Here is a 72,089-nt window from a genome sequence, read left to right on the forward strand (position 1 = left end):
CACAGACAGAAGGGAGAAACACTTCAATACAATAGTTCGCTATTCATAGGGTTTATATTCCTATAGTTTAATACTAAGCATATCGTTTATAATATTAATCTTAGGGTTCAATATTAATCCCTCAATCATAGCCAACCATGGTCAACCATGGCTGAATGTCACATTGTGACAAGGATTGTCTCACCATGAAAATAAATCATGTTTATTTTAGTCTTTGTAATATCTATATTTGGGTTATTGAATGTTGGGTTTATAATATTAGTCCCTTGGGTTTAATATTATTCGCTTGGGTTCACAATCCCTTGGGGTTTTAGCACTACTCCCTTGGGTTTAGAATTCATTTGGGTTTATAATATCAATCCCTTGGGTTTATTATTCCCTTAGGTTTATATTATCAATCATGTTCAACCATGGTTGAATGTGGCATTGTGACAAGGATTGTCTCACCATCAAAATAAATCATGTTTAATCTAGTGTTTGTAATATTTATATTTGGGTATACCAATGTTGGCTTTATAATATTAGTCCAATGGTTGAATGTCGCATTTTGACAAAGATTGTTTCACCATGAAAATAAACCATGTTTATTTTAGTGTTTGTAATATTTATATTTGGGTTTACCATATTAGTCCAATGGTTGGATGTCCCATTCTCACAAATATTGTCTCACCATGAAAATAAATGACGTTTATTTTGGTCTTTGTAATATTTACATTTGGTTTTACGAATGTTGGGTTTATAATATTATTCCCTTCAGTTTCATATTATTTCCTTGGGTTCATAGTCCCTTGGGGTTTTAGTATTACTCCCTTGGGTTTATTATTCATTCGAGTTTTAATATCAATCCCTTGGGTTAATTATTCCCTTAAGTTTATAATATCAATCGTGGTCAACCATGGTCAACCGTGGTTGAATGTCACATTGTGATGAGGATTGTCTCACCATGAAAATAAATCATGTTTATTTTAGTCTTTGTAATATTTATATTTGGGTTTACGAATGTTAGGTTTGTAATATTAGTCCATTGGGTTTAATATTATTCCCCTGGGTCCATAATCCTTCCTGTTTTAGTATTAATACCTTGGGTTTATAACATCAATCCCTTGGGTTTATTATTCGCTTAGGTTAATAATATCAATCATGGTAAACCATTGTAAATCATATACAAACATGGTCAACCATGTCTAAATGTCGCATTGCGACACGAATTGTCTCACCATCAAAATAAAGCATGTTTATTTTAGTGTTTGTAGTATTTATATTTGGGTTTACCAGTGTTGGGTTTATAATATTATTCCCATGGTTGAATGCCACATTTTGACAAAGATTGTCCCACCATGAAAATAAACCATGTTTATTTTAGTGTTTGTAATATTTATATTTGGGTTTATGAATGTTGGGTTTATATTATTCCCTTGGGTTTTTTGGGCTTAATATTATTCCCTTGGGTTCATAATCCCTTGGGGTTTTAATATCAATCTCTTGGGTTTATTATTCCCTTAGGTTTATAATATCAATCATGGTCAACCATGGTCAACCATGGTTGGATGTCACATTTTGACAAGGATTGTCTCACCATGAAAATAAATCATGTTTGTTTTAGTCTTTGTAATATTTATATTTTGGTTTACGAATGTTGGGTTTATAATATTAGTCCCTTGGGTTTAATATTATTCCCTTGGGTCCATAATCCCTTGGGTTTTAGTATTAATCCCTTGGGCTTATTATTTATTTGGGTTTATAATATCAATCCCTTGGGTTTATTATTCCCTTAGGTTTATAATATCAATCATGGTAAACCATTATTAATTGTAGCCAAACATGGTCAACCATGGTTGAATGTCGCATTGCAACAAGAATTGTCTCACCATCAAAATAAACCATGTTTATTTTAGTGTTTGTAGTATTTATATTTGGGTTTACCAATGTTGGGTTTATAATATTATTCCCATGGTTGAATGTCACATTTTGACAAAGATTGTCCCACCATGAAAATAAACCATGTTTATTTTAGTGTTTGTAATATTTATATTTGGGTTTATGAATGTTGGGTTTATATTATTCCCTTGGGTTTATTGGGCTTAATATTATTCCCTTGGGTTCATAATCCCTTGGGGTTTTAGTATTAATCCCTTGGGTTTATTATTCATTTCAGTTTATAATATCAATCCTTTGGGTTTTTTATTCCCTTAGGTTTATAATATCAATCGTAGCAAAACATGGTCAACCATGTTTGAATGTCGCATTGTAACAAGGATTGTCTCACCATCAAAATAAACTATGTTTATTTTAGTGTTTGTAGTATTTATATTTGGGTTTACCAATGTTGGATTTATAATATTAGTCCCATGGGTTTAATATTATTCCCTTCGATTCATAATCCCTTGGGGTTTTAGTATTAATCCCTTCGTTTTATTATTGCTTTGCATTTAGAATATCAATCATGGTCAACCATTGTCAATCATAGCAAACCATGGTCAACCATGTTTGAATGTCACATTGTGACAATGATTGTCTCACCATCAAAATAAACCATGTTTATTTTAGTGTTTGTAGTGTTTATATTTGGGTTTAACAATGTTGGGTTTATAATATTAGTCCCATGGGTTTAATATTATTTCCTTGGGTTCATAATCCCCTGGGGTTTTAGTATTGATCCCTTAGTTTTATTATTCCTTTAGGTTTATAATATCAATCGCTTGGGTTTATTATTCCCTTAGATTTATAATATTTATCATAGTCAACCATGATCGACCATCATTGAATGTCACATTGTGACAAGGATTGACTCACTGTGAAAATAAACCATATTTATTTTAGTCTTTCTAATATTTATATTAGGGTTTACCAATGTTGGGTTTATAATATTAGTTCATTGGGTTTAATATTATTTCCTTCCGTTCATAATCCCTTGGGGTTTTAGTATTTATCCTTTGGGTTTATTATTAACTTGGGTTTATAATATCAATCATGGTCATCTTTATTAATCTCTTGTATTTTTAATATCAATCCCTTGCGCTTCTTGATCCCTTATGTTTTAATAATTATTCGTTGGATTCACTAATTCCTTGGGTTAATAATATTAAACCATTGGGTTTATTAGTTCCTTGGGTTTATAATATTAGTGTTATCACCCTAAGAAACTCTCCTAGGTTGTATATCAGAGATGCTCGGGAACATTACAAACTTAACAAAAATGTTGGAAAATGGTGGATGAATGGAAGGAATGATGGATATTGAAGCCATATAACCACTTCTACTATGCTTAACCCCAGACATGGGTGAACAATGCCAGACTACAAGGCTTTAGACCACCAATTACTCATAGTTTAAGGAATAGGTGAACATGGAGAATACTGACCACACCAGAAGATGCACAAGACCATGTGATGGCTGGTTGCAACTAGTAGAAAGGTCTGTAAATCTATTTCCTAATGCACAGACAGGATGACAGCTCTCTAGCACCAAGAAAATAGAAACCTGCATACAGCTTCAATAATACATACTAGATTCTAACGCAGAGGTGGGATGACAGCCCCTCTAATGCTAAACATCAAGAGCACATGAAAAATGCGTAACAGGCATAGCCTGAAACAAAGAAGAAGTGGAAAGTGAGCAATTAACAGAAAAATAAGCTTGCATTAGCTGAAAATGAAGACCAGATGCTGCAGGTATCACAGTAGTTACAGTCTCCAGAAGTCGAACTTTACATCAAAACAATATCCATCAACCATCATTACATCTTGATTCTACGTATATATAGAGTTTGTTTACAAAAATATCCTACTGTTCTATGTGTGGAGCGGTCATCATCGACCACCTACCACATTAACTATTTGATATGGGCCTCTGCTACGATCTGGTCCTTTAATGAACAAAATTTGACATTCTCTGGTACTTAGGTGTACTCCTCGAGTAGGTGGAGTGTTGTATGAATAAATTTCCATAACCGCTGAAGGCGTTTAACTGCTCGAGGCTGTACTTTCCTTCCTTGGTCGTGCTGTCTCTTGAATGAGGTAATTGAAGATTAACTGCGCAGAGTGCTGGTGGGTGATCGCCTTCATCCTTCCGATGCACAGGACAGGCCAAAAACACGATGATTGCATGGGACTGAATGGAGGGTAGGGAATAAATATTAGCTGTTGGATGGAACAGATGGACGACTGAGATCTCTTGACGGGCGGCGTTGGGAGGAAACATGGATAGGCGAACATGGGCCGCCGGATCACAGTTGAGCAGATCCGATGGCTATCGTGCAGCAGAGGTGTGCGAACGTTAACGAGCGGGGGATGAATTACGGGCAGTAAGCGATATCCCTGTACTGCTGTTAGGGGATGGTGGTATTCGTATAGAGGGGTCGCAATCAAGTTAAACGAGCAACACGTGGTGGAGGAAAACTGCTTTCCTCGCGGGTTAATGCGTGGGCATGTTCCAGTGGCGGGAGGTGCGACTGTCGTCCGATCGCGGTAAGGATGATTGGATAGCGGGGATTAATCGCACAAGTTTTCGGGACTGATGTGATAGGGACAACAACAATAACATCACATGGTTATATGAATATAGTCATATGGGTTTAACAAAAATGACGGGTTAAGGGAGAATAAGGAGAATGAAGGGGAAGCGAGGAATGGAGAGGTTTAGGAAGGAAAACAGAGATAAAAGAGTGAAAGGACGTAAGCAGGGAAATAGGGAAAGGTGAGTATAACCACTGTAAACCATCTCTGAGCTAGCAACCAAGGACCAAGCTTATTCCTCCTCCTCGAAAATCGGAGACATGTAGCAAAGCTAACACTGGCTCCTTCTAGTGATGAGATCCTCCCTGTGAGGTCTCAAGAACCTGCAGATCAATGCCTTCTTGATAAAAAAAAATTAACAAAATTCCTAGTGTTCAATTGGGCATGGAGTCTTACTGAACCTATACTAAAACTGATGAAACAAAATATTTACAACTTCTAAGGCCAAAGACCTTAAATCACATAAATTTTCAGAAAAAGCCCATTAACTGGGCCGTCAAAAATTGCTTCTCCTCCAATACTTTTCAGTATGAAGGTGTTGTTCCCTTGAATCTGAGAAATGATGAAAGGGCCTGTCTAGAAAGCATCAAATTTCCCATGATTGCCTTTCTTTTCCTTCAATTCATCCCACTTTAGAACCAGATCTCCAACCTAAAAATTACCTGATTTTGTCTTTCTGTCAAAAGCATCCTTGATCTTTTTCTGATGTGCTGTAGCATTTTCAACTAGCTATTCCCTAATTTGGTGTACCTGTGCTAAATCAGTGATCCTTTTTTCCATGTCTTCTTCCTCATTATGCTCTTCCTGAAGGAACTTTTCCACAGGGAGAGTTAACTGAATTGGGAATACAGCTTCAATACCATATACCAGCTTGAAAGGAGAATTCCCTGTGGATTTCTTAATGGTCACTCTGTCAGCCCACAGAGCATACTTGAGCTTAGAATCCCAATTCTTTTTATTGTCCTCCAGCAGCTTTTTGATTATCCTTATCAAGCTTTTGTTAGAGGATTCTGCTAGACCATTACCTTGTGGATAACATGAGGTGGAATGAACTAGTTTAATGCCCATTGAATTGCACATATCCACCAATTCTTTTGCTCTGAAGGCTGTTGCATCGTCTATGACTAATTTATGTGGACAACCAAATATGGTAAAGATACTTTCAATTAAAAACTTCATGACCACATTATGATCAGCCTTCATGGTAGGGATTTCTTCTATCCACTTAGTAAAATAATCAGTGGCTACTAATATCCATTTGTGCTGGCCACTGGAATGTGGATTGATCTCTCCAATGAAATCCAAGCCCGACTGCTGAAAAGGTCCTTTGGCATGTATTGGTTTCAAGGGCAAGGACTTCAATTGTTGTTTTCCTTCAAATCTTTGGCACCTGTCATAAGATTTAACAAAAGAAAATAAAGTGGGCCAATAGTACCCAGCTCTGAGGATCTTATGGGTAGTGGTTTTCTAATAATGGTGTCCTCCACACATGCTAGAGTGAAATTGCTGCATGACTTCTATTGACTGTTCTTTGCCCAGACACCTTAAAAGCATTCTAGATAGATCCCTCGAGTAGAGCAGATTTTCATGAATACAATATTTTGCTGCCCTAAGTTTTAAAGTTCTGGCTTGGCTTGTGCTTAAGCCTGAAGGGATTTCTAGCTTTAGCAAGAAATTAATTATTGCAGAATACCAATCACAAGAAGCTATATTTTCTTCCATTGACTGCTTTCTCTCTGGTTCAGTTGCTTCCTCTTCTTCATTTGTCTGACCAATTTCTGCAATTATGCATCGGAAATCAATATCTAATGATCTGCAATTTTCTTCAGCCAATAACTTGGCAAGACCCTGACCTCTGACCAGCTTGGTGGGCATTAATTCTATATTAAATTCAATCAACTTTGCGATCCATTTAGCCCTTTTTCCATCAGCATCAGGTTTTGTCAAGACATCTTCTATTGTAGCAGAGGGTACATATGCAATTATCTTGGAATGCCCAATATACACTCTGAAAGCTTTCAAGGATTTGATAAGAGCATATGCTTGCTTTTCAATAATGTCATACCTTAATTCAACATCCCTCAAGTTCTTACTGAAAAATGCCACTGGATGCTCTCAACCTTCTTCATCTGCTTGCAATAAAACTGCTGCAATAGTGTCTTCAGAGGCAAATGAAAATATATGGAACTCCTTGCTGTAATATGGACTTATTAAAGTGGGAGCCTCAATTATAGCCTTCTTAATAGACTCAAATGATTTTCTTGTTGCATCAGTCCATCTAAACTATGACCCCTTCTTCAACATGGAGGTAATATGTTTCATCAGCTCTGCAAAATTTGGTATAAACCTCCTCACAAAATTAATATTGCCCAGAGAGGACTGAATATCCTTCTTTGATCTTGGGACAGACAAGGCCTGTATTGCTTTTACTATTTTTGGGTCAATTCGGACACCTGCAGAAGAAACAACATGTCCTAACAGCTTGCCTTCTTCTAAAGAAAATTGTGATTTTTTAGGATTGACTGAAATCCCAAACCTTCTGCACTTCAAGAACACCTTTTTCAAATGTTGCAAATGGCCTTGATGGCTGCTAGAGTAAACTATTATGTCATCAAGGTAGATAAGGACAAATTTATCCTTCTCTCCCACAAATGCTATGTCCATAGCTCTCTGAAAGGTGGCTCTAGCATTCATCAACCCAAAAGGCATCTTGGCATACATAAAAGTGCCCCAAGGAGTGGTGAATACAGTCTTCTCTTGATCATTTGGATGCATGGCAATTTGATTAAACCCTGAAAATCCATCCAAGAAAGACATTACTTTGGCTCCTGAGACCTTCTGCAACAAGTGCTCCATCTTGGGTAAGGGATAATTGTCTTTCTTAGAGCACTTATTTAAGTTTCGGAAATCAACACACAGTCTGATTTCTCCACTTTTCTTCCTCACTACAACCAAAATAGCTACCCATTTTGAATATCTGAGAGGGACTATGATCCTGGCAACCAATAACTTTTTAATTTCTTTTTCAATCAGGGGAAGAAGCATAGGATTTATTGGTCTCAGCTTCTGTTTGAAAGGTATGGTGTCTTTCACTAGAGGGATTTTATGCTGAATAATCTTTTTATCATAGGTTTTCAGGTCATTATACTCCCAGGCAAAGACATCAGCAAATTGCTTCATTAATTTGCAGTATTTAGAACTTTGATCAGTAGACAGATGAGTGGACAAATTTATGTATCTACGCTGACCTGGACTTCCTATATCAGGCTTACAGACTACAGATTGATCTTCTTTTTGGGCAGCCTTGTAAGGCACATCATTCTGGTCGAATAGTCTTTCAAGAGGAATTAGAGCCTTTGGAATATGATTACTAGGAAGCAGGACAATGCTATTTCTGCCAATTCTACTTCTAAGCTGTGATTTGGGGCTTTCTTCGAAGGTTTCATTTTCTTGGTCAATTTGCATTTCAGAAAATTCATCAATGACTTGCAAGAACCTATTCAATTCCTCATCATCATCAAAAACTTTCCAATGCTGGACATTGTCAGGCAAGGATGGTCTATACTTCATTTGGACTTCATATACTAGTCTGGGAGGCATGGGAGGAAAAAATAGACTAGCAGACACGGCAAGGGAATCAGCAAGCTGATTTTTGGCTCTAGGGATATATGAAATACAGAAATAATCAAAAGAATCTTTGAGTCTCCATACCTCATCTCTGTATGCTTTCAGCCTTGGGTGCTTTTCCTGAAATGTTTTATTTACCTACTGAATGATCAGATCAGCATCTCCAAACACCTTTATGTTGTTGATTCCTTTGACTTTTGCTGCATTAAGGCCCAATAGCAAAACCTCATACTCTACTATATTGTTTGTGACTTGAAAAGCTAGCTTGAAAGACAGATGTGTGCTTCCTTGTTCTGGAGACACCAACACCACCCCTGCTCCTGCAGTCTCCCTGGAACATGCTCCATCAAAGAACATCTCCCAAACTCGACCTCCTTGCTCTTCTTCGGCCTGAACTGTTGGTTTCCTGATCTGCATTGAGGCCTTCTGAGATTCTTCTATTTGAAGAATACATGCTCCAAAATCAGTGTCCACAACATATATGGGATGATTGGTAGGATTTTTCTCATCACTAATGATGTATGCCAACTGTGCTTCTCTGTACAATCTCCTACTTTCTCCTCCAAAAACTGGGACAATAGATAGATCATTCTGTAATGTCCCACCTAGTCTCTTAATCCATCCTCTGGACAACAACATGTCAAACTTGGGATGGACATCTGCTACCACAATATCCATCATCATACTCTTCATGGGCAGCTGAATTAGGGTAATGGCCAGGTCTTTTATTAATCCTAGGCATTTCACTTTACTTGAATCAAAAGAGAATAAACCATGATATGGTCTAGTGATATCAAGGCCTAACTCTTCCTTGACAACTTTAGGCATTAAATTGTGGCTAGCCCTTGTATCTAGTAGGTAGTTGTGGAGGATTTTGTCATGAATGGTCAAGGAGACATAAAAAGATGAAGAATTATTATCAGTAGGTTCAATCATGGGGCTAAGCACAATGGCAGGCTTGTCATCTTGCAAATTGACAGAGTTAGTGGAGGTTTGTGTGATTTTCAGCTCAAGGGCCTCAAGGATAGGCTTTCTAAATACTTCGCTCTTTACAAACTCTACCAGAGGCATAGATATTTTTAATCTCTAGACTTTTGACTCAAAGTTGAAAGAAGAAGATAACTTATCAGAACCTTTTACCTCTTGAACTAGAGCTTTGAGAATGATTGGATCAGTTGCTGGTCTTCTCTGTCTAATATTCTATGACTCTGTTTGGATAGCAGCTCTTTAGGCAGGATTCTCTTTGACATTTTTTGCATTCAACCTCAGGTTATATATTCGCTACTCAGTTTGTAGGACAACTTCTCTATCCCATTCTTGAATGTCTTGTTCCTGCAGCAATGATTCTTCATAAGTAGCCAAAGTCAAAAATACAGTGTTGCCTTTATCTTCCATGCAGTGAATTTCATCCTCATCTTCAAATTGTTCCTCCTCCATGACTACATTTTGGAAAGGAGCTTTAACTTTCTGTTCTTCTTTTGATTCTTCACCCCTCTGAATAATTTGCAACTGTTCATTTGCTCTTCTGAAAGGATTTGGGTTTCTTGGAGCAAATGCGTCCTACTGCCTTGTTTTTCCTCAATTTTGCTCAACCTTTAGCATAGAAATTTCAGTAGTCAATGACTCTATCATCTTAGTCATTTTGTCTAATTTAGGCCTTGAAGATAATGCAGAGGAAGTAGAAGCCTGACCTCTCTGCCTCCTTCTATCAGCTTGACTTTTTAGCTTTTCTGCAGCCATGATACTAGAATCTACTTCTAGAGTTGGATCCTGAATGTCTGCCAGAGTAGCACGTCTCCTTTCTCTCAACAACAGGTAGAAATCAGAGTCAAAAGCATAAGTGAGTTTGGCAGAGGTGTGGGTAGGCTTTACCTCGGCTGGTATCTTACTATACATACGATTGAATATTTTATTGAACTTAGGTAATGATTCCCCATTTTCCCTCTTCAGGTTACCAAACTCAGTATGGTAATACAACAACTCTTTTTTATCTCCCCAGTGCTTCAAAAATGCATCATCTAAGGCTTCAATATCAGCAATAGATCTAGGAGCTAGTTCTCTGAACCACTTTCTGGCCTCTCCATCAAGGCTTTGGACAAAAACTCTCATCCACACATCGTTTTCACTTATATCTAAGTTATCAGCATAACTATGAAAAGCTTCAAGGTGTTCTTCAGCTGTTAGTCCCTTTGTGCTAGTGAACTTAGGCATATATTTATGATATTCTCCCACGGGCATGGGATTTAAAGGAACAGGCAAGACCAAGGGTCCATATCTAGCAGCAACAATTCATTCTTCTTCGTGGGTGCTTACTGGCCTACCATGATTGGGATATGTGGAAGGATACTAGTAGATTGAGCAGTTTGAAACAATGAAATAGATGACATAGACAAAGGGATGTTTTGGACTATATGGGAAGCTTTCTTTGGACTGAGTTTCAAAGGGGAACTAGATGGACAAGTGACTGTATTAATCTCTGAAGGAATTTCCTTATTAACAGTACTGAGCTCTAAATCTTCAAACTGTATATCTTCAGCTATAACTTTATCTTTCAGAGATGCATGAGATTTCTTAGGCTTACCTGATCCTGATGCCCCTTTCTGTGATGGTTTCTTCGATTTGACAGTCCTCTCAAGGTCAGGCACTAGTTTAGCTGGTGATTTTCGAGGATTTCTTCGAGTATGTCTTACAAACTAAGCAAGAACTTCAATGTGGAGTCGCCAAATGTTGGTCTTCCTCTAGTGGAGTAGCCAGATAGATTATTACAACAAAAAATTTACCCATAACTTGTCTATCATCAAAATCTGGAACTGTGTCATTCTCCCAGGGAAGCTGAGCTTCAATCTTCTCTCCTCGGCAACGGCGCCAATTAATGTTATCACCCCAAGAAACTCTCCTAGGTTGTATATCAGAGATGCTCGAGAACATTACAAACTCAACAAAAATGTTGGAAAATGGTGGATGAATGGAAGGAATGATGCATATTCAAGCCAGATAACCACTTCTACTATGCTTAACCCCAGACATGGGTGAACACCCCAGACTACAAGGCTTTAGACCACTAATTAATCATCATTTAAGGAATAGGTGAACATGGAGAATACTGACCACACCAGCAGATGCACAAGACCATGTGATGGCCGACTGCAACTAGTAGAAAGGTCTATAAATCTATTTCCTAATGCACAGACAGGATGACAGCTCTCTAGCACCAAGAAAACAGAAACCTGCATACACCTTCAATAATACATACTAGATTCTAACACAGAGGTGGGATGACAGCCCCTCTAATGCTAAACATCAAGAGCACATGAAAAATGCGTAACAGGCACAGCCTGGAACAAAGAAGAAGTGGAAAGTGAGCAATTAACAGAAAAATAAGCTTGCATTAGCTGAAAATGAAGACCAGATGTTGCAGGTATCACAGTAGTTACAGTCTCCAGAAGTCGAACTTTACATCAAAACAATATCCATCAACCATCATTACATCTTGATTCTACGTATATATAGAGTTTGTTTACAAAAATATCCTACTGTTCTATGCGTGGAGCGGTCATCATCGACCACCTACCATATTAACTATCTGATATGGGCCTCTACTATGATCTATTTCTTTAATGAACAAAATTTGGCGTTCTCTGGTACTTAGGTGTACTCCTCGAGCAGGTGGAGTGTTGTATGAATAAATTTGCATAACTGCTGAAGGTGTTTAACTACTCGAGGCTGTACTTTCCTTCCTTGGCCGTGCTGTCTCTTGAATGAGGTAGTTGAAGATTAACTGCACAGAGTGCTGGTGGGTGATCGCCTTCTTCCTTAGGATGCATGGGACAGGCCAAAAATACGATGACTGAATGGGACTGAATGGAGGGCAGGGAATAAATATTAGCCATTGGATGGAATAGATGGACGGATGAGATCTCTTGGCAGGACGTGTCGGGAGGAAATGTGGACGAGTGAACATGGGTGGTCGGATCGCAGTCCGGTAGATCTGACGACTATCAGGCGATAGAGGTGTGCGAACGTTAACGAGTGGGGGACGGAGTATGGGCGGTAAGCAGTATCCCCGCACTGCTATCAGGGGACAGTGGTATTCATACAGAGGGGTTGCGATCAAGTTAAATGAGCGACACGTGGCGGAGGAAAACCACTATCCCTGCGGGTTAACACACGGGCATGTTCCAGCGGCGAGAGGTGAAATTGTCGTCCGATCGCGGCAGGGATGATCGGATGATGGGGATTAATCGCACAAGTTTTCGGGACTGATGTGACAGTGACAACAACGGTAACAACGCGCGGTTATATGAATATAGTCATATGCGTTTAACTTTGCGCCTGGGACCCGAGGGAAAAATGGGTTAATACGAGATTTATAAAGGATTATAGAGGAAAACGGAAATGATGGGTTAAGGGAGAATAAGGAGAATGAAGGGGAAGCGAGGAATGGAGAGGTTTGGGAAGGAAAACAGAGATAGCAGAGTGAAAGGAAGTAAGTGGGGAAATAGGGAATGGCGAGGATAACCACTGTAAACGATCTCTGAGCCAGCAACCAAGGATCAAGCTTATTCCTCCTCCTTGAAAATCAACAACATGTAGCAGAGCTAACAATTAGTCCCACGGGTTTAATATTATTCCCTTCGCTCCATAATCCCTTGGGGTTTTAATATTTATCCGTTCGTTTTATTACTGCTTTGCATTTGGAATATCAATCATCGTCAACCATGTTTGAATGTCACATTATGACAACAATTGTCTCACCATCAAAATAAACCATGTTTATTTTAGTGTTTGTAGTGTTTATATTTGGGTTTAACAATGTTGGGTTTATAATATTAGTCCAATGAGTTTAATATTATTTCCTTGGGTTCATAATCCCTTGGGGTTTTAGTATTGATCCCTTAGTTTTATTATTCCTTTAGGTTTATAATATCAATCCCTTGGGTTTATTATTCCCTTAAGTTTATAATATTGGTCCCTTGGGTACACAATCCCTTGGGGTTTTCGTATTAATCCCTTGCGTTTATTATTCATTTGGGTTTATAATACCAATCCCTTGGGTTTATTTCCCTTAGGTTTATATTACCAATCATGGTCAGCCATGGTTGAATGTTGCATTGTGACAAGGATTGTCTCACCATCAAACTAAATCATGTTTAATTTAGTGTTTGTAGTATTTATATTTGGTTATACCAATGTTGGGTTTATAATATTAGTCCAATGGTTGAATGTTGCATTTTGACAAAGATTGTCTCACCATGAAAATAAACCATGTTTATTTTAGTGTTTGTAATATTTATATTTGGGTTTACCATATTAGTCCAATGGTTGGATGTCCCATTTTGACAAAGATTGTCTCACCATGAAAATAAATGATGTTTATTTTGGTCTTTGTAATATTTACATTTGGGTTTACCAATGTTGGGTCTATAATATAGTCCCTTAGGTTTAATATTATTCCCTTGGGTTCATAGTCCCTTGGGGTTTTAGTATTACTCCCTTGGGTTTATTATTCATTTGGGTTTTAATATCAATCCCTTGGGTTTATTATTCCCTTAGGTTTATAATATCAATCATGGTCAACCATGGTCAACTGTGGTTGAACGTCACATTGTGACAAGGGTTGTCTCACCATGAAAATAAATCATGTTTATTTTAGTCTTTGTAATATTTATATTTGGGTTTATGAATGTTGTATGGTTTAATCTTATTCCCTTTAGTTCATAATCCCTTGGGGTTTTAGTATTAATCCCTTCATTTTATTATTACTTTGCATTTAGAATATCAGTCATGGTCAACCATTGTCAATCATAGAAAACCATGGTCAACCATGTTTGAATGTCGCATTGTGACAATGATTGTCTCACCATCAAAACAAACAATGTTTATTTTAGTGTTTGTAGTGTTTATATTTGGGTTTAACAATGTTGGGTTTATAATACTAGTCCCATAGGTTTAATATTATTTCCTTGGGTTCATAATCCCTTGGGGTTTTAGTATTGATCCCTTAGTTCTATTATTCCTTTAGGTTTATAATATCAATCCGTTGGGTTTATTATTCCCTTAGGCTTATAATATTAGTCCCTTGGATTTAATATTATTCCCTTGGGTTCACAATCCCTTGGGGTTTTAGTATTAATCCCTTGGGTTTATTATTCATTTCGGTTTATAATATCAATCCCTTGGGTTTATTATTCCCTTAGGTTTATATTGTCAATCATGGTCAACCATGGTTGAATGTCGCATTGTGACAAGGATTGTCTCACCATCAAAATAAATCATGTTTAATTTAGTGTTTGTAGTATTTATATTTGGGTATACCAATGTTGGGTTTATAATATTAGTCCAATGGTTGAATGTTGCATTTTGACAAAGATTGTCTCACCACGAAAATAAACCATGTTTATCTTAGTGTTTATAATATTTATAATATTTGGGTTTACCATATTAGTCCAATGGTTGGATGTCCCATTTTGACAAATATTGTCTCACCATGAAAATAAATAATGTTTATTTTGGTCTTTGTAATATTTACATTTGGGTTTAGGAATTGTTGGGTCTATAATATTAGTCCCTTGGGTTTAATATTATTCCCTTGGGTTCATAGTCCCTTGGGGTTTTAGTATTACTCCCCTGGGTTCATTATTCATTTGGGTTTTAATATCAATCTCTTGGGTTTATTATTCCCTTAGGTTTATAATATCAATCATGCTCAACCACAGTCAACCATGGTTGTATGTCACATTGTGACAAGGATTGTCTCACCATGAATATAAATCATGTTTATTTTATTCTTTGTAATATTTATACTAGGTTTACAAATGTTGGGTTTATAATATTATTCCCTTGGGTCCATAATCCCTCAGGTTTTATTATTAATCCCTTGGGTTTATTATTCCCTTAGGTTTATAATATCAATCATGGTAAACCATTGTCAATCATAGCCAAACATGGTAAACCATGGGTTTATTATTAACTTGGGTTTATAATATCAATCATGGTCATCATTATTAATCTCTTGTCTTTGTAATATCAATTCCTTGCACTTCTTGAACCCTTAGGTTTTTAATATTGATCTGTTGGGTTCACTAATTCCTTGGGTTTATAATATTAAACCATTGGGTTTATTAGTCCCTTGGGTTTATAATATTAGTCCCACGGGTTTAATATTATTCCCTTTGGTTCATAATCCCTTGGGGTTTTAGTATTAATCCCTTGTTGTTATTAGTTCCTTAGGTTTATATTATCAATCCCTTGGGTTTATTCATCTAAGGGTTCATATTCCTATCATATAAGGGTTCATCTAGGGCTTATAATATTAATCATAGGGTTTAATATCAAACCCAAGGGACTAATATTATAAACCCAACATTGGTAAACCCTAATATAAATATTAGAAAGTCTAAAATAAACATGGTTTATTTTCATGGTGAGACAATCCTTGTCACAATGTGACATTCAACCATGGTCGACCATGGTTGTCTAATATTAGTTCCTTGGGTTTATAATATTAGTCCCTTATGTTTAATATTATTTCCTTTGGTTCATAATCGCTTGGGTTTTTAGTATTAATCCCTTGGGTAATGATAAAGAAAAAGGACTAATATTATAAACCCAATGTATACAAACCCTAAGATAAATGTTAAAAATACTAAAATAAACATGGTTGAATTAATAAAACCTAATAATAATAATAATAATAATAATAATTATTATTATTATTATTATTATTATTAATTAATATTACAAATTATGAATTATGAATATTGAACATTAGAGCTTATATTATTGTAATAATATTAATATAATAATCATAAATATATAAATATATAAGAATATCATTGTTATTATTTATATATTTATTAATTATCAAAAATGGTTGGTCTTTAAAAAATTACACATAATAATTAAGTTATCACAATTCTAATTATTATTGGATCATGATTATTATTATGAGCTATTATTATTATTATTATTATTATTATAATTCAATATAATTGTGATTATTATTATTATTATTTTATATTATTGTTATAATAATATAATAATAATCATAATATATTATTATAATAATAATAAAATAATACAATACTAATTAATATTATTATTATAATAGCTATTATATTATTATTATTATTATATTATATTATTATCTTATTAATAATTATATTTGTATATTATTATAATAATATATTATTATTATTATATTATTATCCAATATTATTATTATTATTATTATAAATATATTTTATTTTTTTTCAAGGAAAAAGCGTAATTTTGATTAATAAATTAACAAAATTACATGTTGTACTAGCTAGAAGCAGCAACATCAAGTCAGTGACCAAATGTTAAGCAATGACGATCAGAAAAGAAGAAAATAATGTACATTGTGGGGGAAGTTATGCTTTCCACACCTTCTTTTTTTCAACCTTGCACCATTTCCCTTGGGATGGCAACGCAGAGAGCAACGCTAAATGGAGACCCGCAGCCATATTGGCATTGTCCTTGTGAGAGTCTGAGGTATTTGATGTGTGGAGACGCTTAATCCCAATGATGTCCCCCTCGTCGGGGTGAAAGTCGACCTGTACCCTGTGATTCTTTGCAACTAATCGGTCTTGTAGAGATCCTCCTTATGAATCAGCTTCCATTGGTATCTGACTTTCCTCTTGTGGGAAAGGTTCCTCTGGGGCTTCATCCTTCTCTTCTTCTTGTTCAGGTGGGGGTATCGCCATCCTTTGGGTTTTTTCCTTTGGTTCTTTTTCCTTCTGGTATCCTTTTTGGCATCTAGGCACAAGTTGTGTGAATGCCCTGTTTGTCTACAATTCATACATTTGAAGGTTGCATTCTAGTAGTCCAAACTCTATGTCCAAATTCGCTTGTTGTGGATTAAACGGATGTTGTCCAGAAGGCCTTTGCTGAGGTCAACCTCGACACATATTTGTGTGTAGGTGAAAATCTTTTCCTCTATTCTTTGGGAGTCCTTTTTTATAAACTGTCTTAGGTTGTTGCCAATACCAGCTAGAACTTTGTCCTCCCAGAAATGAAGAGGGAGATTGTGCATTCGGACCCAAACTAGCATCCTAGAGACGACCATGGTGTTTGCATTGAACTCCAGGAACCACGGAGTGGTGAACAGGCTGGTTGAACCCCAGAACCATGGTCTTTCCTCTAGGATTTTGTCTCTAGCTTCTAGGGATGAAAATTTAACGATAAAGAAACCTTTGGAGCAGAGGTGGATGTCGCATTATAATGACCAATTTGTTAAGATCCAGTGGAAGAGATCTACTAGTTTGGGCCAGTAGCAGTTAAAATGACAAATAATAGCTAGAGATTCAAAGGAGACACATTGTTCATCATGTTTTGGCATATCAATGTTTAATTCTTGGTTGTGGTTCAGCTGCTCCACTATATACTGGTTGGGAGCATTTCTTCTCTGTTTGGACGGTTCAGGGGCTGTCTTTTTCCCCTGTAGGATGTTCTTGAAAGATAGAGTCTCATGTGCTTGCTTCGTTTTTGAACCTGAGCCTGCCTGTGTACCTCCTCCCAGCCCTGTTCTGCCCTTGGTTGTAGCCCCCTTGCACAATCTCAGGTTAAGAATAACAGTGGAGTCTGGCCGTATTTGATACTCTTTCAGGGCATGGTGATCCTGTAGAATTTTTCCTTCAAACATGAAGATCTGTGAGTGGCCAAGGTATCTATATTTCCCCGTGATGCTTTGCTTCAGATAAAGAACTTTGTCTATGTTACAGACAGAGAGCAAACTAGAGGCCCTTGCAGGAGTTTTTAAAAAAATTTGAAAGCAGTTTGGGCTTACCTGGTTCCCATTAGCCATTTGTGTCTTCTGGAGCAAGGAGGCAGCTTCACCTTTAGAGGCTACGGGTGTCTGATATGCAGGGGGGGAGTTGTTCATCTCCAACGCGCAGTCTGGACAAAGCGTGATGGCCTTTGTAGCTCGCAAGTAAGTCAAGACCCCTGGCTAGCGCATGGAGTGGTCGCTTGCCGAAACAGTGTTCACAGGAGCGACAATTATAATTTTTATTATTATTTTTATAATTTTATATTATTATTATAATAATATAGTAATATAGTAAAAACCACCACAGATCTACTTGGTGGGAAGGAGCACAAAAAGAACACTACACTGTCATCAAAGAAGAGTACTCTAGAGAAAACTCTGAATCACAAGAAATTGGGCAAGACAGAAACAACTCTCAAGGCAAGCATGGAGAAAGCCCTGCCCAACAACAAAAAAGTGCACTCGACAACCCCTCAAGTATCAACAGTTATGAGGATTCGAATATTGTGCAAAATATATCTTCATTTAACAACAAAGCAGATCTCCTAGACCAAACTTCTTCTCCAACTATCTTCAAAAGGACGAACACAATTGATCGCGAGGCTAAGACATCATTGTCTCAAGAACCAGAAGAGATGAAGGAGATGCAAGATAAAGGAAGTTGGAAGACCGTAGAGAAAAAAAAGAGAGCTACAACACCAATCTCGCCAAGAAAGACGAGGAGGCAGACAATTAAAAATTAAAAATATTGTAGGTCTGACACACCAATTTGGTCTCAGTGGACGGTAACCACTATCATCATCATCATCAATTATATTATTTTATTTCTTGAATAATATAATGATAAGCTAATTAATTAATATTAATGATATTATTATAAGTTTATATTATTATTATAATATTAATATAATATCCATATAATAATATATATAAATAATATGGTTGTTAATATTTAAATAGTTATTAATAATCAGTGAACCTATCGGCGTATATCAACCATATCTACATTGGTAAATATAGTTGTGCTAATTAATATACGAATAACTATTTCTAACCTCTAACATTTCCTCAGTGAGCGCACCCATTTCAAGGCCTTTTCCGATCTCCAAAAAATATATCTCTTCCCATCTCCAAAAAAAAATATATCTCTTCCCATCTGTCCAAAAATATTTGTCATATTTCCATATGTTAGATGACCATCACATAACCCTCCATGAAACACATTCCACGAATTTTACATTTAAAATTTTAATTTCATTCGGCACCCTTCATTGATGTTGATGACCGAGGAGGTGATGCACCCACAAGACCATCACTACCCACAACTCAAAGTCGGTCTGTCGTATACATTTAATTTCTCTAATGTCTTGAGTGGAACCATGGTGGCTGGGATTAACTTGAAACATTTCCTCTTTCAGCAATCAACTGCCTCTGTTTATTAAAACCACTCGTCATTGTTTATTCATTTTTGCTTACGGTGGATATACATGTCAATCAATTTTCACTTGTAACCTGCTTAATTTTTTTTAACTCACATTTCACATAATTAATTAATTACATGAAATGAAATTGAAATTAATCTATATTAATATTTATTATTAAAATTAATATTAAATATTAATATAATATTATGAGTTATTAATATTAATAAATTAATAGTAAATATTAACATAATGTCACATTTATATGGTTACGTGTGTATTTATAAAATATGTTTATGCTTTATTAATATTAATATAATATTACTTTTAAATAGTTATATGTGTATTTATAAAATATATTTAAAAGCTTAAAGTTATTTTATTTATTTATTTAATAGACTACTTAAATAGATGTTTTAATTATTAATTTTGGTTAGAATTTGGCACACGGTTGTGGTTTCTTGTTATTTAAATTATATTTTTAAATGTTTAATGGATTGAATGCTTTGAAAAATCTCTGAGGCACTCTAATTCTGTGAATTACATAACTCAAACTTATGATCCTAAAAAATCACTTTCCAATTTACATCAAGAAAAAATTAATGGAAAAAGGGCCAAAACTTTTATTAGTTAGACTATGTTATAAAATACATATTGAGTTATCATTTTCCAGGGAAACCACACCAGTGGTAGAAATTTAATGACTTTAAATTGTGCTTCAAAAAATCACTATTGGACCATTGTCTAATACTTAAATCCAATGCTTACTAGACACTCTAGATATAATCATATGTTGACTATACTGACTACAAGCAAAAACAATAGATTTGGTGTTGTGTAGCAAACCAAAAAAACCAAAAACTAAATATAAATTTGTAATGCATATCATTCAGAGGAAGAATCCACTTGAATTGGTCAACAGATTGATAGTGTTATGAAACCAGCTCAAGAAATCAGAGAAAAGATAGATCAATGCCTTAGAATTCAGCCTCTTCGAGGGGGCAACCTCCTTTACATTACATAAATGAACAATTCTTGGATGATTCAAATGACAAAACCTCCTTTCTATATATAGGAGTCTAAGGAGTCACAATATAATCCAGCCGACCTAACAATAATAATATAAAGCCACAAAAATAACAATAGAGGGATTCTATGGGGCACAAAAATAACAATATGGGGGTAATAGGGGCACAACAATATAAATAAGGGGTATAACTATAATAGTAATGGGGTAATCACTAGTATTATAGGGACCCAACATGCCCCTCTCCTTCAAAAAAGTGTTGTCCTCAACGCTTGAGTAATTATGGATACTTCTGCATAAAATTTTCATCCTCCCATGTGGAATCTTCAGCGGATAAGTTCTTCCACTTGATAAGATACTCTGAAATTGATCGATTTCGTAGCTGTCGAGTTCTTGTTTCTGTGACTGCTTTTGGTTCCAATATAATTTTTCCTTCCTCGTCAAGTTCTGGCAATATTGTTTGAATTGGGAGCTTGTCGCCTATAACCTTCTTTAAACATGAAACATGGAAAACTGGGTGCAATCGAGAAGCTGCAGGAAGCTCCAATTTGTATGCCATAGTACCAATCTTTTGCAACACCTTGTATGGACCATAATACTTTGGTGATAATTTATTATCCTTCTTAGCTTGCTTTAGGGACATTTGCTTATATGGTTGTAGCCGTAGGAATACCCAATCACCTACATCAAAACTTCTTTCACTGCGATGTTGATCTGCCTGTTGTTTCATTCTATTTTGTGCCAACACGAGGTTATCCTTTAAGAGTTGGAGGACTTGTTGTTGATGTTCGATGTGATGTTCCACTGCCTGAACCTTAGAAATTTCTCTTAAATATGATGTGATGGATGGTGGTTGATACCCATAAAGTGCCATAAATGGGGTCATTTTTGTTGTTGTATGGAAGGAAGTGTTATACCACCATTCAGCCAGAGGCAACCATTTGACCCATTGTGTCTGTTTATCAGATACAAAGCAACGAAGATATCCTTCCAAACATTTGTTTACTATCTCAGTTTGCCCATCAGATTGAGGATGATAAGATGAGCTATGAGCTAACTGAGTACCAAGACAAGAAAATAATTCTGTCCAAAAATTTCCAGTGAAAATGGGATCTCTGTCACTTACAATAATCTTTGGGTTTCCATGTAGCTTTTGAACTGTTTCCATAAATGCAGTAGAAACTGTACTGGCTTTAAATGGATGTGATAATGCACAAAAGTGTGCATACTTGGTAAGTCTGTCAACTACCACCATGATGACACTCTTTCCCTCAGACTTGGGTAAACCTGTGATAAAATCCATTGAAACCTCCTCCCAACGTTGGCTTGGAATGGATAAAGGTTGTAATAGACCCGGTGTCTTAATTGTTTCAACTTTATTTTTTTGGCAAACCAAACATTCTGCCACAAACTTTTGAATATCTGATTTAAGGCCATCCCAAAAAAATTCCTTCTTAACCCTGTGGTAAGTTTTTAAAAATCCTGAGTGCCCTCCTAAGGGAGAAGTGTGCAATTCCATAAGAATCTTTTGTTTTATATGGGAATTCTTACAGAGGTATAAGCGATCTTTGTACCATAACGAATCATTTTGCCAGCTAAATGTATCAGAAGTACTGGAATCTTGTTGTAGCTTTCGAATAAGTGCCCACACTTCTTCGTCATTCTTCCATTCCTCCCTTGCTTCATTTATCCAATCTGGTTGGATAATAGAAATGGCACACAACAATGCTTCCACATCCTCATCCTTTCTTGAGAGTGCATCTGCCACCACATTTTGCTTCCCTTTTTTGTAGATGATTTCAAAGTCATAACCCAACATCTTTGTGACCCACTTTTGTTGCTCTTCAGAGGATAATCTTTGTTCTAAAAAGTATTTAAGGCTATCATGATCCGTTTTTACCTTGAAGTGTCTTCCCATTAGGTAGGGTCGCCATTTCTTAAGTGCATGGAGTATTGCCAACATTTCCTTCTCATAAATAGCTTTGCTTAAAAACTTTCCCTTGATTGGACGACTTTCAAAAGCAATGGGTCTTTCATCTTGCATTAGAACAACACCAATTCCATTTCCTGAAGCATCACATTCCACAATAAAGGTTTTTGTGAAGTCCGGTGTAGCTAAGACCGGTGCTTGGCACATTGCCTCTTTAAGATGTTCAAAGGCCTTTGTTGCTGTCGGAGTCCATGAAAATGAATCTTTCTTCAATAATGTTGTTAGAGGTGCTGCTATTCTCCCATAATTCTTAACAAACTTGCGATAATACCCTGTCAACCCAAGAAATCCTCGCAGATGCTTTATGGATGTGGGGATTTTCCATTCCTTAATGGCTTTAATTTTGCTAGGGTCTACCTTAACTCCTTCATGAGATACAATATGACCCAAATATTCCACCTCCTGGACTCCAAAGAAACATTTGGATCTTTTTGCATATAATTGTTTCTCCTCCAATAGTTGTAGCACCCTGTCAACATGTTCAACATGATCCTTCCAAGACTTGTTGTAGATTAGTATATCATCAAAAAATACTAACACAAATTTTCTAAGGAATGGTTTGAAAATTGAATTCATCAAACCTTGAAATGTTGAAGGTGCATTGGTAAGGCCAAAAGGCATGACCAAAAATTCATAATGACCCTCATGAGTTCTAAATTCCGTTTTCGGAATGTCTTCAATCTTCATTCTGATTTGATGATATCTCGAACGAAGATCCAACTTGGTGAAGTAAATTGATCCATGCAATTCATCCAGTAATTCATCAATGACAGGAATGGGGAACTTATCTTTAATAGTGAGCTTGTTGAGCTCCCTATAATCCGGACACATGCGCCATGATCCATCCTTCTTGTGCACCAATACTACTGGAGCTGAGAAAGAACTTTGACTCGGTTGAATTATACCAGCCTCTAGCATTTCTGCAACCATACGTTCAATTTCACTTTTTTGGACATAGGGATATCTGTACGGCCTGATGTTTGGAGGAACACTTCCTGGAATCAGATGAATAGCATGATCATGATCACGCATAGGTGGGAGACCTTTGGGAGTCTCAAATACCTTGGAATGATTGTCCATGACTTTTTGGAGATCTGGAGAAATAGATGATTCCAATGTGGAAACATCTAGCGAACATAATTGTGCAATTACACCTCTTTGCTCCTTTTTTAGAAGCTTTGTCATGCCATTAGAGCTGATTATCTTTCCTGGTTTCCCTGCAATACCCCTTAATTCAACTTCCTTTCCTTCCGTAGAAAATTTGATGAAAAGTTCTTGAAAATTAAAAGCTATTGTACCCAAGGATTGTAGCCATTGGACTCCTAGTACAACATCAGCACCTCCCATTGGAATGGAAAGCATTGGGCTAGTCAATACATATTCTCCCATGGATAGCTTGATATTATGGCACTTTCCAGAGAAATTTATTGTTCCTCCATTTGCAATCATCACTTGACACTCTGGTGCTGGATATAGGAAGCAATTCAATTCTTTTGCTACCCTACAATGAATAAAATTGTGGGTGCTTCCTGAATCAATCAACACTATTACCTTTTTCTTCTTGATTTGTCCTTCTATCTTGATGGTTTGAGGAGTGGTAATTCCCGCCAATGCATTACAAGATATGGTCGGATTTATTTGTTCTTCATCTAGGCTTTGTTCCTGGAATATATCCTCTTCTTTTGACCTTTCTTGCTCCTTTTCTTCTTCCTCTTCACAATCTATGTAGAATAATTTCTTCTCAGCACACTTATGACCTTTTTTGTATTTGCTATCACAATTGTAACAAAGCCCTTTTGCTCTTTTTTCTTCCAATTGTTGTGGTGTCAACCTTGTAGGTTGTGGAAGACTAGGGGCAAAAACACTTCCATCTTTATAGTTGTGAGTGGTATGCTTCCTAGTTGCCATAATTTTGCTTTCCATTTTTCTTGCTAACCTGAATGCCTTCTCTAATGAATCAGGTTCCCAAAGGCGAACATCATGTTGGATATTATCCTTTAAAGACCCTATGAACACATCAATCCTATGCTCCTCTGGAATATCTTTTACCCTTATGTTCAATTTTTGGAACTCCTCAATGTGCTCCATTATTGAACCCTTTTGTTTGAGACTTATCAATTGGCTAAAAAAAGTGTTGCTTTTTGTATCCTCATAATGTGCTATCAATTCTTTCGTAAAAATTGCCCAAGTGATAAATTGTTTACGAGAACAAAGCCATTGATACCATACAAACTGATTTGGTTCCAAATATATAGTTGCCATACGTACCTTTTGTGCGTTTTGCACATTATTGAGATCGAAGAATTGCTCCATCTGTAATATCCATGTGGCGGGATCCTTGCCATCAAACTTCCTCATATCGATTTTTGGAATATGGTGATTCTTCGATCCAACATTAGCGTCTATGGAATCATGATTAACATTTCTTTTGTTCTCATCATGAGTTTCCTTTACTACCTTTTCACCATTAGTAAGTATTTCTTGTAGAAAATTTGTCAAATCTGTCTTCAAATCTGCCATGCCTGTCTTCAAATTTGTGTTCAAATCTATCTTCAAATCGTCCATCTTAGCTTCCATGCCATTCATCTTAGCTTCCATGCCATTTATCTTATCTTCCACGCCATTTATCTTAGCATCTGTTAACTTTTGTGAGCGTGACATTTGTTGCACTTGTTCTTGTAATTTTGATATATCATGTAGCATTTCTTCCTCTTCTTCATGAGTCATGCTAGAGCTTTCAGGTTCCTTACTAGGTGTTTGCATTTTCTTTCCTCGGGGCATCAGTTACCGATAATAATGCTCTACTATGCCCTTTTAATTCCTTCAAAATAAATTTTCAAACCAAGCTTAAGAAAAAATTTAAAAAAATCTACACACCTTTTTTCACTTTGTAGGAGCTCGATATTGCTCTGATGTATCTCTGTACTTTCCAATCATCTAGTTCTGAATTTGTGACCTGTAGTAGCTCTCTATGTCCTCTTTCCAATGCCACCAGTCTGATCCAAATTGGATTCTCCAAGAAAGAGTTATGCACAATCTCCCAAGATGACCTGATTATAGACCTTTCCAGAAGAGCGAAGTTGTATGAAGTTCCACGTGTACAATTTTCAATATTTGGTTCTGAAAAAGATATACAGGAAACTACAGTCCGTCCTCTTTCTGTACCTTCTTACGAAATTTCAATCTGATTCCCAGAGAGAAAGTTATGACAATTTTCCCCAGGTCACCTGTTTTGAATGTAATTCTGGAGTCTGCAAAAAAACCAACTTCCTCAGATCATATCTCCGAAAATATCGTGCGAAAAGCTCTGAAATTTGGATCCAAGGTTTAGCGTGATTTCTTCTCAAATGGGTTTTTTTTGTGACTTCTGAAACGTCACAAAAAAAACGTTATAGCAAAAATGCCATGATGACCTGTTTGGAGCAGTGAAACCCTAGAATCCAAAGCTCTGATACCAAATGTTATGAAACCAGCTCAAGAAAAGAGAGAAAAGATAGATCAACGCCTTATAATTCAGCCTCTTCGAGGGGGCAACCTCCTTTACATTACATAAATGAACAATTCTTGGATGATTCAAATGACAAAACCTCCTTTCTATATATAGGAGTCTAAGGAGTCACAATATAATCCGGCCGACCTAACAATAATAATATAAAGCCACAAAAATAACAATAGAGGGATTCTATGGGGCACATAAATAACAATATCGGGGTAATAGGGGCACAACAATATAAATAAGGGGTATAACTATAATAGTAATGGGGTAATCACTAATATTATAGGGACCCAACATATAGTCTACATGTACCTTGTTGGTTTGGACCAAGTATTTCCCATGTCAAGAACCCAACTCCTAGTTTCCATCTCCACATGTTGATTGGGGATAAACCTATCAATGTAGCAAACATCACCCTTAGTATCATATTTATCATGATGTATATATATAAGAACAAAAGGACTATAACTACCCATAGAGTGATGAGCCTCCCCTTGGGCTATAGGCTGAGGGGAGACCTTGCCTCTTCTGCCACCCCATTGCCCTCAGGAGACACATCGACGCACCATCCTAATAGATGATGGAGATGTCAACTAGGAGAATAATAGTAGGGGTGAACTAAGAAAAAAAGTTTTATAGAAACCTTTCCTAGCCCAAGAAAGGAGAAAACTAGTGAAGTAACACCCAAGAGACCAACCATACCATATATGAGACTAAACCTTTGTGAGGGACTCATACAACTTGCAAGTGAAAAAATGCATAGGGAAAAACTACCATTTCTGCAAAACAAAAAGAAATCATCCCTCAACACCAAAAAATTGTGAAGAGGAGTGTGAAAAGGTCAAGGTGGGTGATGAACCTAGACAAGCGTGCAAAGGCTAATCCCCCAAGGGCTGAAGACTAGAAATTGGCAATATAAATGACTAAAATTAAGCAGAAGGGAACAAATGTTACCAGACAAAACACCCAAGCTACTTTGAAGTGTCTCATGTGCAGATTAAGAATAGTTCTCCCAAGACATAAGTTAGAGCAAAGAAAAACAAATACCTTGTTACTCTAACACCCTAGCCTTGTTCCCCTTGGAGAATAATGTATAGGAAAAAGACACATAATAGTGCCATGTCTGCATCTCCCACAGTTCAGGAGCCATAACACTCAAACAAAACATAAATTGAACCATTTACCCAAGAAACCAACAATTAAAGCGCTTTTAAACCAAGTGTAACACCCTCTTCTACATGTAAATATTTTTATCGTTATATGTTTTAAAAATTTGTGTTGTAACTTACTCGGCCCCACCAGAAAGAAAACTGAATGTAGATAATATTTTTATAATAAGCGATTAAGATTTAAAGCTGGAAAATGTGGGAAAGGGAAGCTTGTTAATCTAGAAAAATTAGATATTCAGATTATTATCCACTTAGTTGAAGATAAATACTGAGGGAATAAATCTGTGGGAGAGAAAAAAAAATTGATTTGTTGGAGAAAAAAATAGATTTTCCTTGCCTTTTTAAGGAAAAGAGGAAACAACCTAGGCTAAGGGGATAAGCAGACCCCTAAAAGGTAGGACACTTCCAAAGAAACATTTGTTGACAATCATGTATATGCGACATGAATTGGAATCAGCAAGAGGTTTTTGAAGGGAGAAAACAAGCTTGTCAGCTCAGGGGGAAGTAGGGAGAACTTGGTTCATGGTTGGGAGGAAAGGCATTTCCCACGTCACATTTTCCAGTGGTTACTTCGATTAGATGTTGTTGTCATTATTATTTTTCTGTAATTCATGTTTTATATTCAGGTTGCTAAGAAAGTTTTTGGATGTGTTTCTTCTACATGATATTATTTATGGGTTAAATGTTGATTTTAAAGTAAATGAATTAAGGTATTGGAAATTTTATTACATGTTATTCCTTATGGATGAAATCATTCAAAGAGTAACCAAATTTAGGAAATGGAAGTGATTGATTTTCATAAAATTTTACAGTAAATTATAATCAACTTAACTATAATATTTTGGATTGGTAGTTTTGTAGATAGTTACAGTTAAATGTTTTGCTAGTAATCCAACCTTAGTTGAATTTCCTGTAAGTGTTAAATTCATATTTCATGTCGAAAGAGAAATATAAATTATTCTTTTCTAGGTAAAGTAGGAGTAATAGGAAAAATTCCTAAATTTGATTTCAGAAGAGTTTATGATCTGTAGAAGTAAATTTCGAGGATAAATGCGTTAAGGTGAAGATTTTCTTAGCTTTTGTAGCCATACAATATTTAACACATAAAGGGTTTTCTAGAACCCCAAGTCTTTCGCTCACTTGTCCCTTTTTCCATTTGGGCAGGAACGATTGTCTTGGGCTAAAATTTTATCTGAGCAAAATACTTAAGGCATGCAATTATAACATTGCCAGGGGAGTGGAGAGAATAACTCGTTGTTTAAAAGCGTCACGAATGATGAACAACACAGAGAAAAAACATTAGGATAAGGCCTAGTAATGCAGAAAGGAAGGGTTAAGGTAAAAATGCCATGTGAAGATATAGTGTGTGTGTGATGAGGATAGAGCTACCATACATAAAACCCAAGACTCATTTTCATCCAAGATTGATTTTCTTGAAAGTAGAGCTTGCTGCATGGCATCTGGTGAAATTAATTTGCATGCTAACAAACATAGTTGTTTTCTAAATTCCCTAGAAAGCACATATAAATAGATTCTATAGAAATCACATACAACCTTACCAACCCAATAGGAGCTAGAATCACTCTGGCGACAAGATATGAAACTAGCAGTATTGAAAACAATAAATATTTATGCCATCATTAATAAATAAAAGGAGAAAATATCATGTTTTGAGGAAAAGAAAAGAAACTAGGAGAATGTACAGGCACATGACACCATTAATAAGAAAAATGTATAATAATATAATTGTGCATACGATAATCAATTTCTTTATCCATGTCATGAAATACTCTAAATATCAATTTATTCTCACCGCAACAGATACTGTAGGGTATTAATTGTACTTTACATAACTCATTATGATAAGAGAGGAGCATCAAAAGTAGCATGAAACTTCCATCTCAAGACGAACACGAACTAGGTGAAACTGGTAAAACCGAGTAAGAAATCAATTCATAATATTCAACTGTTACAAATTGTACCAGAGGGAAGAGGCATCAAGCATCAAGCCTTTTCAAACAAACATTTAAAGATTAGTGCCTAATGTCCAACACTAAACCAATAACATAAAAACTTGAATAGTATAATGTTGCATAGGAAAAGATTCCAAATCAATAGTCTAGCTAGCACCAAGTACGAGCGAGGCTATATTAACATTACATTTATGGCTAGGGTGAGGACACTTCCTCTTACAATCCATTCAAATAGTAGTAACATGATCAAGAATTATCGATGCAGATTAAACAACCACTGTAAACCTAGACATAAGTCTTCAATAGATCAAAGATGTGACAACACACCAAGGTGGATAAGGCAACAAGAGAAATATTAAATAAGCAATGGCTACCTTGGGATAAAACCATGCGAAGGGTACCCACCTAGAGAAAAATCAATAGGCGAGTGAGGAACCATGTTGCAGTAATGTCCAAGAAGCCCACAACGAAAGAAGAGTCATACTGTTACATGTCAAAACCCGAAATTAACAATAAAGGTTCATTAGAGATGGCCTGATCAAGAGTAAACTCGATAATCCACAGAAAAATAAATAAGGGTTTTAAACGTTGTTACCTATGATATTTATGTTGGGAAGAGAGCGATTCCTGTACATGCCTGAGAGCAACCTTTGGAGACAATCCAATAGTCAAAGGTGAAGCTCAAGAATCAAACCAGGGACTGGAATAAAAATGTAATAAGAAGGCTAGAGGAAAAAAATATTACTTGTGAATGTTGGTTTCTATTAAACCCCAAGACACTGAAATTTACTGGGTAGCACTGTCAAGGAAGGGTAAAGTGAAATCAACAACATTTCAATAAATTAGGCTAACATAGGCTTGAAAATGAATAGAGTTGGGGTTCTTACAAAAACGTTATACCTGTGAGGTGAAGGAAGCATCCTGGTGGAAAAGGGCCATAAGAATTTTCTCCTCTGTGAGGCCCTGCGCCAAAATGAAATAGAGAAGATTGTGTCAATGTATACAACCCTCAATTCACATCAATCAAAACAGAAGTATATATATAAATTCTTGAGAGAAACAACTAAAATACCTGAGAGGCCATCGTTCCGAGAGAACTCTCACCGAATGAGCTAGGAAATGCTTGGAGTTCCACCTTCGTAATGAAGCAAACGCCAGATAGGCATGACACACCTCTCGTCGCAACAAAAACATGTAAAAATTAGTTCAATGTGAAGTATAATCCAAAATTGGTTTAGGGTAAAGGAGTTGGCAAGAGGATCATTGATCTGTGAGCAAGTCACAAGCATCGTCGATCTTCTCTAGCCTCAAGATGGGGAGCGAGTTAGAGGAGGAGTGTGATAATCACATGAATGCCATGAGTTTGAAGGGTTTGAGTGGTAGAGACATAGGTACGTGTTGGAAATAATACTGAGAGGGGGGGGTGAATCAGTATTATCAGATCAATCAAACTTTTAAATTTCATACTCAGAAACATATACGCTACTTCAATTAAGTGAACCCGCGTGTACACGCTACTGTGTCTAATGAAACTCGCGTATATCCAGAGATCTTATAATTCAGTTAGCTTAATCTTCAGTAAATGCATCAGATCATTATTAAGCATATTAACAGTAAACAGGTGCAGAATAACAGAACAGAACATCACACAAGAGCCACACACATGAACACAAAGATATAAGGTGGAAACCCAATGTGGGTGAAAACCACCTGCTGCAAGTCATCTCAATCTTCTTCTTAATAAGAAAATCCTTTTACAATATTTGTACTGGTGCAGTCTTATACCAGTACGGGAGCTACAACCCCCTTTGCTCTTGTACTAGCCGATCCATTTACTAGTACGCAGGCTGCTACCTGCTACAATGCTCCAAAGATCTCCTTTAGCTTATGTACTAGCTTAGATACTAGTACGTAGGTGCTTGCCTACAATCTTCTCACCTCCAGGTACCACGTTTCATCAATTTTCAGACTGGATACACTGAAGCACAACACATAATCTGCAAGGCCACTTTTCATCCAATTTTCATACTGGACCCATAACTATCATTGAAGCTCAAAACAATCATCAAACTCTGAATCACTGAAACCCTGTTAACAACAGTCACCAGAACACAGAGCAGACACAGAACTCTGTAATAACCATCAGATCCATCTGCAACTTCAAATATCAAGCTTTACAATGTATACGCTACTTCGATGAATCAAAGCCGCGTGTATACGCGCTTTTACCAAAGCCAACCCGCGTACAGATCTAAAAATAATTTCTCATAACTTGCAGCTGTATCAGACATCAGTCATACTCATAACACTTATAGAACAATACATGCGTCAGTATGTAGATCTAGAATAAGCATCATAAAGATAGTTCATTTCAAACCATTTGATCCCGATCTCTCCTTAGATCTAGTTCTCCATCAACCGGTGAGATCTCTCCTTAGCTCAGATCAAGCAATGCATCATCAACCCATAACCCTGCATACTGGATCTAATACTTCATCAGATATTCAAGACATTTCAGATGCACTTGCCTAATGATTTCCTTCTCCTTATATAGCCTTAGGCCTTGTTCAATACCAAGAGCCAAAACCATAGAAATCCAATACCATCAACTTCAAAACTAGGGATCGACACGCCCGTCGAGACACAATGGTCCGAAACCATAGGCACAACTTCCAAGGACTAACCGCCATGGACCAAAATGAGTTTTCCACATACACGCGCTTTTAATGAAGCCAACCTGCGTGTACACGCGACTTGGGCTTAACGAACCTGCGTGTATGAACTTTCTCTTCTTCTTATAGTCTGATCATCAATTCCTTGCTGCTGACCTTCTGTACTATGATTTGTCATCAGTGAGGTTTGCCATCAAGGACAACACTTATCTCATAATGCCAACAATCTCCCCCTTTGGACTTGATGGCAAAGCTAACTTGTCACACTTAGAACTATCATCTGATTCCTTTGAGCTGTCCTCCATCAGTCACATCTGATATCTCTTCTGAAGATTCATCATCTGATTCCTTTGAGCTATCCTCCATCAGTCACATCTGATATCTCGTCTGAAGATTCATCCAGTTATACATAAGTGAGATATTCTTCTATGAGAGGGTTGCCATCAAGTACAACACATGCATCATAATGCCAACAATCTCCCCCTTTGGACTTGATGGCAACAACACCAAATCACTCTCCCCCTTTGACATCAAGGGCAAAGGGTGGATCAAGATATTCTCTTCCTTTGCTGAATCATTCCACTGTCCATACTCCCCCTGAGTACCTGCTGAAATCTCTGAATAATCTCCCCCTTTGTATATGCCAAGGTGTACCAATCTGTCCATGCTCCCTCTGAGTACATGCTGAATCTCTGTTCTTGCTGAAGTGTGCTGATCATGCTCTCCCTCACTGTAAGCAAGGTCTACAAAAGATGTTCTTCAAGAAGAACATGACTCTATACATCATAAAGGACCTTCCTATCACTTAGGACTCATACATACATCCATCTCTCAACTAAGTGAGGATATACAAAAATTGACTCATCCACCCAACCAAGTCGGAATACCTCAAAATTTTACATATGACAACCAATCACATTGCATCAATCATCCCAGGCATAGTGGGGAAACCAAAATAGGCCGTTACATGACCTTGACACCATAAAAGAGATATCACAAATGACATAGCGACAATAGATCTAGACCAAGACTTATGAAAGTCACAAATAACTGATATCGCCAGCATCTTGTCAATCAGCATTCAGATCAGCAACCAAGAGATCCTTTTGTTCTTCCTCTAACTTTGATTCACCTGAAATCAACAACAACTTGTGAACTAGATCCAAAGGCTTCTAAGATAATGCCAACAATGCATCATTGGAAGATTATCTGCTCCCCCTGAACCTGTGCCAGATGATCTCTGTCAGACCTATATCAGACTTTCTGCAACCAACATCTGTCCCTGCTGATTTCCTTCAAATCTCCATATACGCGTCTGTATACACATAAACAAGCGTATATACGCAGATATCCCTTACGCAATACACGTACACCATATACGCGACTATCCCCTTGTAAAACGGCGTATGCACGCGGATATCCTTCAAACAACACGCGTACACAAATTTCCATATCAGCAACCTGTAAATGTCCTGTAGAGAATAGGTCATCAACCTATAACAAGGTATGTCTGCATCAATTCATCCCTTTGAACAGAATTCAGAGTCATTCACATTGTATCATGTGTGAAACCACCATAGCCATTTCATCAAGCTCTACATGATCCAAGTATCATTACTTGGGAACATCTGCATCAATTAACATATGTAAGGATCAACCTATCATCATATAGATAAGAACTCATCACCATGTCTTCAATAAAGCAACTTTGAGTAGTCATCCATGTATCAGCACTATGTATCTTGAGCTCAAATTCTTTTGACAAAGATTCTTGATATCATCATCAGCAACAATCCTTATCCGCATGAGTGCCTGCATCATAACTGTATGATATTTATGCATATGACAACAACAGTATATGAGTGACCCATCATCAAGTGAGGAAGATGTATATTCAAGCTTTGTACTTCTCCTTGTCCTTATGAAGATCACCATGTAAGCACCATATATGCATCATCAAAGAATCATCCATAAATCTGATCTGAACATCAACTATGTAACCCCAAGAATCATATGAGATTTTATCATAGACAACTCACATCCACATCATAGCAAGATATATCATTTATCCATATAAGAATCATCACCAAGGACTATTAACCATAATGCCAACAATGAATTATTAAAGGCATATGCTCCCCCTCAACCTGTGCCATCTGTTAGATCTGATCATGCATATATCAGCAATAAGCATCAAGACATCATCATCATCATCAAGTTAGGATCAAAACACTTCTAGACATCTTACAAGTATCAAAACATTTTTACACATCCTCAACAGACTGTAACAAATAATGGACTGAATCATATCAGATCCCTTTTCTGAGCCTGTCCCCACTGCTTTTCCTCAGACTGACATATACGCGACTTTGCAGTGTCGAACTCGCGTATATACGCGACTTCCCTTTAAGGAACTTGCGTATGAGATTCAGGACACTGAAGGTTTACACTTTCAGCTCCCCCTGAGTCTGATATGTCTGTGTTGTGCTGTGTCTCAGTACATTGTGCTGACTGTACTTCCTTCTTCCTCCATATCTTCAAGTGTGATGAGGTTTTCTCCTTTTGGTGTGATGTCCATCCTTTGTTCCTGCATTCCTTTGCTATATGTCCAAACTTGTTACATGCATAACATCTTACATGTTTCATATTCCTCCTGTAGCAATCAGCAGCTTTGTGACCATACATATTACAAGCAAAGCAATATCCATTAAAGTACCTTGATTGAGATGACTTGTCTGCATAATGGTCTTGAACTCTTCTTCTTTTACATCTAGCTGCAACATGTCCAAGATTATGACATACATAACATTCAACATTATTCATAGGAGGAGTAAAAGATTTTCTTTGAAGACTTTCTTTCCTTGGTTGACCTTTCATCTCCTTGTTGATCATTTTGGATTTCTCTTTAGAGTTCCTTGCCTCACCTTGTGAACTAGATTCACCTTCAACAGATTCATGAAAACCAAGACCAGTCTTGATAGCAGGAGACCTTTGACTATTAAGAATATCATCCAATGCTTTAGAACTATCTTGAAATCTCAAAAGTTTATCCTTTTCTTCTAATTTACCTTTCAAGATATTTACCTCAACTTGAAGTTGTTCCTCCTTTTCTAGACATTGCTTCTTCATGTCTTCTCCATCTTTTCTTCCTTCTTCCATTTGTTGCCTTAGATTGAGTATCTCCTTTTCTTGCTTTTCATACAGATCCTGCTGAATTTGACGAACTCTGAAGGCACATTCCAACTGTGATTTTAAGCTGATGACTTCGTTGTCTTGTTTTTCAATTGCTTGGTGCAGATCTTCATTCTGCTTCTTGGATTCTTCAAGATCTTTCTTTAGTGAGAGGATCGTAGCTTCAAGATTTTCATAGTAGTTGGATCTATCTTTGAGTTTCTTGATGGTTGTGCTTCTTTCGTTGACTTCTTTACTTAATGATGTCACTTCATGCTGCAATTTTTGACATTGGTCTTCCTTGTCCTTGAGTAGCTTTCTTACCTTGTTTCCTTCTTCTAGTTGGGCCTTTAGTTTGGTAACTTCTTCTTTGAAAGCACATTCCCTTTTGTTCAATAGATCTTGTTGATCTTTAACTTTGTCTGCAAGCCTTCTAAACATTGCCTCTATTTGACACTTTTCTTGCTCACCCATAAAAGCATGTTCAGTAGTTTCACTATCACTTCCATCACTTTCACAAGGAAATATAGCAGGAACATCAGAGGATAACACATTCATACCTGATAATGATTCTGAATCTGAATCTGATTCTGAATCTGAAGAATTTCTTATACCTAATCCCCAATCGACTCTCCCACTGTCATAGTCCTTCTGAGATGTCTTCTTCTTCTTATGAGCTTTCTTTTTAAGCTTCTTTCCCATTGTTCCACGGATCTCCTTCAAGCGATCAAGCTTCTATCAAAGGACCTGCTCTGATACCAATTGTTGGAAATAATACTGAGAGGGGGGGGTGAATCAGTATTATCAGATCAATCAAACTTTTAAATTTCATACTCAGAAACATATACGCTACTTCAATTAAGTGAACCCGCGTGTACACGCTACTGTGTCTAATGAAACTCGCGTATATCCAGAGATCTTATAATTCAGTTAGCTTAATCTTCAGTAAATGCATCAGATCATTATTAAGCATATTAACAGTAAACAGGTGCAGAATAACAGAACATAACATCACACAAGAGCCACACACATGAACACAAAGATATAAGGTGGAAACCCAATGTGGGTGAAAACCACCTGCTGCAAGTCATCTCAATCTTCTTCTTAATAAGAAAATCCTTTTACAATATTTGTACTGGTGCAGTCTTATACCAGTACGGGAGCTACAACCCCCTTTGCTCTTGTACTAGCCGATCCATTTACTAGTACGCAGGCTGCTACCTGCTACAATGCTCCAAAGATCTCCTTTAGCTTATGTACTAGCTTAGATACTAGTACGTAGGTGCTTGCCTACAATCTTCTCACCTCCAGGTACCACGTTTCATCAATTTTCAGACTGGATACACTGAAGCACAACACATAATCTGCAAGGCCACTTTTCATCCAATTTTCATACTGGACCCATAACTATCATTGAAGCTCAAAACAATCATCAAACTCTGAATCACTGAAACCCTGTTAACAACAGTCACCAGAACACAGAGCAGACACAGAACTCTGTAATAACCATCAGATCCATCTGCAACTTCAAATATCAAGCTTTACAATGTATACGCTACTTCGATGAATCAAAGCCGCGTGTATACGCGCTTTTACCAAAGCCAACCCGCGTACAGATCTAAAAATAATTTCTCATAACTTGCAGCTGTATCAGACATCAGTCATACTCATAACACTTATAGAACAATACATGCGTCAGTATGTAGATCTAGAATAAGCATCATAAAGATAGTTCATTTCAAACCATTTGATCCCGATCTCTCCTTAGATCTAGTTCTCCATCAACCGGTGAGATCTCTCCTTAGCTCAGATCAAGCAATGCATCATCAACCCATAACCCTGCATACTGGATCTAATACTTCATCAGATATTCAAGACATTTCAGATGCACTTGCCTAATGATTTCCTTCTCCTTATATAGCCTTAGGCCTTGTTCAATACCAAGAGCCAAAACCATAGAAATCCAATACCATCAACTTCAAAACTAGGGATCGACACGCCCGTCGAGACACAATGGTCCGAAACCATAGGCACAACTTCCAAGGACTAACCGCCATGGACCAAAATGAGTTTTCCACATACACGCGCTTTTAATGAAGCCAACCTGCGTGTACACGCGACTTGGGCTTAACGAACCTGCGTGTATGAACTTTCTCTTCTTCTTATAGTCTGATCATCAATTCCTTGCTGCTGACCTTCTGTACTATGATTTGTCATCAGTGAGGTTTGCCATCAAGGACAACACTTATCTCATAATGCCAACAGTACGTACATGTGAGATTAAAGGAGGGGTAAAAACATTAGAGTATGATATAATGTGAGAATATATACCATCCTTCCATTAATATAAAACGAATGATAGGGACAACTACAGTTGGAGCCATAGGATCCATAGAATAAGGGTATGGTTAGATTATCTAATCAATACCATTTTTACATGACATATGTAAATCATCATATGCTGCACCTTCAAGGATAACCATGGAAAAAAATAACACTGAAATATGTGTTTATCCTTAGTCATTAGATTATACTTTAATAAAAGGTTATTACACATCATTTATGGTGCAGAAAGGATAAGAACAAGCAAAAAAATTACTTATAGCATTATTGGATTTCAAGTTTGTGTAACGGTATTTAGAGAAGGAGGTGTGACAAATAGTATCAAATCCTAGTTACTACATTGAGCCTTGAGAGAATTGTCTCTAGGGAAAATACTTTGTTACACGAAAATTCGAATTACTTAGTTTACCAGCAACCAAATTAGCTTGGAAATAAAAAATTTCCACCCAACCTTGAACCATTACCTTTGGTCCACCCCGAGTTCAGATCTCCCTTCTTCCCAGAATCAACAACCTTTGTTGTCCTGGTGCAGGCATTTTTGTGCCTTACTTTCCCTAACATACTTTCTAGAACAGTGTCTTGTTTTTCTCAGCTCTGCCAATCCCTGTAGCCTAAGATTTTCGCATTTTTCTTTTCTTGAAAAGGATTCTTTTTCATCTTTTAAATCTCGTCTTTTTCCATGACGATGCATTTTTATCGATTTCAATGTTGTTTCCCTTGCACTCAACGATTTTCCAAAATTTTCTCTACTTATCTAGTAAATCACATGATTTTACTCCAAGGTGTTTTTGTTTGGAGTGAATTGCGAAAGTTTAATATTATTCTTATTATTTTCCTTTATCCAATCTATGCATCCTAGATTATGGATTAAGATAATGATCTCATTCGTTCCTTTTTCTTTCCATATAATTCCTTCCAATACCACATTAAATTATTTCAGACTCAGCTAATTACATTATCATAGTTTTTCTTCTTCAAAAAGCAACCTTGGCCATCATGCCATTATTTTGAGTATTTCAACTACTAAATATAATGTCTTAACTATTACAATTTTTGAAATAGAAGGGCATTACAAACATCATTTCAGTAGAGGTTGTGAAGCCCCTGGGCCTTGTAGGAATTTATAGGGTAAGTTCCTCAGATAGAACACCAAAGGACACCGCTCACAAACAGATCACAGATCAATACACCAATATTTTGACATGGTTAAAACCCTCAAAGAGGGAAACAGTCAACAACCTGAGCCAATGCGGCCACTTCAGGAAATTTATTAATAAAAGAATGAAAATTTACATATGCTTCTCTCATAGACGGATTACCCTACAAATGACCCTCCATGCGCTTTAAATAGAAATCATGGACCAATTGGGTGTTAAGCCACGGATCAAGTGTCGGTAATACCGAGGAGAGAATGAACCTTCGGATCACTACATATCGTGACCGTCAGATTGTAAGTTACAAAATGTACAAGGTAAAGAAACACACTTTACCTAACTCTATACTAGACCAAGTTGTACTTAACTATTTCCTATGTGTCGGAATATCCTAACATCCCCCCTTAAGAACAACTTGGGATAGGATTGAAGGATTTACAAATATGACACAATAGGAGAAGGAAGGAGGCACTAGAGCCTATCCCCCCTTAGTGACAACTTCCTGAACTCCAACCATAAATCGAATTTTAGTGAACTTCGCCTCTGTGAGAGCCTTTGTAAAGATGTCTACAACTTGATCATCTGTTGAACAATATTGCACTTCAAGAACATGGTCATGAATGAGCTTTCTGATGAAGTGCATGTGCAGTTCAATGTGTTTGCTGTGCTGATGTTGGACTGGATCTTTGCATAGCTGAATGGCACTTTGATTATCACACCAAAGTGTAGTTGGATGCTGCTGCTAAAAGCCAAACTCTGACAGGATCTGACGAAGCCACAAGGCTTCCTTACTAGCTTCTACGGCACCACGATATTCTGGTTCTGCTAAGGAAAGAGAAATGGCACCTTGTTTGTTGCAAGCCCATGTAATAGGTCCTGAACCAAGAGTGAACACATAACCTGCAGTAGACTTTCGATCATCAGGGTCACCAGCCCAATCGGAATCAGTGAAACCAACCAATAGAGGAGATGCTTCGGCTCTATAATGAATCCCAAACTGAACTGTACCTCGAACATAACGAAGTATTCTCTTAGCTGCTTTCCAATGACTTTCACGTTGGTTTTGCATAAACCGAGCAACAAGGCCAACAACAAAGGAAATGTCAGGACGAGTATGGGTTAGATACAAAAGTTTTCCTACAAGTTGATGGTATAAGGTAGCATCAACTTCAGGAGAAGTACAAGTGACTGAAAGTTTGACTCCAGACTGAAAGGGAGAAGGGGCTGGCTTACAGTCTTCCATGTGAAAGTGGCGTAGAATATCACAGGCATACTTGGACTGAGAAAGGGAAATACCTTCCTTGGATTGCAAGACTTGAAGACCGAGAAAATAATGTAAGTGTCCTAAGTCTGTCATTTCAAACTTCCTTTTAAGGCTAGACTTCACATGGTTTATAAGGTTGGGATCAATACCAGTCAGGATAAGATCATCAACATAAAGAACAAGAATGATAAGGGACTTGCCCACTTTCTTGGTGTAGACAGTATTGTCAGAATGACACCTAGAGAAGCCATATTCTAAAAGAAAGTTATCCATTTTGGCATACCAAGCTCGAGGAGCTTGCTTGAGACCATAAAGGGATTTCTTAAGCCGACATACAAGGGTGGAGTCTGTTTGTATAAAGCCAATAGGTTGTTCCATATATATTTCTTCATGCAAGTCCCCATGCAAGAAGGTGGATTTAACATCCATCTGATGGACTTCCCATTTGAAAGAAGTAGCAAGGGAAAGAACAAGGCGGATAGAGTTCATTTTGGCAACAGGGGAGAAGGTTTCATTGTAGTCAATGCCTTCAACTTGTGAAAAACCCTTAGCAACAAGACGAGCTTTATGTTTATCAACTTTCCCATCTGGTCCATACTTGGTTCTGTAAACCCATTTGCATCTAACAAGTTTTCATCCCTTTGGTAGAGGAACAAGATCCCATGTATCATTTGCCAATAATGAATGATATTCTTTATTCATAGCTGCTTCCCAATCTAGATGGCCTGAAGCTTCTGCAAAGGTGTCAGGAACATAATTCACTGAAGCTTGAGCCAGTAAAGAAGAGGCTCTCTCGAACTGAGAACGTGTACGTCGCTGATCTGTAGGATCACCGACAAGATCACCTGCTACATCCCGAGTAGCACGGACCCATTTTAGAAGCTGAGGAGCCGAAGGAAGATCCTGAGAAGGTGGGGGAGGATTTTCATCCTTGCTTTCATCATCTGAAGAAGAAATATTTTCAAAAGTAGAAGAGATAGGGAGAGGTGGCACATCCACCGAACTAGGCTCGCAGGCCGATATATTTTCATCAAACTTTACATCTCTTCTAATGATAACATTTTTGGACTTAAGTGGAATAAGTCTATATCCTTTGACATCTTCAGAATATCCAACAAAAAAACATTTTTCACTCTTTAGTTCTAAAGATTTATGTTTCTCATCTGGAATATGGGCCCATGCTTCACTTCCAAAAACACGAAAGTGACTTACATCTTGTTTGATTGAGCTCCATGCTTCTTCTGGAGTGATATTCTTTAAAACCTTAGTAGGAGTGTGATTTATTATGTAATTTGCACAGTTAATTGCTTCTACCCAATAATTAAGACTAAGTCCTTTAGATTGAAGCATACAATTATCCATTCCCTTTAAGGTGCGATTCTTCCTTTCAGCTACACCATTTTGTTGTAGAGTATATGGAACAATATGTTGCATTTGAATTCCATTCTCAGTGCAAAAGTTGATGAATGTGTTTTTAACATATTCTCCGCCATTATCAGATCCTAGCTTAAGAATTTGATGTCCAAATTGTTTTTCAACAAAGCCCTTAAAGGCCAAGAACATGTTAAATACTTCACTCTTGAGTTTTAAGAAGTATACCCAAGTGCGTCTGGAGAAATCATCAATGAAAGTTAAGAAATACTTGTAGCCAGATAATGAAGCAACTGGAAGTGGACCACATAAATCACTATGCACAAGCTGCAAAGGGGCTGAGGCGTGCCAAGAGGCACGTTTTTCAAAACTGTCCCGATGATGTTTTCCGAGTACACATCCGGAACAAACACCATCTCTGCAAGATACCATGGGAAGACCTGTCACCATATTTTCCTTACATAGATTCTGAAGAGAGCGATAGTTTAAGTGACCAAATCACTCATGCCAAAGTTTGCTCACTTCATCATTATGAGCAACAAATACTGAGGGAAGATTTGATGACCCAAAGTTGTGAAACTTATACAACCTTGTAGAATCATCAGCAATGCCAGTAGATAAAATCTGTCTAGGATCTCTTAGGTCCTTAATTACAACATCATGAGGTGAAAATTCAACGATTTTACCTTCACCTGAATGGGTTATCTGATATACAGATAGAAGGTTGCAGGATAAGGTTGGAACACATAATACATCATTAAACTGACCATTGTCTAGATGAACAGTTCCAGTCCCTACAACACTAAGATAACTATCATGACCAACATATATATTTTTGGTGTTACAATCATTTAAAGAAGAAAACATGGCTTTGTTTTTGGCCATGTGATAAGAAGCTCCAAAATCAATGAGCCACTCATGAGAATGAGAAGAAGAAGATACATTTAGTGCATAGCCAGACCGAGATGCTTGACAACCACATGCAGAAAGTGCCATTCCTGAAGATGAAGTTGAAGTTGAAGATTGCTCCAAATGGATGTTATGCTTCTTCATTGCTGCTTCCAAGGCTTCCATCTTCTTAAAGCATTTGGATTCTAAGTGGCCATCTCGATTACAAAAGTTGCAATGTCTATCAGTCTTCTTCCCTTTGTTTTTATTTGTCTTATCATTTTGTTGAAATGATTTTTCATTTTGAGGCTGAAATTGCTTAGGACCCTTGTTTGGTTTAGGACCATTCTTTTTAGGATACAAATTCTTAGGATTCTTTGGATTTGGTTGTTGTTGTGTGGCTAACGCTTTCTTAGAAGAGTTTCCAAGATGAAGAAGACCAAGGTGTAAGAGTTTTTCTTGTTCTCTTATTAAAAAATCAAAAAATGAATCAAAGGAAGTGGACTTGTAGGTTTGTCCTTGAGAAATGAAGGCTTCTCTTGTAGAATGGAAGGTGGAAACAAACACAGAATAGGCTGGTCCCAACTTAGTAAGAATGGAGTAGATAAGGCTACTATCTTCTTTCTTAACCTTAACACCTTCCAAGAGAAGTCTAAGGGTCTTGAACTTGGACAAAAAATATTCAATGCAAGAAAAATTATTGGGGTCCAATGTAAGAAATTCATTTTCAAGTTTATGGGCTTTAAGTTCATTTTTAATTCCAAAGACTTTAGTAATTTGTTGCAGTGCTTCATCAGGAGTATCAAGTTCTGCAATATGGAATCTAAGATCGAGAGAACTAGACATCCCTATCAACCCACATGCTTGGTCTTGCCTATTTTCCCATTCAGCTGCCTTATCTTCATCTTTCGGTTTGTCTCTTGGCCTGTGGCTATTCTGTAAAGACCTTTACTTCTAAGTAAATCCACAATATAGGACCACCATTGGAAGTAGTTAGTGCTATCAAGAATGACTTGGCATGGACTTTCCATTTTTAATAGAAACTGAAGCTATGTATGCTGAAATTAAGTGTACCAATGGAAAGATCTCGAAAAATTAAGCCGTTTCAAAAAAACGGTTCTGAAAACAGCTTCCGGATGAAGAAGTTATGGCTTTTTGAAAAACAAAATTGATGAAGTCGCCGACGAAGTGTAGGAATGTGCGGAAATGAAAAAATCCACCCCCAAAAAAAATGGAGACTTGAACCCAAGACCTCTACTCTCATAAATTAGCTTTGCACCAAGTGAGCTATACAAAAAGATTGAGAGAGAGAGAGAGAGAGGGGGGGGGTTGATGCTTTGGGTTGCGTGCTTGCTTTGAGAAGGCTCTTTTTCCCTACAAAACAAAAAACACAAAACCCAACACGGACATACAAAAAAAAAATGAACCTTGTGGCTCGAAGTTATATTTAGCCGAAAAACTAAATATTTTCAAAAATGAACCTTGCGGCTCAAAGTTAGCTTTAGCCGGAAACTAAATATTTTCCTCAATGTTTCTGATTTTCCGAGATCACAGTAAGGCGCAGCGGAAAAGAGCATTCGCATGAGAAAAATCCTTCCTTTCTGTTTCTGATTTGCCGAGATCGCACAGAGTCGCAGGGCAAAGAGCATACGCAGAAATGAAAGGTATAGATCCGGTAATAAAAAAAAGATAAATAAACCGAAACCGAAATAAACAGAGAGAAAATAACTGTAAACTGCAAATAAACACTCTGTACCTCCAGATCTTAAAAATGATGCAGCTAGGGTTACCGGAAACCTTTTCGTGTGAAACGAAAGGGGTTACTCTCTAGAACAGATGCTCCCAACACAACAGAGCAGTCCTCTTGGCCCGAAAGCAGTCAGAAAGAGTAGATCTAGGAAACAGCAGTAGGATGCAGTTCTATCGGCTTCAGATTTAGATCACCAACGGACGCGACCCTCAAATAGCTCTGATACCATGTAGGAATTTACAGGGTAAGTTCCTCAGACAGAACACCAAAGGACACCGCTCACAAACAGATCACAGATCAATACACCAGTATTTTGACGTGGTTAAAACCCTCAAAGAGGGAAACAGTCCACGACCTGAGCCAACGTGGCCATTTCAGGCAATTTATTAATAAAAGAATGAAAATTTACATATGCTTCTCTCATAGACGGATTACCCTACAAATGACCCTCCATGCGCTTTAAATAGAAATCGTGGACCAATTGGGTGTTAAGCCATGGATCAAGTGTCGGTAATACCGATGAGAGAATGAACCATCGGATCACTACATATCGTGACCGTCGGATTGTAAGTTACAAAATGTACAAGGTAAAGAAACACACTTTACCTAACTTTATACCTAACTCTATACTAGACCAAGTTGTACTTAACTATTTCCTATGTGTTGGAATATCCTAACAGGCCTACTGACTATAAAAAATCCATCATCATACACCATCGGGTGCCTTCAGCAAGGATGAGATCTTCGTGTTAGGCCACAGTGTCGCCTTCCCTATAACATCAAGCCCTCCATGGATGAGGTATTGTGTGATGTTTCCCCTCTTGATGTTTCTTATGTATTATTAGGAAAACCATATTTATGAAAGCAACACGATGTATATGAGTTTAGACCTCACTCTGTGATTATTACTTTGGGTAATAAGTTATGCAGGATACTGGAGGTAGCACCGCCTACTACCATCTCTTTGATCACTGCAAAGAAGTGCAGTAAGATCATTTCACAGACTAGGAAATTTGTTTTCCTTGTGATTCTCCCTCAAGGAAAGAACAATATTGTAGCCACAGCTTCAAGATAGGGCTCCTTTGCATAACAGCAGTAGATGGACAAAGTCATGGAGGAGTACAAGGACATTTTATCCTCACCTACAGGGGTACCTCTACACTGTCAGGTTGAGCAGTCCATCGATCTGACCCCAGGTGTGCCACTACCCAATGGACCAATCTATCGATGCTTTGTTCTAGAGAACGATGAGATCAAGAAGCAAATTTAGGAGTTCTTGTAGAAAGGGAACATCAGGCCAATCTCATCACCTTGTGGGAGCTCGATTTTATTGGTACAAAAGAAGGATGGGACCTAGAGACTTTGTATTGACTATCGGGTGCTATAGGTACCCAATCGCACAAATTGATGACCTTTTAGACTAGCTCGGGGGGGGGGGGGGGGCATATTTCAGCAAGATTGTTTTGAAGTCTAGTTATCACCAGGTGCCTATCGAACCCTCTGATGTGTGGAAGACTCCCTTCAAATCCAAGGAGTACTTTTCAAATTGTTGGTCATGCTTTTCGGGATGAAAAATTCCCCTGCAACCTTCATGGTATTGGTGGGCGACATCTTGTGACCCTTCACCAATGCATTCATGGTGGTGTTTCTAGATGACATCTTAATCTTCAGGCAGAGTTGGGAAGAGCACCTCCACCAGGTATTATGCCTATACACAAGCCTTGTCAACCAAATTTGGGCTTGAACAACATCACTTTCTCACGCAGATGGAGGTGCAGAACCCCCAAACACTTGAGGAGTACATCTAGGTTCTTTGGGGAGATAACCAACATTACATCCATCTTCTTGAATTTTGTGGTGTACCCCTCCACACTATACCCAAAATAACGATGAGTACAAAATAATATAAACTTGGTATCGACAGTGTCCCACCCTTTTACTCTAAAGAATTCGGCCTCATACCTTGTGTGACATGTGGCATGTCTAACTTCATCCACTTACATTAAGGAAATTTTGAAGTCTAAAATGGGCCTCCTAAGAAAAATGTACAGCAAAAATAAACTTTATAATAACCAATAGGATTCAGTATGATGATGTCAACCATGGGGGATGATTCACCATTTTTGGAGTAAAAATGTAAAAAGATTAAAAAATAATAAAATAATAAAAATACTTTTTCAACTTCTATTTTCAACTTATATCCCTAAGGTTTTACTCAAATTTCAAGTAGGAGTAATCGTTGCATGCAAAATTTAATTCCTCATACAAGGAGTACCCATGTTGCATGCTTTCGATGGGCCCTACTACAAAAAGTGAGAAATACATGAAAAAACTTGATTGCAATAACGTTTTTCACGTATTTTTTATTCGTGTATTAGGGTCCATCGAAAGTATGCAACATGGGTAATCGTTGGATGAGGAATCAAGTTCTGCATCCAGCAAGTGTTTTCACTCGAAATTGGAGTAAACCCATAGGGAGATATGTTGGAAATACGAGTTGAAAAAATAGTTTTTTCTTTTTTTCCCTCTAAAATTTGTTGATGCAATCTAATATTATTTTATTATTTCCACTATTATTTTATAATTTCCATAAGGAGGCCCATTTTATACCTCAAAACTCCCTTAATGCACATTTCGCCTTGTATCTTGGGCAAGGCATATTTGCAAGTCTATAGAGTACTTAATACGCTAATAATTGTTCTTGCAATCTAACATCTCCTTGGTGAACGCTCCCATCTCATCGTCCTCTCCAGTAAAGTATTTCTCGGTCCGTCGAAAACATATGGATCATGCCACCGTCTATAGGATGACCATAAAATAGTCATTGATGGAATGCATTCCAACAAATTTCAAATTTAAATTTTATTTTGTGCCCTCCGTAAAGACTCAGTAAGAGTCGCTATGAACTTTAGGTTGTGCTCTGCCATTTCCATACATAACTCATCCCTGCCTTCTCTGTGAAGAAGTTGAAGGAATAGATAAAATTCATCAGGCTAGGGAGCATGTTGATTCTGCGAGGAATTGAACCCGAAAGCATGTTGTGGGTGACATCCATTTGTGTCTGTAGGAAGGAATTGAAAGGAGGAATTGGTCTGTCTTACAATGTTTAGATCAGTGGATATCACTAACCAAGTGTGTTTCTCTCCATCGAAAGAAGGTTACACCATCACTACATCGTCATCTAGGCATTGAAAGGAGGAATTGGTCTATCTTGTAGTGTTTACATAAGTGGATATCTCTGACCAAGTGTGTTTCTCTCCATCGAAAGAAGGTTACACCATCACTACGTCATCCACCAGGCATTGAAAGGAGGAATTGTTCTGTCTTGTAGTGTTTACATCAGTGGAGATCTTTGACCAAGTGAATTTCTCTCCATCGAAAGAAGGTTACACCATCACTATGTCATCCACCAACACCTCACTATGGATTCTTGAAGGTCCATAATAGGTCACATTTGTACATTTGCAGGAGATACAATTTTATGGGTATTGAGATTACAAAAGTTGGTGGTTATTTCTACTACAGAGGATGAGTATATTTCAACTATTGAAGGATTCAAGGAAATGATTTGGATGAGGAGGTTCTTGGAAGAATTGAGCTTGTAGCAAGAAAAATATGTAATAAACTGTGATAACTAAATTTCCATGGTATCTTGTGATGGTATCATGTATGGTATGGTGTATGCCATCATGTCTGCTAAGAGCATGACATAGATACCAAACATAGTTGGGAAAATGTGCAAGGTGAACGGTGCCAGAAAAAGGTTGGGTCGTTAGAGGTCAGATGAGTCCATAGATGGAGTGGCCAAAATGGTACTGACACAGTACTCTCAAGTTGTAGTAAATAACCTATAGCTCGAGAAATATTTCTCATCGATGAGATTAGTCACAAAGATAAAATTTTAAAGGCATCGACAATTTGACGTTAAACCTAGAACCAAGAAACCCATGTTCTACCATACATAATACAACTATCCACGAATTTTCCAGGTTAACTGAACTTATAAAGATGCCTGTAACTAACATGTTAAATACTTGGATGTGTGTTAATACTTGTAAATTCTAGCACGAGAATATGCTTGAGTGTTGGTATGCTTTGGAATAACTCATAAAATTGCCCATGGCTAAGAGTATATGGAGCTTCTAGCATTGATATTTTCTAACTAGTAACACTAGATTCTTGGAGGGAAATAAAATAGTTAGAGAAGGAGATTCTTTTCTTGGGGTTGTGCAGTCTAAAAGGGAAATAGAGCTAGGAGTTGAGATTTTGATGGGACTATTGAGTAATTATGAAGGTTAAAGGGGGAAAGAGAGATAGGAGTTGAGATTTTCATGGGACTAGTTGAGTAATTGTGACTAATGTGTATATGTGTGAAGAAAGAAATATTGAGGGTTGATTTCATATGAGAGATAGAGTTGGCCTAAGCACCCATCCTTTTGATATCATAGCCTTAGATTTAGGGTGAATTTTTGTAGAGAGTGAATGTGCAAGAAAGCCTATGCTTATGTGGAAAGTATTACTTCTACATTCAGTTGGTGAATAGCCTTGGACATAAAAGAATGTCTGCCCCTGGAAGATTTGGAAGTTTTTATAGGGGGGACGATACCAAGACTACAACATGCATTGGATGATGATTTGACTAGGGAACAAAGAAGATAAGGATGGCTCGGATGAGATTCATTAGAAGTCTCAGAAAGGGAAGTAGAGAGAGGAGCATCAGGGATAGCAGGGAAGGTGTCCGAGAAGGTGGGAAGAGGGGATACAGTGGGGAAATTAAGAGGGGGGAGAAAAATGTAGATGATATGATGCAATGTGATAAAGATGCAGATAAAGAATTTGAAAAAATAGTATCAAAAATAGAGGGAGGAAATTGAGTGAGAGGAGAGGATAGATTACCCGAAGTTAGACCAGCAACAGTCGCTACATAAGATCTGGTGACGGGTGATCCAATATATTTTACTTATAGATGCATCATAATTACATGAAACAGAGCTTATTAACCATGGAACTTAAAAGCACATAAAATAATCCAGAAAAACCAAGATAAGCATGAAAATATGACACAAATATTTGATTATGGAGTTCATCCAATTTGGACTACGTCTCTGGGCCCTGCAGGCCTTCTTTCACTAAGTGGCATAAAAAGAGATAAAGTACAAGAAACATTAATTTACAATCCTTATACCTCCAAGCTAGAAGATGGATGAATAACGGAGAGGCCAATTTTAGAAGCACACAGTACCACTGAAATCCTGGCGGAAAATCATGTAGAATTGCTTATCCAAACACCCAATTTAGAGAAATGAAGCTTCTGCACCCTTTGAGAACCTTCCTGCTGCTCAAGATGAGGTTTCGACTTGCTGCTAGGACACATTACTGATGTGTGCAATAGTATCTGAACTTCTATGCCAATCTCTCCCTTTTCCTGTGTTGATAGTTCAGTATTTATACTTGGTGGCTAACTCCTCAATTCGCGGGCAGTTCCAAATAGATGAGAGGTATTAGCAAGTGGTTTGTTTCAGGCAGAGAATCTCGAGTCCTATATAGTACACAACAACAAACCTTTCAAACATGGAAAAAACTTCTTTAACTCCACATTTAACCCAACGACTTTTAATATTTACGTTTTCCATCAGCGTACAGACCCAATACTTTACAACGTGTGCCCTGCGGTAACAATGGACCTGATGGGCTATTAACACAATACATAATATATTGGGTCTTGAATCCTCATCGCAAATGACAATCGGCGGGAACCGAGGTTGGTACTCCATACGATTGCTCCCCTTTGTGAACTATAATTGCGATATATCTCATCGCAACCTGACTCTGTCGGGGCCGATTCCTCAACTCTTCCCATATTGCGATTTTACGATTGCGATGTATTGCATCAGAACCTGGCTTGATCTGGGCCGATTCTTTATCTCCGACTGCCTCCGATCTGCAATTTCAATATCGCAAATCGCTACTCAAAAGTGCTAGGGCCGATTTTCTTAAGCCACGACCTCTTCTTCTGCGATCTGTAATATGTGGGACCAATGACGGCCTGCCACTTGGTGCTTCCCCATTTGCTGAGAGTTTTTCCGCGTCACTTCCTCTTGCCACCTCTCCAAGTCAAACTTGATCTTTGACTTACTCTAACTTCTTCATATGAAGTCAGCTTTGAGTATCGTTCACACTGTTGTAATCAGGGCGACGAGCACTTCGATCCGATGCTAAGTTTACCTACATTTTTCCACTTTGACTTTTGAGCCTTCTTACCATGCCACTGGTACTTTTTTAGAGGTCCACTAGGATCAATCCTCCCCACTAAGAGCTTTTGGACCATCAAAATCCTTTTCAGTGAATTGCAAAGTGAGGAAATTTCTCCCACTTTTCTATTTCTCCATCCATCGACCTTTACTCAGATTCATTCTTTTGAAGCCCACACGAATTTAATCCACATCTCCCCATCATGAAGTTGTGGTTTTCTTGTCGATTATGAGATCCTTGGGCAACTTGTCTAGATACTCTGGTGCAACATCATTCACTGTAAGAATCTATGGAACCTCTTCGGTATCCATAATCAATGGAGGTTCATAAAGCTTCAGGTTTTCAACATTCACTAGTGAGTACATTTGCAATGATATATAAACCATACATGACTCGAACAACCCCACACTTTACAAGAGTTTATAGCACACACTCTCTTTGGTCAAGTTTTACATGATAGAAACCAATACCCAAACTACTCAGGGAAGGCCTAAAAACATCATCATTTCGTTTTTAAGTTTTCGGAAACACCTCATCACTTTTACATTTATTCACAGCACCTGACTTACAAATGGTGGCTATAACAAGCTACTAGATCTAAAAAAACCATATTTGAATTAATAAATAAGACCACCTTGAATGTGGTGGATTTTTTTGTTGAACGTTTTCACTCGTTGGCTTCTTTATTGATGCTTTCTCGGAATGGATCATATGACACGTGGCTCCCTGGTGTCCCACCTCATTGCAGTGACTACAATGATTCTTTCTCCTCCAAACATCTGGGTCATCTTGGAGTGCTTTGTCATTTTGTTTCTTTGATAAGTTTTCATGGAGCCCTCACTATTGTTGGAATGTGAGGAAGTGATCTCAGAATCCGTCATTGGTTGGTCACTAGCTGTTTTGGAGCATTCCCTAACTTTCTTCTTGACATACCCAAGTCCTGAATGACGAGGCAATTCCTTTACTTTGATGGTGTTTATGATGCCTTGGCCATTAATTCTGAGGCTCTTCACCTCATAACCCATTGTCCTTAACAGTTTGGAGCTGATGCTTGTAGTATGTTTTTCAAAAGAAGAGAAATGATCATCATGAAAGCTACATGAAATCAAAGAATCACTTTTAACCTCAAGGTGCTTATGTTGTAGCTTTTCCAAGGCTGCGTCCTTAGCTTGCAACTGGTGTAGCAACCTTTCTTTCTCCTTTTCTGCTTCATGTAGGAGTTTCCTTATCTCAGCATTCTCTACTCCAATGCTTTGGTTTATCTCCTAAAGTTCATGGATCCATGCCGCATTTAGTGTCTTTTTCATATTTGGTATAATATCTATTGAAACTTTTGTTTCATCACTTGAATTAGAACCCAAATTGATGGGTCCATCTACTGTGATCCCAAGAGCTGCAATCTTCCTTTCGTCACCAGAATCTGACCCCAGGTCAATTTGTCTACCTCGTGCAAATCCCACAACTGTGACCTTGTCATCTTCCTCAGATTCAGACTCGTGATCTTGTTTCTTGGTGGTAGTTGTCATCTTCCTCTCCTTTCTGTCATTCCTCTTAGGTCTCAACTCAGGGTGCAGTTTCCAGTAGTTCTCTTCGTCATGTCCCTCTTTCTCACAATGTCTACAAGATGGCTTTGGCCCTCTTCTCTTTGTTATTGCAGCTCTTATTGGGTGGTCATTTTTTTCAAGAATTTCCCTAATTTAAAGATGCATGGCCTTCACACTGACCTCATCGATAGTAGAAGGCTCAAAGAATAATAATGAATTCCTTATGTAACTATGTAAAGAACCGATATACTTAGTTACAATCTCTAGTGAATCTAATGGAATGCTCAAATTCAATGCTTGTTTCTTAAATTATTCAGTGAAGCTTTGCACATTTTGGTATTTACCTTGCCTTATATATTACCATTCCATTAGTGCCTGTTGTTTATAACCTAAAGGGTAAAATTGGTCTTTCAATGCAGAAATAAAACTAGACCAAGGGGAAAGAAGGTTACCCAAATTTTTTCTTCTCTTCTGCAACTTTCTCTCCCACAAAACAAGATCAGTGCCACTTAGCCAAAGAGATGCTAACTGGACCTTTACGTCATATTCTTCGATCTGTGGAATCTGGTAGTAGACCTCTATTTTTCTAATCCAATTATTAAGTTTTTCTGCACTACACTCTCCATTATACATGGGTAGGTCAAACTTTACATCTAGTTTGAAGAATGGTTTCTTAGATGTATATTTTGAACCGCGATTAGAGTGATGAGAAATACCACTTGAAGAAGGAGATGGAGGAGGATCTTCTCCACCAGCTTCATTATTTGTTGATCCATTGTCAAAGACATCTTTCTTCTTGTGCCCAAGTGCCTTCTCATACTCTGAAAACATCTTGTCTACTTTCTCTGCCATATTGTAGAATACCTTGCAGAAATTTTGTTCCTCTTCCCAATGATCTTCTTCATTTGCCATGTTTCTTTTTTGCTGTGCACGTCCTGCTTCGGGATCAAAAGACTTGAGTATTCCTTTGCCTTTTTGCAGCTTGTTCCGGGTTAGCATATACTCATGCAATTCGCATAAACAAAGACTTGCTCTGATACAAAACTTGATCCAAGATATTTTACTTATAGATGCGTCAAAATTACATGAAACAAAGCTTACTAAACATGGAACTTAAAAGCACATAAAATAATGTAGAAATAACAAGATAAGCATGAAACCATGACATAAAAATTTGATTACGGAGTTCACCCAATTTGGACTATGTCTCTAGGCCCTGCTCAATAGTGGGGAGGTCTTCTTTCATCAAGTGGCATAAAAAGAGATAAGGTAAAAGCAACATTCATTTACAATCCTTATACCTCCAAGCTAGAATATAGATGAAGAATGGAGAGACCAACTTCAAAAGTAGACAATACAACTAAAATCCTGGCAAAACATCGTGCAAAATTTCCTATCCAAACACCCAATTCGTAGAAATGAAGCCTCTGCACCCTCTCGAAATCTCCTTGCTGCTCAAGGTAAGGTTCCGACCTATTTCTAGGTAGGGCTACTATAGTGGGAAATAGTGTCTGAACTTTTATACTAGTCTCTTCCTTTTCCTATGTCGATAGTCCAATATACATACTTGGTGGCTAACTCCTCAATTCCTGGGAAGTTCCAAACAGATGACAAGTATTAGTAGGTAGGTTTGTTTCGGGCAGAGAATCTCGAGTCCTCCATAGTATGCAGCAACAAACCTTTCAAACATGGAAAAAACTTTTTAACCACACATTTAACCCGATGCCTTTTAATATCGACATTTCCCATTGGCATATAGACCTAAGCCTTTATAACAAACACCATGCAATAACAGTGGACCCAACGGGTTATTAACATAGTACATAATATATCGGGTCCCAAAACCTCATCACAAATAGAAATCAATGGGAACCGAGGTTGGTACTCCATACGACTGCTCCCCTTTATGAACTGTGATTGCACTATATTGCATTGCATCCTGACTCTGTCGAGGCCAATTCCTCAACTCTTCCCTCCTTGTGATTTGTGATTGTGATGTATCACATCGCAACCTGGCTTGCTCTAGGTCCGATTCTTTATCTCCGATCACCTCTGATCTACGATTACCATATTTGCAAATCGTAACTCGTTAGTGCTGGGGCCGATTTTCTTAAGTCATGAACCCTTTCTTCTATGGTCTACGATATGCGGGATCAATGATGATCTGCCACTTCGAGCTTCCCCATTCGTGGAGAGTTTTTCCACGTCACTTCCTCCTACCACCTATCCAAGTCAAAATTTATCTTTAACTTGCTCTAACTTCTTCATATGAACTTGGATTTAAGTGTCATTCACACCATTGGAATCACGACAATGACCACTTCGCTTCGATGCTATGTTTACCCAAATTCTACTACTTTGAGTTTTGAGCCTTCTTACCATGCCACTGGTACTTTTTTAAAGATCCTCCTAGATCAAATAGAGGTGAGGGAGGCCGAAGAGGTCCCGAGCTCGTACAATGTTCCTTGACCTTGGATCTTGGAGGACGACCAACATATTTTGTAGGTCACTTGTCTTGAGATACAAATGGCACGCCTGTTGCAAGATCATGACTTTGTGAATTGGTAGGAGGCCTAGATATGATCAATGGACATTCCTTATACAAGTCACCAACCTTATGGAATTGTTGACACTTGAAAGGTACTCCTTAATAATCTAGGATCTATATATGGGAGGTGTTCCTCCACTGAATCTTTAGGCTAGCCTCCAAACCTTCACTAGTATCAATATGACCCAATATACACATCAGAGCCATGTTACTAGTGAAAATGTAGGATTTTTCATAGTCCAAATAAGTCTTGAGGGCATTCCCAATGCGCTTGAGTATGTCCTCAGACCAAAGGTGAAGAGGTATACCAAGCAAAAAAAACCAGATAATACTAGCCCCCCATTGTTCATGCTCAGGGTTGAATAGAGGGCTCCATCTCTTGAGTAGAACCAGTGCCAGTTCAATGTGCCAGAATTTAGATAGTACCCACAGTACATATTCAGAGCACTGAAAGCGGAGGGAAAACCATCCACAGGATAAGGTAACCACCGAAGGTAATTCTTCAAGTACCTGACCCCAAATTTCCATGATCCATTGCTTGGGACGAGCTACATTGTAAGAGCGACCCTGAATGAGTTCGACTAGAATTTTGTCTGAAGTGTCCTGAACATCACCCATTTGAAGGTCATCATCGAAGGTTAATGAGATATTTTTGTGTCCCTCCTTGATACACTTAGATTTCTTCACCGTCCGGGACACTATACTAGAAGGCAGGTGGGAAGGGGCTACAGAAGATGTACCAAGATCTTCAAAAACCCTTGTCTCGGTGCTTGAATGAATAGGTTGCAAGGTAGATCATTCAAATCAACCCAATGAAAGGGGAAAGGATGCCAAATGGGGAAAGGTAGGGTCAGATGCTAATGGAAGAGAGCAGTGAGGGTCCAGATCCAGAGGGTTAGAGGGATAGGAAGCTAAAGAGGAAGGGATACACAGGTGTTCCAGTCGACAAGATGTAATGGTCTGGTTCAAACATGAGGATAGAAACTGTAGGGAAGCCAGAGAATGGGATAAGTAGTTAGAAATTAGCAGAAAGAATGAGGCATTCGATGAGCTAGAAACCGACAAAGAAGTTGATGAAGGACTGAAAAACGAGGAGCAGTTCTAAGCCGGAAAGCTAGGGTTGAGAAAACCAGGCACCACAAAAACCCTAGGGTCACCTGCCAATGTAGAAGGGAGTTGTAGAGGAATCGAAGAAGTTGAGACAACCATGTGAGGTGGAGAGACCTTCCACATAGGCACAAAATCATAGGAATCCTCAGAGTAGTCCACGAGATCATCCTCCGTCTGAGAAAACCAATAGTGACAGAATATCCGCAAGATATTTGGGCCAGATGACAGTTGTCAGTATTTAGAAAAGTGTCTGTCAAGGGGGGAACCAGGTGCCAGTGGAAGGGCCAGTCACCATTAGGTAGCATCTGTCACCAAAGACAACAGGAGAGACCCTTAGCCAAACTCGCCAGAGGAGGAAACCCTAGCCAACATTAGACAGAGGTTGAAACAATGTAGTCACAGAGCCATCAATTGGAGTCTAATCAAAGGAAGGAAAAGAGTTAGCCCAAAAGAGAATCCTATTCATAACCACTGTACATGGGTAAAAGTTATCCCAAATAAAAATGTAATACTTACAAGTGACCGCAATTAACAAGCTCCTTCAGCTCGACAGGAAATTCTCCACCGATGGTATTGTTGGACAAATCGAATAAGTAGAGACTCATAAGATTACTCAAAGATGGAGGAATACTTCCCGATAAATCATTTGAATTCATGTCCCTACCAAAATCAACAATGATTCACGATGTCACAAAGTGTACTTGTTCATAAAAACAAGGGTTTTTTTGGGAGTATTTTCTTATAGAGTAACCAGTCTCTGTAGTTTACCCAACTCCTTCAGAATGCACCCAGAAAACCTACAGCCTGTCAATATTCTAAGATGAGCTAAAAATTAGTCCATTATAAAGTATTCGAACAAAAATACCAATGATTGAATTACAAGGTTCAAAATGCTTACAACATGTGAAGGTATTGCAAATCTCCCAAAGTACTTGGAATCAATCCTATCAAGCCTGGATTGTATGACAGATCCTTGGAATGATGATTTTGTTCAGTAAATCTACTTATTATACCCTCTTATTTACCATGAAAACCCAAGAGGGTTTTTGTTAATATTATTTTAATTTCATCTAAAGAAGGAAGATTCTCCATATAGAGGGTAGCACTGTAAGATCCACCCCCATTACACTTGTTAAAATGTTGGATAAAATTTACACGGTGCATTGATTGCATTAGAAAGAAATATTATTGCACCCAAGTAAAAAAATCTTTGATATACATATGGGGAGTTTAGAAAAATGAACTCTACCTCGCAACGTCAATATTCATTGGAGAAATGGGTTTGGATGGTATCAACTCTGTGGTACCCTTGTGATTTCTTCATCAATCAACTTACAAAACTTGTAGTGCTGAAAGCCACCCAATTTCAATCGATAGTTTTCCATTGAGATTCATTGAATATAGATTCCTATAAAATTTTATCCCTGGAAATATTTAATCAAAAGAAACTCCCAATGTTTTATATATATCTCAGGCAATTTCCATGAATGGCATGTATAATCATTTAGAAGACGAGATGTTGTCACGATTTGAAACCAAGAAGCACAAAATACTTACAAATAATTTATTCAGTTAACGATGCAAGAAATGCCATCCCATTTTAAACCACACAGATCTCAACCTTTCCATGTGGACAGTGTATTTCCCAATTTCTTTTGTATCGACAAAAACGTGTCCACTAAACACATTGAAATGCATAATTTCCCACTTACATCAATATTAACACTGTTAATTTTTTTCATAAATAAATTTACTTATTAGATTCTCATTGACCAATAACGATAGAGCTCACCATCGTCGGTGTGTGGAAATCATGGAATAAACAAAAAAGAGGAATGCAAAGGCATGACATGAAGGAGAAAAACATATGGAAATATATGAGATATGGCTAACGTAGATACCATTGAAACAAAAATAGGAAACATAAACGCATTAGATATCATCTATATGTTTTGATCTTTATGTCATGTGAAATTATGTTGGGGTTAATTTCCACATCTTTCCAACCAACATCAATTTTCATTATATGGGAAATATGATGGTGGGATGGTATGTCATGATGATGGCTCCCTCTCAGTGTAGTTGATTATTGTAAAGTCTTGATTAGACTCCTTAATGGTAGACACTAGAGTTTTTCTCACTACAATTTTCGTACCAAACTTACTATTAGAAAGAACACTTAATGATGTAGGTGTGTAGGTGTCTAGATTATTTTGTTTGACAAAGGGTTTAATATGGTTTAAGAGGCAATCTTAGCTGCCATCTAAGTGTTGGGAGTGAGTTGCATCATCCAACACAAACAATTTTTAATAACTTCATAGTTATAATCATGGATACATTACTGGAGTTGAATTATTTATCTGTACATTAATAAAAGAATGTATCTTACTCACTGTAAATTTCAATACAACGCCCATTTGACCAACTCTAATTTTAACTAGTCCTCCCTAATTATCTATATCCAAACTTTCTGCATAGATTCCAAGAAGAAAGAGTTTACATAGTGGATATTGTTTTGCCTCTGAAAATCCCCTAGCCATGATCTCATGTTTTCCTCTATGGATTCCCTCACCCATATCTAAATCATCCTGAGAGGAACAAACATATATGGATTTATATATACATACGAATATCAGGTAGATTGGTTCTAAATGTTCTCTAGTGATTTCTAGCATACTAAATTTTTCTTTTATGTATGCATGTATAGTAATGATCCACAAGATGAAAGTTACACTTATCCAGGGAACAAGGCATTGGTTGGCATCATATGGCTTAGTAAGAAACGCCCTCAACTCGAAAGTCATAGGGTCGTTGGGTTTAAAAAATCTTCATCACTTCTTATTGACACAATAGAAAGGGAAGCATCAAGATTAATTTCAAAAGAAGACTATGGTAGTAGATTCTCTAGAGAAAATATATTAATTGAATTTCACTTAAGTTGTCAATAAACACCCTTTCAACAAAGAAACTAGTGTTGTAAGTGCTAAGATATATACTATTTGATTTGAAGTAATTCTAGAACATATATATCCTAGTTTATACAACATTAGTTTATTTGTTGTGGGGTTCATAATGTTTACCTTTCTTATTGACTGTGAAAAGCATGTTGAAGGCCCCTTATTTTGCAAAGTGCTCACATTAATCGTCCACATTATTGGGTATCACTTAATCTAGGAAACATGCAATGACAAATGACATGTACATTGCCATGGATATTTCACTAGAATAATTCATCACAATGGATCTTGCATTATGCTAAAATATTTTACTATTGAAGGTTTACTTCTTTTGATAGATTTATTATTACTAGCTTATTGCTTGAAATTTTAAAAGGTGATATATTTTGAAAGAAGATAAATTATCCTAAAATTGTGGCTAATACATAACCAAGTGATGATTAATATGGAGAAGCAATGAGGTTTTGGTAGATTGTAAGGGTTGGGTCAATAGGTATTATCACCATCATGTAGGCTCAATATAATATCATTCTAGGAAAATATGCATCGACTTTAAACAAGAGTACTGACACGTTTCCCATGTAAAGTATTAATCTATTAACTTGAGGCTTAGGCATCACTGGTGAAGCTGCCAACAACATGGAGATGACACCTTTGATGAATAAATGATTAATGAGCTACCTCCTAACTTTCATGATGAGGATTCATCTATAGTTTTTACGGATCTTTTCCTTCTATAGGAAAAATGGAACTGAGGCATGAAATTTGCAATTGAAACTACAAAATTATTTATGCTTAATGTGAAGTAAGTAAACCTAATGGCAATTTCACTACTAAGATAGCAATAACATAAGTTATTGGAGAAACATTTTTTGAGATGACACAATTTAAAACAATAAAAGGAGAGGATACAAAATTTAATGAATGAAGACTCTTAGTATAAAGTTTTCAAACATAATGTGACTGAATTTGTCTTTCAATTTCACAATTGTGAGGAACTAATCATGTCACTTATCGTTGACTTCTTAAATGATATTCTCACGAAAAAGGATTATGATGCCAATATCATCATGGTCAAATAACAATTAGAAGGGGGAATTTCATGAGTGGCGAGAAAGATTCAAGATTTAGATTACATCATCACATTGTAAGAGAAATACAATTTTATCCCAACCAATGTACACTCTTTTCTACAAAGTGAAATATATTGGTTTTCCACCAACATTTAGTAAACCAAATTTATGAAATGAATTTGAACACATTGAGTCACTATGGAAAGATAATGATGGGCACGTAGTTGAGGCTATGGAAATGATTGAGTTAGATAAAATACAATGGTCCAAATGGACAACAAATAATACCATTATTTTATAGTTTGGACATTTTACACTAGTGAAATAAGGATAAGAAGAAACAAGTAACTAAATTAAAAACATCATATAACAAATGATGAGGGAGTTTATTAATGTTCCCCTTACTACTAAAGTATTTCTATTAAGCTTCCCTCATAAAATTAGACCAATTTCTAATGAGCAAAAAATTATTATCCATTGCATTGTGAATTAAGGTGATATGAGATTACTTTGTTATGAAATAGACCTGGTTAATGAATTCCTCAAAGATGTTTCAAAACATAAAACTCATTAGGATTGTTGGATAGTGATTGGAGGAAAGGTGTGTGTGCATAAACATGGTTTTCATTCTTTGAAAATATGAGTATGGCAATCAAGCTTATGTATCAGTTTTCATAAACCAGTGTTTTCCTACTCTACCGAAAATATAAATTCTTATTTTTCATTAGTATGTATCTGTGGGTCAATTTGTGATGTTGTAGAATTATATACCTCTCGTTACCTTCATAGGTAGGGTGTGCCATCATATGGCTCTTGGGCTCAACACAAGACAAGCTACATCCTTTCTAAAAGACCTAATTATGACTGAACTCTTCGCTTTGGACTCTGATCTACAATAACATCACTAAATAGACTTCCAATGTAATACACTTGAATTAGTCGACTCTGATGTAAAAACTAGAACATCACCGAAATGAAAAGGGCAGTGTAGCCATTAATGGTTGCACACCATCTCCTCTTATTGTGTTTATACTATGAGAGACTATCTGACCATCCATCTGTACCTAATATTGGCAGTATTCTATTGAAGAAGACTGGAAAGGGTAATGACTTACTAACCATGTTTGTACACCCAATAATGACGCTTTTCCATTTGAAGAAGGCTGACAAAAAGAATGACTTAATAGTAAGTTGTAGTTATTCTATCAGCATACAAGGCTTGGTTTGTAGGAAAAAAGAGGGTGTTGTTATTCTCAACAAGATTCAGATTCCCAGGTACATATTCACCCTTCATGGGGCATGTTTCCCCCTCATGTGTTTTCATTCCTGTACAAGTGGGATGTTGAATGCACTTGAGTCAATCCAAATTTGGGGAGATTTTAATAAATAAATTTCCATTATGATGGCTACATAACCTAATATTGCGAGGCTATATGCTTCTTGTAATATCCAAGATTGAAAGTTGTTGCTTGATTGTGTCCACTTCAAGCATTTGTTGAACAAATAGAAACACACTAGCAAATCTGCATTTCTAAACTCATCCTTAATAATCTCTATTGAACCAAAAGTTGGCAAGGCCTAAGTGTGATAATTTGACTTGGACTTGGAAAAAACTAGGAGGATAGCTCGCAACAAAACATAATATTTTTTTGAGCAGGATGTTTTTTTCTTATAATTTAATTGTTTTTCCATATTGGGTTTTTAGTTGTCCACAAATCAAATTATCCAATTTGTGAAAAAATTGTCCTGTACTAGGAGGTCAAAGTCTGACCCATGAGTATTTGCTAATCAAACTCATTTTCCTCAAGACATATTCTTGGGCAGTGAGTTTGACTTTCCCTCAAGTCAAAATATCTCATTCTTTTGAGCCGAGCAGAGTTTTATTTCCCATTTTCTTTAAAGTCAACAAGTTTTTCTAGTAGGCAACCATTTGTTATCCCTAAATGGGGGACATTAAGTTGAGTTTGCTTCAAAATCAACAAATTTTTATAATATAAAACTATCTATTATTCTTGAATGATAGACACTATCTTGACTCACGATGCTTGTTAAGCACCAACTACACAAGCACCTTAGTCTTAAAGGAGGATAGAGCTAGGCTTTCCAAATATCTTCACATTTCCCTAGACAACTAGTTTCAACATATTAAGTATCCCATTTTGTGGCTAGTCAAGTTGTAACTGGGTACTTGGATGAATCTAATAATCTAGGTCTAGCTATTTAGTTTTGTCGTGTATAAATGGCCTATTAAATTAAGAGAGCTTCCATCGACAACTTTGTCTTGCACTCGGAGTAGAAAAAACAAATCCTAAATCTTTTATGTCACTTCAATTACTTTGGGTGAAAATATTTTTGCCTTTACCCATAGCTCTTGCAACCACTACGAGAAAGAACCTTAAATAGAATATTGGATACTTGAAAGTTTTCCTGCGAGTCTGTATCCTTTATGTTAGTAACTGGAGGTGATACATTAGATTCTCACAAGGGAAAGTAAAAGTCCTCGACAAATTTGGCAGAGTAGATGATCCTGTTGCAACAGTGTAGCCAAAAGATTGCTTTCACAATCCCAATTATTTAGGTTAATAGGGATCATCTATCAGAATACAATATATTTATAATATATTTATGCCTTTACATAATTGGGTTGCTTGTGGTTAGGGCTTGATGCAAATCTTCGGTGAATGTGTCAAGAGTAGATCACATATCTATCAAAATACAATATATTTATAATATATTTATGCCTTTACATAATTGGGTTGCTTGTGGTTAGGTCCACATGCAAATCTTAGGTGAATTTATCTAGAGCAGATCACATATTGCAGCAGTTTAGCAAAACAATTACTTTCACAAGTCCACCTACTCTTGTTAACACGAAGCATCTAGGGATCTTTCCTAACTTCAACAGTGGGAGTTTCTTAACGGAGATGGAAAAGACCCCACTCGCCACATCAATAACCTTGATGAATATGCAATCGAGATAAGCTCAACGCACGTCAATGAGCTCGATGAATATGCAATCGAGATAAGCTCACTGCGCGCGGCATGAGAAGGTTGGTTCCTCAGATCCATTTTCTCATGATCTCAACCATTCATTTTTTAAGTATTCACCAAATGGATTTGAATTATGGCTATGCCAGGAATATCGTTATAGAGCATGTGTGACTCTCAAAAAGAAAATATCGCAATCTGATCAAGAAATTGAAGTAAGGTTTGGCCGAATCAAAGTCAAGAATCCATTCCAAAAAATTTGGATCCACTGATCGAATGGCAACCACAAAACCGAGTCGGAAGTTGCTATAGACTCCTATCCTTAGGTAGACTATTATTATTAGTAATTACATAGACAGAAGTGGAACTAAAATTCTTTTATGACCGAGTTAGTTAGTTGAAGAAATTGTATCCTCTTCATCTATTCCTCTATGCTCACGATAATAACTTATCTATATATATATATATATATATATATATATATAAATTAAAAATATAATAATTCTAGATATTTAATGGTAATTAATTATATATTACTATTAAATATCTAGAAATATTATAATATTTATATAATTTGTAATAATATAAAATCAAATCATGTCATTTATTACATAATATAATATTGAATTTTGATTTCTTATCTTACACAATATATAATTAGCAATCACCAATCAAGCTATCCTTCTAAATTATTAAAAATTGCAATACATGTATATATTTAAAACATGATATGATTAAAAATATAATAATTATATATTTAATGTTAATTAAATAACCGTTATTTACAAATTATATAAATAGTATTTTATAAAATAAAATTATATTAAGTAAAAAATATTAAAAAACTTTATTTATTCTTCTTCATCATCATCATTTCAAACACCTAAATAATTCTATAATAGTATATATACTCTTGCCATTTAGATTTAAACCCATAACCTATGCATGTTCTTAACCAATAAATTTACTGAACATATAAATATATAAAATTCACCTGAACACAAATCAATATATTTTAATATTTAAAATATTTCTATTGTGTTCAATATATTTTAATATTTAAAATATTTCTATTTTTCGTTTTAACGTGTATATATATATATATATATTCAATTCTTCTATATACTTAAGATATTTTCATTTCACGTGTTTGTTTTTTCATTTCTCTTAACATATTTCAAATTAAGATAGATTCGTTGAGTATTAAATGGATTTTAAATTAACACAAATTCACACTACAACATTGAGTATGGGATATGGTTACTCAGTGGTGTGATAAAGCTACTTGCATTGAATAATGTAATGAACCATTCAAAAAGTTGCAAAGGATTAAAGCAGTTTCGAATGATGTTATTATCGACAGGATCATTCTGTTGATACCTCTCCTATGTTCGATGCCATCATCAGCAAAGACAATTAAGTCTGTTTTAACGAACGCATGAACGTGCTTTTAGCTGGATAGTCGTCCATAGACTAAAGTATAAGCATAAACCTATTAGTTGCATCCCAGGTATTTAATGGCAGACTAGCACCTTAAAGTTGCTACATATAAATGATGCACAATATATAATGGCAGGCTAGCGGTTTTGTGCATAAAAGTTCCTATGCATACATGATGTACAATATATTTGATATTAGAACGGCTTCAAGTCGGCTTCTTGCAGAAAACTTCTTAGACTCTCAATAACATCTTCACACAGTTCGGATACATGTCCAAGCAAACATTTTACTCAAAATGGTTCATGGTTATAATGGAATGATTAATTCAGAACAATGTAGTATGACAGGGCTTAAAACTTAAGATTGTCATCTGCACTACATCACTATAAAGATGCCTTAATATATGTGATCGATCACTAAATTTTCGAAACAAATATCTGCAAATTCAAAACCTGTAAACTTATATTCAAGATTATCAAATCAGGAATATGTGATTTTAGTAAAGCTTCATCATAATCCTAAATCTTTTGGTGATATAAAAAATACAAATATGGAATATTTTAATTATGACTAACACTAAAATATTATTCTCCTTATTATTATTAAAATGCCTCATGTTAACAATATGTTGAGCATTGAACGAATTGTAAGTTAAAAAATAAAATTATAGGTAAAAAGAGATAGTTATAGATAAAATTATATTTTTATTTTCAATTATTTTAGTTCTTTATATATATTTGATGTAAAATTAAGGTGGACATTGAAGTATTTTATTTATTTTCATAACTGAAATATCATTTTGTTATTCATATATATAATTGATATTGATTTTTTTTTCGTTATTAATATTTATTAATTTGTTAATGCGAGTGTTATTTCATTATTCTTAAATGTAATGTTACAGTGAAAAATCTCCTACATAGGAGTCTATAGACCTCTCTTTGTAAAAATTGACAATGCTTTATTTATATATATATATATATATATATAAGCTAAACTCTATGATTATCAACAACAAATTACATGTATCTTTGGTACTTGTTTATCAAGTCTAACCTACCACTTGGGAACCCAAACTAGTGGTAGAAAAAGGGACCATCAATTCAAACAGTGTGGAAGAATACACTTAACATCATAATGTCGTATGTGCTAAAAGACATCAAAATAATAATTTAAACATAACAGAGTCACCTTAACAGGATTAAAAAAATTTCAAACGAAAGTAATCAATAGTGTATGATCACATTATAGACTAAGAAGAGATGGATGTATCGACCTCAATGGGAATAAGTCATTTTGGGTTGGAATGGATGGGACCAGGGCTAAGAGCCACACTTTCTTCAATGTATGCCAATTGAGCATCTAGGTCCTAGAGCTAAAGCTGAACATCATCAATAACTAAGGGGATATCATCCTCGACATTATTCCTATAGAGTAGGACTTTTTCTAAGAGGGATTTCATAAGCCAAAAGAGATCAATCCCTAAAGACCCTAAAGACATGAAAGGGGATTACTTGATCCCTTTTTCATGTGGGATTCTCTACATTGGAGAAATTGTCGCTCCATTAAGCAGAGAATCCACGAGCATGCAACAAACATTAAGCACAATCATTCCTTTACAAAAGCTCTAGCTGAACATGTAGAGAAATCTAGGCACCATACTTGCATTGAGGATTCCAAAGTCATTGCTAGGGTTGATCACTTCCACCATAGGAAGCTTCAAGAGGCTATAAAGATTGGGAAGCATGCAATCAACCTCAATAGGGATGATGGTTGGAAATTGAGTGAGAGATGGATTCTGACCCTCTTTTCTTGATTTCACATCCTATTTCCCATTTTTTTTCTTTCTTTTCTCAATTTAAAAATCATAAATTAAAAAATGCATAATTTTCTTTATATAATTTTAATTAATTATTTTATTTTAATAAAAAATATTATGCTCATTTTAATGGATTTTTCTTATATTTAAATTCTTAATATAATTTTACAAATTTAATTAATTAATTATTTACATTAATAAAAATATTCAACTAACTCTAATAAATATTTTAATACTTTCAACAAAAAATTAACTCTTAAAATACTATTAATTTTATTTAATTTATTCTTATACTATTATTATAATTAATTAATTTAAATTTTTTTTTTTTTTCTGGATAAAGGCTAATCTATTAAATAAGGAAAAGAAAATTATTTACAAAGAGGCCTAGGCCTCTGAAGATGCAAGGGAGCATCCTCTGTCAGAGAAGACTGCAGGTGCTCAAGGCAACCTGGATTACATATATGGAGAAAATGACAGAGAGCATAACAGTGGCTGTAGCTAATGGCCTTCTGGCTTACAAAAAGAGGACTATGCAAAAGAGCAGCATTTGATTGATATGAGATTGCCTGTAGAGTGTAGCTTGCTGCTGAAAACAAAGTACCAAACTGTGGTAGGGAGTCCAAATTCTTCAAAAGTCTGGAAGAGCTGAGAGTTCTTGAGGACTCCCTACTATGAAACCGGTGGCTGGACCCTTCTGAACCCGAAGGTGTTCCTTCAAAATTGCAAAACACTTTCATTAAGCATCAAAGAAAAACATGAACTAAGCCTCTGGCGGCTTACCTTGTTCAGTGCCTGGCTTGTAAGCCTCCTCATTCATCTCCAGACTGTTGGTAGGCTGAGTGTCTATGTTGGCAGTATTCTGAGGCGAGCCATGAGCCAGATGCTGAGGCAAACCATGAATTGGTTGCTGAGGCGAGCTCAAGCCCGGAAGAGGCTTCATCAGAGTAACATCAACAACAATTTCCTTGTCAATATCTTCTCCTACTGCTAGTACCCGAGCATGATTCAATGGCTCCAGCTCCCTATCAGACTCTTCCTGGCTGGACGAATCATCCTCTTCCTCTGTAGCAATGACTGTTATGAGCAGTGAGAGACGGCTCTGGTTCCTCCGGCAGCGAAAAGTGCAGCATGAAGTGTGGACTTGACTGTCCATCTGGTCAAACTCTTCAGAGGGAGACGACGGAGGCTCCAACATGGCAACGGGCTGAATTGCCTGGGCCTCTTGCCTGCCGCGGATTCCCCATACCCCTCCACGTCTTGTGACTCCCCTCTGTCGTGGCGCCATTAACCCTGGAGAGCACACTTTGCAAACAATGGACAGTGACAATTCAGAAATGAAACTTGCTATCAGTTCCTCCCTAATTACAATTACCCAATTATGGTGCATAACCAAGCATTTTTCCAGCGAATGCCCAGAACACACAGTCAGAACAGAGTGCTCAGAACACGCGGATGGAACGGGAGTTAAGCTGTGGCTTCTGCCCCTACCACCCGCTATCTGCTCAAACTCACACTCAAACGAATTAACTTCACAATACCTCATATCCCCACTGTGATACCTGCGCAGCATTTTATAGGACCCTGAGCTGAGCATTTCGGCGGCAATGGAGCCAAAACTCCATAGAACGGCGTACATGAACATCAATTCGCCTCGCGCGAGGCCATCCTTCTTCTGCAGAGCCATCCGCTCCATCTTAAGCAGCGTTAATGCTTGGCAGGGGCGAGTTAAATGACCGTCCTGCCAGACGATCCTAAGATCACAGCTGCCCCCCATTACGTGTAGTCGGATGAGACCAGGTGTCACCCGCATCCGGGTGTGAAACAGCCTGTGGCTGCATATCTTCGTCTATTAGTGCCTGAAGATTGGGAAGATGATCCTCCGAGACTGTATCATAAAGAGGTCCAGCTGAGAAGTCTTTCTCATTATCCACCCCTAAATTAGCTAGGAAGTCCGCCGGCTTGTTCCCTTCCCTTTTTGTGTGCTTGAAGGAGACTGCTCTGTTCGCTTGCAACCAATGCTGAACCTGAACCAATCTAGATGCTAATCTCCAACTTCTACTAATCTTGTGAACTGAGGATCCCTGTTGTAGCTTTTGAGCCATGTTTATTAGAATCTGTGAGTCTCCCTCTACTATCAAGGGAAAATATTTGCCTTGCTGTGCCAAAGTGAGACCTTTCCAAAGACCTTCCAGCTCTGCTGCATTGTTTGTATTCCAGCCTATGGTGCCTAAGAAAGTTATAAGAGGATTTCCTTGATGGTCTCTTATAACACCTCCATACCCTGTCTGGCCCGGATTGCCCTTCGATGCACCATCGAAGTTCAATTGAAATGTGTTGACAGGTGGAGATATCCATTTTACAGTGTGGGTTCGATGTTGCCCTGGATTGGGTCTGGCCAGAACCTTATCTTGTATCTTTATTTGCCAATTATTCCAGATTGCCCATTCCTGAGGTTGCTTCGGAAAATCCTCTTCAGACCAGGATTTTGTTGAGAGAGTTTCGCTGATGTTGATATGAATTCCTTTCCAGACCTGCTCTAGAGTCATTGATTGTTTCTTGAATATCCTCCTGTTTCGTTCCTTCCAGATATTCCACATAAGGAATCCTGGTATGATTTGCCAAAGGATGTTAAGGATTGTGCATTGATAAGGTGCTTGAGGCCATTGGCGGATTGTTTCTCTTATATCCCCTCGAATTCGCCCTTCCTTCTGACAGCGAAAAGCCACTTTCTCCCATATCTTTTTACTTAGTTGGCATGTCTGCATTAAGTGGAGCACGGATTCTTCTTCCTTGTTACAATTTAGACACATAGAGGGTCCTTGGAAGCCCCTTTTCCTGAGGTTATCCCATGTTAGGATTCTATTGTAAGATAGAAGCCACAGGAAGGTGGAAACTTTCGGCCATATAGGGGTTTTCCAAATTTTGCTCCATATTTGGTCCTTGTCCATCCTGTCCCTGATTATGATTCTGTATGCTTCCTTTGTAGTGAAAGTACCCCTCTCCTCATACCCCCACCTTAAAGTATCTTTCCCTGCTTGCTTTAATATCCTGCGTTTTTTTAGTTCTGAGTGGAGAGCGAGTTGGTTGTCATTTGAGCTGTAAGGTAGGATCAAGCTTGTTTGTTTCCACTCTCTCTGCTCTTGATTGTTTGGATCTTTCCAAAATTTGCTTATTTTTTCTTGAGGAGTTATCTCCCTTCCTGGGATGACTTGCAGGCTGTCTAGTAGTTTAGGTAACTGCTGCCAGGAATCTTCCCAGAACCTGGCAGTTTGACCATCTTTGATCTCCCAAAAACTATGTTTTTGAATTAGATCTCTGTGCTGGATAGCCGAGTTCCATATCAATGATCCCTTACTGGTTTCCGACATTCTGATCCGTTCTTCTAGGGGAAGATTCCTTGTGTATTTTGCAGTCCAAAGACGTGCCCACGGGTTGTTGAAATCTGAGAGCCACCTCCACCATACTTTCGCTCCCATGGTCTTATTGCTTTGCTCGGGATCCCTGAGTCCTATGCCCCCTGCCATTCTGGGAAGACAAGCTTTGTCCCATCTAATGAGGGCCCATTTTCTGTTTGGGCCTGAACTGCCCCACAAAAAATTCCTTTGCAACTGTTTGATTGTCCTTAGAACCCATTTTGGCGCTGCTAAGATGGAAAATAGATAGAGCGGCATAGATTGTAAGACCGCCTTTATTAGAACCACTCTACTGGCCATATTCAGGGATCTGTAAGTCCAAAGTAGCAGCCTTGCTTCCAATTTCTCTAGCAGGAGAGACCATGAAGAGTGCTTGAGGGCGGAAGCAGTAAGAGGAGCTCCTAGATATGATGAAGGAAGAGACGCCTTTGAAAATCCTAGAATGCGAGTGATGGCTCTTTGAGTATAAGGAGGTGTGTTAAAGAAAAATATCTGGGATTTAACATTATTGATGCAGGCTCCGGAAGCTTTTGAGAAGGAATCAAGGATTGATTTGAATGTGCGGGCTTCTTGAACAGATGAGTGGCCAAATAACATATTGTCATCAACAAATTGTTGATGAGAAAAAGCCGGGAGGTTGTGAACAGCAATTCCTTTAAGCTTATGCGAAAGGATGGCCGCTTTAATACATCTGCCCAGACCTTCGGCAAGGATGACAAATAGGAAAGGTGACAAGGGATCTCCCTGCCTGATGCCACGAGTGGGACGAAAGGTAGGAGAGGGGATTCCATTGATGAGAATGGAGAAAAAAGATGAGGAGATGAGACTGCTAACCCATCTGACCCATGGGGGAGCAAAACCAAAGGCGAGGAGAGTTTTTTGCAAGTAGCTCCAGCTTAAGCTGTCGAATGCTTTAGATAAATCAATTTTGAGAAGCATCCCTGGCTTTTTTAAAATCTTGAGAGAGTGGATTATTTCGTGGGTGAGGATGATCCCATCAGTGATTTGACGTCCCTCTACATACCCGGATTGTTCTGGAGAGATGATAAGGGGCAGCAAGGGTTTCAATCGAAGAGCAATAACCTTTGAAACAATTTTGTAAATAATATTACATAGAGCAATGGGACGATACTTATCTGGAGTGTTTGCTTCTGTGGATTTGGGGATCAAAGCCAGAAATGTAGCATTCATAGCTGGATACATCCATCTGAGGGATCTTGATTCCTCCACCACCTGCCAGACTTCCCATTTTATTAGTTCCCAGAAATGTTGGAAGAAATTTGATGTAAACCCATCGGGGCCTGGGGCTTTCCCTGCCTTAAGTTGGTTGACCGCCAATTCAACCTCTTGAAGACTGATCGGTTTGAGAAGCAGCGTATTCTGGTCTTCAGTGATGATTCTTGGGATATGCCTTGTAATATTGTCAATGGCAGCGGATCTGTTTATGTCTGGTTCTTGATTCATCCTTTTGAAGTAGTTTACGAACTCTTTTTCAATACCTTCATGATCTTCGATTTTGCATCCTTGCTCATTATTTACAAAGGAAATTTGGTTAATCATACGTCTTTGTACTGTTGTTCGGTGAAAGAATTTTGTGTTCTTTTCACCTTCCTTGAGCCATCTAACCCGGGACTTCTGCCTCCACAGTATCTCTTCCTGCATATCTCTGTCCAGAATTTGCTTTTCTATTGCTTGCTCCTGTTGTGTCAACTCCTCGGATCGGCCCTGAGAAATAATTTTTTGTTGAGTGTCCTTCATTTTTTGAAGGAGGATTTCTTTTGATTTAAAAATGTCACCAAAGGTGGATTTGTTCCAACGCTTTATTTCCTCTTTGAGATACTTCAGCTTCTTTTGGAATTGGGCCATTCTTGAACCTTCTGTGTCTCTGAATTTTGTCCAGGTTGTTCTTATGAAATCATGGAATTCCGGATGTGATAGCCAGAAGGATTCGAATCTGAATGGCCTTTTTAGATTATTGCCTGGTCTGTTCCAGTTTAAGGCAATGGGCCAATGGTCTGATCCTGAATAAGGAAGAATTGAGGCAGTGAAATCCCCTCCCATATGTACTGCGTTATCAGAAACCAGGAAGCGATCCAGGCGCGAGGACACTTGCGTCGGTTCCGTTCTCTTGTTGCTCCAGGTATAAAGACCGTTTTCAGTTGGAATGTCAATCATCCAGTTGTTTTGTATGAAGTCTTTGAGTAGATTGCCGTCTCTGTTGATTCCACTGCGTCCTCCTTTCTTTTCATCCAAAGACGCTATCATATTGTAATCCCCACCTGAGATCCATAACGGATGCGTTCTGGTTGCATTCAGTTGCGTTAATGCCTCCAGTATATTGGTTTTTTGCTGTATTTCTTGCGGAAAATAGACATTTGTAATGTGCCCATTAATGTTTGTGCCGTTTAAGTGAAACTTGGCTTGGATGAAGTTTCTATTGGCATGTATATTGTCTAGCTGTATTGTTCTAGCGTCCCAAAGGATTGCCAAGCCTCCGGAGGCTCCTTGAGCTTCTACTGCCGAGACCTGCCCTGCAGGCCACGCCTTGGCTGCTACCTTTTCTAAAACTGTATGCTTACATTTGGTTTCTTGCAGAAAAATAATTGCTGGTTTTTCTGCCATTATCATGTTTTTTAATAGTCTACCCTTCTTCTGGCCGTTAAGCCCTCTAATGTTCCAAGATATCAATTTCATTGGGAAGTTTTAGGGTTGATGTTAAAATACCTTGATAGCTGGGCATATCTCCCTGAGTCTACCATGACTTCTCCGACCTTTATCGTTCTCTCCAGAGCAGATTTCCGTCCTCGCTTCTTGATGTCCTTTGCAATAAACTTTCCATCCCATTGGCTACCCGTTTGAACACCAAGTGAATATTTCTTCTGGGCTTTGTGCAGTACCTCCTCAAGTTTGTGCACTTGCGTTTCAGTTATTTTGTCGAAGTTTTTGGTTTTGCAAGCAGTTTCCAGACCAATAATATCCAGTTCACCTATATCAAATGTTTCTGTGTCTTCATCCATGTTCTGGGATTCTTGACGGCTTTCCTCATCTTTCCGTGTTTTGCCTGAGCCTGATTCTGTTAAATCTATCTCCATATCCGGTTGACTCCAGAACTTTGCTTTGGTGGTATGCAGATTTCCTTCATGATCTGGGCTTTTTCCTTTGGATGTTTCTTTAGTTTCCTCAGACGTTTCCTGATTCGGGATATGCTTGGCTGATGGGGGGTCTTGCATGTGTTGTTCTTCCTCTGCCAGAACTGCAAAGCTGTTGCTAGTTGACGGTTTTGAGGGATCCTTCAAGGCCTGCTTATTCTGAAGTGGCTGTT

Source organism: Pinus tabuliformis, chromosome 9, assembly GCF_031772625.1.
Source record: "Pinus tabuliformis cultivar Carrire ecotype Pingquan chromosome 9, CPIR1, whole genome shotgun sequence".
NCBI lineage: Eukaryota > Viridiplantae > Streptophyta > Pinopsida > Pinales > Pinaceae > Pinus > Pinus tabuliformis.